The sequence below is a fragment of the Setaria italica genome, chromosome IV (assembly GCF_000263155.2).
Source record: "Setaria italica strain Yugu1 chromosome IV, Setaria_italica_v2.0, whole genome shotgun sequence".
NCBI lineage: Eukaryota > Viridiplantae > Streptophyta > Magnoliopsida > Poales > Poaceae > Setaria > Setaria italica.
Genome location: NC_028453.1, coordinates 15,225,837 through 15,294,530, shown reverse-complemented (window position 1 = coordinate 15,294,530; position 68,694 = coordinate 15,225,837). Strand labels below are relative to the sequence as shown.

The window sequence follows — 68,694 nt, the reverse complement described above, 5'->3', positions numbered from 1 at the left end:
TATTTGCAAAGTATATCAAAGAAGATAAATTTACTCATTTATTTTCGAAGTTATTGCTCAACATAAATAAAGTAATATGTGATCAAAGTTTAATATGATTGACTTGCGGCACACAACACAAAGATTTTTTTTAACAAAGGGAGTATTCCATTCGTCCCTACGTAATAGCAATAGCCTTCAAATAAAAGCCTCAAAAGATCTAATAGGAGTTCTCTCTGTATTTTTTGGGTCAGGAAAATATCTCCAACTCCAACCATTGCTCCCATAGATATATGGCTCCTTAGAGACACCCTAGGAATGAAAGGTTTAAGAGGGATTTTGGAGGCTTCCCCAAAATGTGGAGTCTAATAGAGGGCATGCGGAGTGTATTTTTTAACTTAACCCTTGTGAGCTATTTAAAGAGTCCGCTGGAGTTGCTCTAAGGAATTTCTAAGAAATTGAACTGGAAGAAGTTTTTTGCATGCCCCCTCGTTACAACAGATAGGCTAACTCTTAATTTGATGGGCACAATTAACAGATAGGTGAGCTCTTATTAAATATACAGAAGACCTTTTTCACTAAAATGGAAAAAATATAAATATTATATTGGAACTTGAAGGTACGTACTATGTATCTGTCACTTTCTTGTGATAAAAAATCATGTCTACCTTCTGCATCGATCTAAAGCACAGGTCCCCGAGGAGCTCTTGGAAGGCAAGTACGTGAACGAAGGCAAGATCTGCATCGGGGCAACGACGCCTCCTGCAGTGGTCAAACTGTACCAGGAGCAGTTCCACAGGGACTTCTCGCGGTTCCTCGAGCTGCGGTCCATGGAGCTCGTCCCCGGCGGCCAGATGGTGCTCACCATCCTCGGCAGAAAACACCGGGATCCCCGCACCGGCGAGCTCTTCACGCTCTACGCGCTGCTAGCACAAGCTCTACAATGTCTTCTCCTAGAGGTAATCAATGTGTCCGTCTCAAAAGCCAGCGCGATGCCACGGGGGATTAAACTTAAAAGCGAGAGTTTGAGTTTTATCGTGCGCAGGGCCGCGTGGAGAAGGAGAAGCTGGATGGCTTCAACCTGCCGCTGTACACGCCGTCGGTGGAGGAGGTGGCGGCGGCGGTGGAGGCAGGTGGCCTGTTCGACGTCCGCCGCGTCCAGCTCTTCCAGTCGAACTGGGATCCTCACGACGACTCCGAGGACAGCAACGCCGTCACCGGCGGCGCACGAGAGAGCGGGGAGAACGTGGCGAGGGTGACCAGAGCGGTGCTGGAGGCCCTGCTCGTCCAGCACCTCGGGGAGTGCGTGCTCGACGAGCTCTTCGCCGTCTTCGCGCGGCTCGTCGCGGCGCACCTGGAGGAGGAGAAGACCAAGTTCACCGTCGTTGTCCTCGTCCTCTCCCTCAGGGAAGGGCGGAAAGAGGCGTCCGTGCCGCGGGCACCTGCTTCAGTGGATGGTCATGCACATGCAAAGATGCGAGTGGCCTCTGAAGTCTGACTTGAAACGAAGGAAGCGTTTCGACATTTCGCATGGATTTGGGGGACGCCATGCTCCATTGGACTCAGACTTGCTGTATTGGTGACCCTTTCAGGCTTTCACTTTGACCTCAAGGTCGCATATATAATTTACAATGCATTCATCGTCTTAAAAGGATACTACTCCCTCCATCCCAAATTGTAAGTCATTTTAGCATATTTAGATTCATAACCTTTGCTATGTATCTAGACATAGTGCATATCTAGATAGATAGTAAAATCTATGAACCTAAAATACCAAAACGTCCCAAAGGAAGTACATCACTAGCTTCATGCAGAGAACAGCCAATGCATGCTTCAGAAACTACTTCCACTACGTGTATGACATTGATTTGCTATTAAAGCTACATAAGCACCTAAAGGAAAAGTAAAATCTATATACCTCTTTTGGCGAATAGCTGACCACCACCAATTGTATGCTGGACGATAAAGAATCTGACTGGACCACCACAGATCAGAACTTCACCGGCCGGAAAATAATTGACATCTCTGTCGTCTAAAGTGGATTCTTCGCTACCAGTCTAGCTCTTCAGCTATAAACAACCTGTTTACTATAAATATCCCTGGTTCACATTTGTCACAGCAATGTGCATCTTCATGAATCCAGAGATCCAGATTGTGATTGAGGAAGTTTGATGCTTTGATATTGATATAGTAGATAAATTCCTAGGGCGGTAATGAACATTCCCAACCTGGGTCACCCTCTTTTCCATATAACCTTTGCAGTCGGCATGACTGCTCCTTTATCAACTTATATGTTGAGGGACGTTCCCCTGCCACCATGGAGAAGCCATCCTGGTACATATGACTCCCTTCAACCATCAACTGCCAAATAAGAGCACCACCTCCTGCCTGCAGCTTTTTTGCTGAATCATATATTTTATCATAAACAAGTTTTAGGATAGTGTCTCCATTGACCATATTGTTCACTCCCAGATGCTGGAGGTACCCTACTTCTGAAAACAGTACAGGTTTTCTCAAGATGTATTCACTGTCATTCAAGTGCGAATCAACCCAGTTAGAAAGGTACTTGACTTTTTCTTCCATGCTTGCCTTCGGCAACCTGTAAAACAATGCCTCAATAAATGGCACAATGTGCAATTAGATCCAATAAGAAAAATGGAATTATACTGACCAGCTATCAGGATAGGCATGAACTGATGCAAAATCAATGTCTTTAACAGCTGAGTTCTGTATGAAATCCGAGCAAAGTGAAGCTGCCCAGTCTCCAGGATTGACACCCAGCCTCTCAGATCTCCCAGGGCCATAAAATCCTTCAATACCAACTGTAACAAGATGCTTTGTGTCTAAACTCTTAACATATGCTGCCATTTCTTCTATCCAAGCCTGCAAATAAACTCCAAAATTAACCAATAAGGATTCCATCTTTCCACTTTATTTAAAGGGGAGGGGTTCTAAAAATAGCACGCTACCTGAATATGAGGACCTGATGAATTGGACACACACCTAGGCTCATTCATGAGTTCCCAAGCAAATATAGCAGGTTCATCACAGTATTTGATTCCACTGTAAGAATTTCTTCGGGTTAATATCACCTGTCAATAACAATCATATAGGTGTGAAGAAATGATGGAACTTTTTGCCAAAAAAAATGAAATGGCTAAAGTTATGTCAAAACATAGATTGGACAAAATACAGTTTTCTGGAATAGAAGCAGCAGCAGCAAAGTGTAAAAAGTGTTTTATAGTATATAGCATATAGGAACATTAGGACACAGCATGCTGAGCTATATTCATTGTAATTTTCCAAATTATGTGCATGACGGTACAGCAAAAGGTTGATTGAACAAGTATAAGGTTTTAAGGCATTAACGTAAATGGTTACATAAAAAAAAAGATCAAACATGTATGTACCTAAGGGTAGTAATTCGTCGATTTGGACATTTCATAGAACAGGTCTTGGACAATCAAGTTGACTCTAATGGCTAGATGGGTAGGTGAAAGGAAATACAGAAGGAATCATGGGATATTTTATTCTTAACATGCATCCTTAGTCCTTTACTATTAAGTGACATGGAATGAGCACTTGAGCAGTGAAATACATTTTTATGATAATGCAGTATGTAGATGCAAAATGACATAGAAATACATCTGTGCACCCTCTATGTCACTGCAATGATTGCTGCAACTTGCTATAAGCCAATAACTGCCCAAAGACATAACCATCATAGGTTCCACTAAACCAATGCTGAAATGCTGAGAAAACCAGATGCGCTCATCTAATAAGCTCATGAGTTGAGAATTTGAATATTAAAAAAGGTATTCTGTATTTGTGTGCACAGAGCAACTCTACTTATATGAAACACATTTATGTGATACTAATTCTGTTGCTGGCTAATATACAATTATAATCATGACTTGCAGAAAAATCAAAGTATCAAATAATAGAAACTACTGCTCATTGCGAGAACTCTCAGTCTGAAAAAATATCAGCTTAATAAGGACGTTTTTATGCATATTGTATAAGCCCATTAACCAAGTAAACCCACAAGAATGCAGTGAATATATAGCTAATCTATACAAGGTGACACAACAAAAATGCAAAAGAAAAACACTATTTCAGACATGATGATTACCTTTACATACTCCTTATAGTAACCTCTAATAGTTGGGTGAGAGAAAAAGGAATCCGTAGAATTTGTCACATTTGCACCAGCTGCTTGTGCCCACTGAACATACTGAGCCTTCCCTCCAAAGTTATCAAGGTTGTTGACAAGGCAAAGAATCAATCTAATATGATTTCTTCGGGCCTCATATATCACATAATCCAGCATCTACAATGAATGAATTCCAGTTTAATAATCACATGAAGATAGCCCATCGATACCCTTCTATGAGCTAGCTCTTGCTGAGGGGTTCAGAGTGGTCCTTAAAAGTACATTCCTCTCCAAAAATAAAAAAGCCTATACTTCACAGATGCCTAAAACGCTAAAACCATTCAAAAAAGAACTACAAACATTTGTGAAAGGGTACACATTAAATCTCTAAAGTACAGCTGAGAAATTATAGCTAGCCAGGATGAAAAAAAAAACTAAGGATATGCATTAAATCTCTAGAGTTCAGCTCAGCTGTTTTTTTCTTTTTCCTTTTTTTTGAAATCTAATTTCTAGGACTTCATAAACATGTGGCAACAAACTGTACTTCAAAGAGATCCAAAATATAGCTGATCCTTTACTCAACTGTGCAAGCATTTGAAACTTCAACTCATTCTTATTCAGGGAAATGTAAACTGGCCATTTTCTCAAATGACTGTAAGGAAGCTATGTGGTATACAGATATAGCTCAAGTCCTGTAAATTATTAGTCCATCGATTTATAATAATCATCAATTTATTGTGAATTTCCATTTAACAAAACAACATTTATTGCAGTATTTCCATCCAGATATTCACTGATTGAAGTATCAAGTCCATTAACTTCTTACATTTTTTGCCTCTTGGCATGTGTGCATAGCATAGTTGGTGATACTGTGAAAGGGCAGGAGCAGTAGCAGCTTTCAAAAGATTAATAAGAACTTTACAGATGATGAGTATGCATTATGAAGCGATTCAAAATACTTGGGCCTGGTATACATATTAGGTGCTTTCTTCGCAGTCGTGGAGATTCTTCTCATCGCAAAGAATATTGACAATACAATTTGCACAACTGTGACAAACAAGATAATCCAATGGCTGTAACGGTTAGCTGATTTGTCAGTTGTTGGTCCACAAAAGGTGACCTAGATTGAATTTGTTAAGACCAGTTACCAAAAAAGGCATTTCCAATCGGCTTATGCGTTTCATTATCGTAGTGCCAAATAATTAATGTAAGTCACAAACTCACAATGTTCTCATGGTACCATGCCCATCAAGTGGCATGCAACACCCACACCACATGCTTACACATGCACCTGTTTGTCTGTTTGTTAGCTGCATTGCGAGAAATCAGAATCACCAACGGACGCTCGTTAGTTAGATTCAGACAGCGGAATCAATTCTAGCCGAATAGCAGTCAATCAACTAAATAGCGCCGTCCCAATAGCAAAGAGAAGGGGATGAAAAGGGAGCGATCCGGACCTGGAAGACAGGCTCGCTGAACCGGCCGGGGGAGATCTGGAGCGCGCCGGGCCCGCCGTCGCTGAACGCCCAAGTGCGGCAGACCGTCAGCCCCATGCGCCGGCCGCGGCGCAGCATCTCGGCGGCCAGCGCGGGTGAACGCGACGAGAGGAGCCAGTAGGAGTTCCAGCCGTTGACGTAGAGCGGCGCGCCGGTTTCGGCGTCGGCGAAGTGGGTGCCGGCGCGGCCCGTGAAGGACATCCGCGGCTGCAGCCACGGCACGGGGAGCTTGAACCCGCCGGGCCCGCCGCCGCCGGAGGAGGGGCCGCTGCCCGGGAGCCAGAGGTAGGCGAGGCCCAGGAGGAGGAGGACGCCCAGGAGGCTGTAGAGCCGCGTCCCCCGCCGCATTGGCCCCGCCGCCGACGCTGCCGGCCCGCCGCGGCGCTGGGTGCGGGGATTTTGTGGATGTTTTTTTGATTGCGTGGTTTGGGGCTTTGGCGTTCGGTTCGGCGCGCGGGCAGCGCAGGTGAGAAAGTGAAGCGAGTTGACTAGCGAAGCTGTACGGGGCTTCGGAAGCGTCGGTGACGCGGATCCGTGGGCGGCGTAGCCGTTAGACGGTGCACGGACGACCCGGATCCATCCGTGTACGGCAGCAGTCTTCTGTTCTTCCGTGTGCCTCAGCGCCTGCAGACCGTTTTGTGACTCCGTTTTGTGTCTAAAAACTGAATTATTTATCCAAAAATACTAGTGAAGTTTCAACGTTTTCACCCACATTTTATATATGAGTTTTCCAGTACTTTAAGCGTGTGTTTGGTAAATTCCGGATTCTCGGAGAAACATTTCTGATTTAGTTTTCCTAGAAATATCTGTGGAAAATTAGAGTCACTTTGTAATACCATTTGGCCAGCTGATTGCATTCTGATTCATGAAACGGGGAGAAATGGTTGAATGACTGTTGTACCCTTGTTTGTATATGTACGTAGTTATGTTTCTATAAATAAGTTGTGCGATAATCACACGCGGATAACGAAAATGCATCAAAGTTTATGATTGGACATATTCATCGAAGACATATAAGTCCCTCATTGGACATAGGACATTCATCCAGTATATGATTGGTTATGGAAGTCGAGATGTTAGAATAAGGGGCTGTTTGGATCCTGGAGCTAAAATTTAATCCGTGTCACATCGGATATTCGGATGCTAATTAGGAGGACTAAATATGAGCTAATTACAAAACTAATTGCAGAACCCCTAGGCTAAATCGCGAGACGAATCTATTAAGCCTAATTAATCCATCATTAGCAAATGTTTACTGTAGCACCATATTGTCAAATCATGGACTAATTAGGCTTAATAGATTCGTCTCGCGATTTAGCCTAGGGATTGTGAAATTGGTTTTGTAATTAGCCTATGTTTAAAACTCCTAATTAGTGTCGAAACATTTGATGTGACAGGAGCTAAAATTTAGCCCGGGGATCCAAACACCCCCTAAGCATAGAGTTTTCTTTTGGCTAGTTTTGAAGGACAAACTTAGTACAAGAGACATCATGCGTCGAAAGCATATGAACCTTCCTTCATATAGCTGTGTTCTTTGCCACCACAACAAAATTGAGACACTCTTTCATCTCCTGTTGGAATGCCCGTTTGCGCAAGAATGTTGGATCCATGTAGGCCTTTTTGCAGATTTGCAACTGGATCTTTTTTCCATTATGAGTACTTTCAAAACTCAGCTTCAGGTACCCTTCTTCATGGAAATTATCATCATTATGAGCTGGTGCATCTGGATGGCATGAAATGATTCAATCTTCCGAGACATACCACCGACAACTCAAGGGCCAGCGCTCGCTTCAAGACAATTTATTCTTTAGTTTTGCATAGAGTAAAAGAGGTCTGGAAACAACCAATGGTTGAATGGTTGGAGCAGATGTTGTAATCTTCATGATTTTCTTTTTAACTTTTTTTTCTTAATTTCAAACTGCCTTGTATTTATCCTCTCTTTTTATATATATAACCAGCGGGATAAAACCCTCATGTTTTATAAAAAAAAGAAAATGCATCAAAGTTTAATAAAAAAATAAGAGGAACAAAGGAAAGAAAAAACGACAAGGGAAGGACATGTGAAAGGATGGTTTCTTTACCTCGCAGAATCCAATAGCCTGTTTAGCTTAAGGCAAAATTTGCTACAAGACATCAGAAATTGATGGACACTTTCGTTTTGTGCAAATCTGCTGGAAGACACCGTCTCGAATAAAATAATATTTTTAATCTCGAAGAGGAGAGAGAAACGTGATGAAATAACCTTTTTGCCCTCGGTCCCACATGTCTGGCGCATCGTGGGGGCTTGCAGCTAGAGCTGTCCGGTTTTTCTCCATCGAAGTGAATCACCGGTTGTGTCGTCAGCCAGTCGTCGTGCTCTTTACGAGCGAAACGAGGATCGCAAGATCTCCCAAATCTCATGGAGCACTCCTCCGGTCCAAGATCAACGTGTGGTCCTCTACTCCTCTCCTCCCTATTGCTCTGACGAGCAGTCCCCAGCAAGGATAGGGAGACAGCATAAGAGGGCGGCAGCCGGCAGGCAATGGGCACTGGACCAGTGGCAGTGTGGCACGGCAAGCTGCGGTCCACGGCTAGGGCGCCCAATCCCTGCAGTGCGCCTGGTCCCCACGGTAAGCAGCTCTAGGCTAGGACGCTCGATCCCCCACGGCGCGGCCTACTCAAGGTGGCTGTGACGCTCGACCCTAGCGGTGCGGTCTGCTCCAGGCGGCTGCGACGCTTGATCCGGGTAAAGTAGCGACGCGGACGAGTGGAAAATGGGGAAGAAAAGAAGAAAGAAGGAAAGGGAAGAGAGGAAGAAGGAAGGAGCCACATGTGGGCTAGGGGTAAAAAGGTCATTTCATCACGTTTCTCTCTCCTCTTCAGGCTAAAAATATTGTTTTACTTGAGGCGGTGTCTTTCAACAAATTTGCACAAAACAAGAGTGTCCATCGACAAAGTGCGTTTTGAACGGTGTCCTTTAGCAAATCAACATCACTTTCAATCTTTTGTAGCAAATTTTGCCTTAGTTTAATTATTTTAACTCACCAACAATGAACATAACACATAGATACAAGCTATTTCTCTTTTTTTCATTTCCGTTATTATTTTCTATTCCAATCTTAAACCTCGTGTTTATTGAATTATAGTTTTGTCTATCTATAGTACATGATTTAATATTTCTCTTAAACATAATTCAACAACACGCCAAAAAACTCAATACCTGGGCATGTCCCAAACCCATGCCTACAAAGTTTATTTATTATAGAACAATTTTATATATCATGATGATCCAATGTTCAAATGAATCAACAGAGTAAGAATTTGGCCCCCCACAATTGCGTCCGGGCAACCAGCAATGACACGATGGCATGTTGATAACTACTAAATTAAATAGGAAAATCAAAATCCAAACAAGAACCTTTCTTTCGAGGTATACTTGAGGCGAGGTTGAGCAAGAATTGCGCGTTTCCCATTTCTGGACTCGATATTGGTTAAGCTTGCTGGAGCATTTGACCAAACATATAATAATTGGCCAATCTCGTGGAAACTAGTTTAGCCTTGCAAGCTTCACTTCCGTCGTAGTACATCTGAAAACGGAAACGTGCAAGCCTCCGTAAGCATGGAGAATGATAACACACATATGCACTCTGGTGCCATAGCAGAAAAAGGCTTTCCAAGGAATAATAAAGTATAACTTGCTTGTATTAACTAAAACATGCTATAGCCATTGAAGTACTGTATAAGATGGAAGTATACACCTACAACTCCTCGTCTCCACCACACCAATGGAGCCTTTTATCCGATAGAAAGTATTTGTTTTTTTTTGGTAAGCACACAAAATCTTTTCAAGGTTGTATCAGTTGCGTTTAGTTCCAAATTGAACTTCATAAGTTGTCATCAGAAGCCCAAATCAATCTCATCATTTCCAATATGCCAGATTCATGACTCTCCCTAAAATGATTTGAGCAAATACGTTACGATTAAACACACCCATCTAATCATAATATCATGTAATACGAAAAAAATATCAAAACAAAATTTACAAAGTATAGTACATGTAGTATTTTATATACGGAATTGCTATACATAACAAATCCCAAATACCGAATACGTGACAGGAATACAAAATACAGAGTCGTCGTCTCGACTCAATAATACTCCCACAGCCTTCCTCCCCTTGCTTCCTTCCGCCGTCCTCCCCAACCCACCAATGGCCCAACTCCATCACCTTCCCCCCCTCCTCCTCCTCCTCCTCCTCTTCCTCTCCGCCGCCGCGGCGGTGCCCGCCGGTGGGGCCGATGAGGCCCACATCTCCGCGGTGGTCGCGGAGAAGGGCCTGGCCTTCGCCAAGGATGTGCTGATCGGGGAGGCGGTGCGGTCGCTAACCCCGCTCCGCCTCCCCGGGGTGGAGAAGGCCGTGCGCGTGCCCTTCCTCGGCGGCGTCCGCGTCGCCGCCTCCAACATCACGCTCTTCCACCTCGATGTTGGGGACAACTCCACCGTCTACCTGGGAGATTCGGGCCTCGTCGTCGTTGCCTCCGGCGTCACCGCCAACATCAGTATGCACTGGAGCTATCGCTACGACTCGTGGTTGTTTCCGATAGAGATCGCCGACAGCGGCACCGCCTCGATCCTGGTAATGGATGAGATTACGTACCTTGGTTGTTGCTGATTGTGCTAGATTTTGATGCGCATTGTGCTTGATTTGGTCCTGATACTCATCGAAAGCTGAGTTCGTAGAGTTGACTTCTGTGAATATTCTGTCCTTATGAAGCTTCCTTCTTAGAAATTCTAGCAGTGGTTTTATGAACTGCTAAGACTTGCACACTGACAGAATTTTGGGCTTCAGGAGAATAGTTATCCTCTTAAATTCTTTAGGTCAATGCCTTGAGTAATGGGGAAATATGCAGAACTTTTTGTCAGTTAGTGTTAATGTACATTGGATAGGAATGACGTCATCTGGTTTCCACGCTTCTATCAAATCAGGGTGATTGCCTTTCTTCCATGGACCTTATTTAGTTCCCATATTTAGTTAAGTTGCTGTAGTTCCCCATATTTCTGACAAGAAATCTTTTGACGAGGTAGTAACACAAATGGTAAATGATGTCCTGTTTCAAGTCAGAATGGTGGGTCATGCTGCAAATCTTCAAGTTTGGTTATCAACCAGTTCTAGATATGCTGGCCTGCTCAAACATTTTTTTTATCTACTATGTGAAAAATATTAAAATAACCATGAACTCATGGGATAAAACGATCTTTGAAGTCAATTGTTTCTAGATTGTTATCTGGCTAGTTACTATTGGATACTATTAGTTTGGCTGCTTATGGTGACACAGTTGGTACCAACTAAAAACCAGCAATTAGCCAATAACTTGTCAGTCTTGGTCTATTTATGGTCATTCTGGTCTTTATTCCCCCTTAAATGGCACTTGTTCTAGCTAACTGCTGCTGCATGCTTGGTCGGGGGCGTGTTCTGATGTTCTCTATGAGTCAGTGGTGTGTCTGTGGTTGAGTTTGTAAGGGGTGGGTTGGGTGTTGCATTTGTCACCTTTCCTCTTCAATGAAATGATATTCAGCTCTCCTCCATATTCGAGGAAAAAAGGGCACTTGTTTGACAGTTTGATCCACCATAGGAAAAAAAATACTAAGGGTGTTTGGTTCATTACCAAACCACGCCACAGCTTCCATGCCACATCTGCAGCAAACATCGGCAGGTGTTTGCTTAGCGCCGGAGGTTAGGTGCACGACCGCCACGCCGAAGCGACGTGGTTCATTTTTGCTGCCGCGAGCTGCCTAAGGTCTGGCAAACGGTTCGCTCGCCGTAGGTTAGGCGCGTCTGCAACAACAGCGCGGCGCGCATAGGCGCCGTCCAAACAGACCCTAAGTATCTTTGTGCTCAAACATTCTTATGCTGTTAAAATGAACTCCGGACGGATAATCTTCTTCTGTATTGAGGATTTTATCTAGCTATGACTTATGGTGATATACCTTATGTGAGTCATGTATCCTAAGCTGAATATACTATTGTTTTTGTTCTACTTACTGAGAGGAAGAAATTATTCTTCTATTTTGTAAGGTTCAAGGAATGGAAGTTGGGATAACAATGGCGATAAAGAACAGCAATGGGAGTTTGGCGCTGTCTGTTTCGCAATGTGGTTGTTACGTGAAGGACTTAGTGATATCCTTGGATGGTGGTGCATCTTGGTTTTATCAAGGGTATGTTTTCCCTTTGCATCTCTGTCGAGTGTTGATGAATTCATGCACTGCTTCCTGTCAAAATATGTCTACATAAAATCGTATTACATTTAAGGATTCAGGATTTAGTGTTCTGAAGGTGATATCTCATTTAGTGGAGAACATTTTTTTTTGAAATACCTAGTGGAGAATATTATACTTATCTTTGCTGTAATACTTGGTTGTTTTGATGGTTTTACAAACTTTCGAGTGAGATCTGGTTCACCCCATGTTCTATGCACCTCTTATCATGTGCTACAAAGTAAATAATATTTATGTCATAATATATTTGTCATGTCTCAAGCTCCTGTACGAAAATTATGCTGTACTCCTTTTGCATTTATTGCATTGATTTCACTATTACTGTAAATTCAGAAGAGGTGGCATATTAACCAAACCAAGGATAACATATTGAGTAAAGATAATCTCTTCTGCTGAGGGTTTATATTTAGTTTTGAACCATTTCCTTGGATGCCGACACTTAAAAGTTATTTGCGAAGAGATGGTATTAATATGTTACTGATTTATATAGAGAACTTTGATGTGTCCGAATGTTTGTATATATTTGTGTAAAACATTTATGTTTTGCCTGAGTTCTCTGGCTTTTATATAATTGGATGCATCAAGAAGCAAAAGTTCATACTTAACCCACTATGTTGTATTGCCTACTTGTCTGAAGGTTTATAAATGCTTTTGAAGATCATATTAAAGCTGCAGTTGAGAAGGCAATACCTGAAAATATTGTTGAAGGTGCTGGGAAACTGGACTCATTTCTGCAAGGTCTTCCTAGGACTGTTAGTCTGGATGACGTTGCTGCCTTGAATATGACTTTCATTAATGATCCGCACTATGGCAATTCTTCGATTGAGTTTGATATCAATGGATTGATTACTTCAGCAGTTGCTAAGACAACCAATCTGCAGAAGCATCCGCACCTTTCTTTATCTTGTGGTGTTGCATCCAAAATGCTTTTGCTTTCACTTGATGAAGATGTATTCAATTCGGCATTAGAAGTTTATTTTAAGGTAAGAGCAACATTGTATATAGGATACCATTTTTCTTCTAGAATGTCTTTCTCTGTGTTCTACAATTATTCGTTGCCTGGCTTCTACATGAACTACTTTTTGGCTTCAGGCAGATTCAATGCACTGGGTTGTCGACAAAGTCCCTGATCAATCTCTACTGAACACAGCTAGTTGGAAATTTATCATTCCTCGCTTATACTGGAATTATCCAAATGATGATATGCGGCTAAATATTTCGATGACCTCATCCCCAGTGATAAGGATTACATCTGAAAAAGTTGGTGCTACCATTAACGCAGACATGATAATTGATGTTGTAGATGACAAGGAGACAGTTCCGGTTGCATGCATCTCAGTGGTAAGAGCCATCAAATTATAAAATTAATATATGATGTTTTGTTTCTTTTTTCTGCATTTTCCAACAAAGCAAAGAATATTTTTTCTTTTTCACCTATACATACATTTAACAGACTGTTTTAATTCAATGTGTCTCTTTTTGGTGACCTTTTTTAACAAATCATTTTTTCTTCCTAATTACCCTAATCATATATTGTTTGTAGCTTCCAATAGAATTTAATCATATAGTTCTTTGCAGGTTGTAAGTGCTTCAGGCGTTGTGGAGACATCTGGCAATAAAGTTTATGGTAGAGTTGACTTAGATGATTTCTCCCTTGCGCTGAAGTGGAGTAAAATTGGAAACTTCCATATGTCTTTGATTCAGGTAGTCAATCTCAGCAACTTTGTGCATTTTTCTTGTTTATTTTGCTTTTTTTTTCCCTTCATGATTGTTTAGCCATCAGCAGAACATTGTTGCCAAAGAATGATTTATTCTCATTCATGTTTGTTCCGCTGAATTGAATCATAACAAAATGTTACCTTTGCAGGGAGTTATTCGTGTTTTCCTGAACACCGTATGCATGCCTTACTTGAACTCCCGGCTAGGGAATGGATTTATCCTGCCCGTGGTCCATGGTTTCACACTTCAAGACGTCTACGTTCTAACTTCTGCTAAGCAGCTGACACTTTGTTCTGATGTCACCTTCACCAACACAAGCAGCTTGGCGAGTTTAGCACTTCTGAGATACAGGGAAGCGCGTGTACCCTCTGTCTTGGCCGCAAAGCAGGCCTTGGCATTTTAGAGTTGGAAGTAGAACACTTGCACATACGTGTACATTACTGTACATAAGATCTCTTTATCAAAATTATTCGTGCATAAGATCTCTTTATCAAAATTATTCACATTCATTTGTATTAATTCAAGAATGATGTACATATGAACTCAGAAACATTTCTGCAGATTATCGTACATAATCGACTCTCTCAAAATTACCCAGTATTCAAAATCTTGTACAGCTTTGAATTGGAATTGTATACAATGTACAGTTGATAGTAATTCTTTGAAACAAGGAATAAAGGAACCTTGGAGGAAAAATGGAGTTTTGTTTTGAAAGACAGTATACATCGTACACACACTAACCCTTATGGATACACGTCCTGAAAGAAAAAGGGTGCGATTGGTTCGTTGTACCACCCCGGACGTGGGCTCCTCGCGTGCGACCTCCATGCGATTGATTACCTGAGCTTCTTCCTAGGCCTGGCCTGCGGCATGCAAAAGAGCGCCTGGAGCCTGGCTCCTGGGGTGCGGCCAGATCCTTTGTTTCCCCGGAGCCAAGCTCCCGGGATGCGGCAGCTGGCGCGAGCGCGCGCGGGGTGAAACTGCATGCGTGTGTGCACGCGGAAAGTTCTAGGGTTACCGTCCCGATTTCGTGCCATCCGTCAGCTATAAATCCTCACTGCTCCCCCTCCCACTCCCCCTCGCGCACTCTTCTTCTTCCACCGGCGCCCCGCAGGTGAGAGGTCACACCCTTCGTCTCCCCTCCTTTCTGGTTTTTGGATCTGCGAAGCCTCTAATCTCCCTTCCTCTCCCCTTTTCTTTGGTTTGCAGCCTCGAGTTCTTCACGGATCTGTGCTACAAGGCAAGTTATTTTTGCACTTGTGTTCGGTTTTCGTCAATTTTATAACCCTAGGGTACGTCAAACCCCATCGATTCATGACTTCATCATGTGAAATATGCAGGCCCCCACTGGATCTGAGTTCTTTGGTTGTTCATAGGTAAGAATCTTGCTTTCCTTATTCCAGATCTTGAGTTGAGCTTCGTAGTTCTTGTATTTAGTAGGTTGATGACTAAAACGAGGTGTTCTTTTGTGCAGGATTGCAGATCTGAGTCCCCCCCTCTCTAGATGTTGCTGATCTGTTCGTGGTTGTGACTGAAACGAGGTGCTTCCTGGTTCTTGTGTTGCGGTAAAATAAAAAAGTCCGGTTGCGCATATATGACTATACGATGCTCTGAATGGTTATTCTGTGTTGGAAATGATGAATGGATTCGTATTATTCATGGTTGATGGTTCATCTTATTCTGAGTACACTTGTTCATGACTATGATGCCTATCTATGCATCTGAGCACACTTGTTCATGTCAATGATGCCTATCTATGCATCTGAGCACACTTGTTCATGTCAATGATGCCTTTCTTTGTATGTTATATTGATCTGAGCATAGTTGTCAATGTCAATAATGTCTTTAATATTGATTTGAGCATAGTTGTCCACATCATGCGTTTTCCTTGTTATTTATATAGATGGCTCTTGAAGACAAGAGACGCATGATTATTGTTCATGCAGCTGCTCTAGTCACTGCCATGTATGCATTCTTCCGGAATAGGATTAGAGTGGGTCAATGCTCATGACCTCTGATTAGTTATGCCCCAATGAGTGCTATGGATGAAGAAAGACAAAAGAACTTGGATAAAATTTATAACTGCAATGATGTAGAGTGTGTAAACATGCTTCGCATGAAAAGAGCCCCTTTCTTTCAGCTATGTAATTTGCTTAGGGACAGAATCTTGCTTAGAGACACCATACATAGCGGTGTAGAAGAGCAAGTTGCAATGTTTCTTCATGTTGTTGGGCATAACCAAAGGTTTCGAGTTATCCACCAAAATTGGAGGAGATCTATAGAGACAGTGAGTAGACATCTCAAGGAGGTGTTGTATGCTATTGGTGAACTTAGGCATGATATGATTAAACCTCCATCAAGTGAGACACCTCTTAAGATCACAAATAGCTCAAGATGGTACCTATATTTTAAGGTAATACAGCAGTAAGCCTTAGAAACAAATGCTTCATACTTGAGTGCATATTTTGTAACAAAAACTATTGGGTTTCATGTAGGACTGTGTTGTGGCAATAGATGGCACTCATATCTATGCTAGAGTCCCAGCCAAGATGCAATCAGCATTTAGGGCAGGAAACACTACACAACTTAAAATGTGCTAGCTGCAGTGGACTTTGATTTGAAATTCACATATGTGTTGGCTGGCTGGGAGGAATTTGCACATGATGCCACCATTCTAGCTGATGCACTAGAGAGGGAGGATGGATTACGGTTCCACAAGGTAATGAACTAAATTAGTTACATAAATTAAATCAAAAACTAAATTACAATACGACTAATACCTGTTTATACTTTTTCTAGGGAAATTCTATCTAGTAGATGATGGATATGCATGTCGTACTAGATTCCTTCCTCCTTAGGCACTAGATATCATCTTAATGAGTTTGGTGGTAAAAATTATCCAACCAATCCAAGAGAGTTGTTCAATTTGAGGCATTCAAATCTGCATGTAACAGTTGAGAGGGCATTTGGGGTTTTGAAAAATCAATTCCGCATTATTGATAACAAACCTTTTCATCCATTCAAGACACAAGTCAAGTTGATCCTTGCATGTTGCATTTTACACAATTGGATACTTGGGTATGGTACTGATAAGGTTATTCATCTTGAGTTCACTTGGGAGCCTAATACTGTTCATGGGCATGGGGTTCATATGGATGACAATGCAGCATAGGCTACTGCTAGAGATGAATGGGCTAATCAAATGTGGGCAAATAGAGGTAATGCTCACATGTAGATGCATGTACTAGGCTATTGCACTTTGTATTCTGGATAATGTATGCTACTAAGCTTATGTATTGGACAAGTTTGTATGTTGTTTATTGTTTTTGTTTAACTTGAACTGAGGCATTGGACAACTGTGCAATGATGATTTATTGGTTGTGTTTGATTTGAGTTGAGGCGTTGTACAACTGTGCTATGATGATTCATTCATTCTGTTTCATTCTTACCTAAGGCATTGAGTATTATGCAATGATGTTTTGTTATGTTTACTTAGCTGAGGCTTTGGGCATTATGTAATGATGTTTTATTATTCTGTTCACTATTTCCTGAGGCAATGGGCAATATGATGTTTTATTAGGAGATGGTACAAGAGAATGGTCACTTTGACCTGGTGGAGGAACTTGAGGCTACTGAGGCTATCCAGCCTACTGCTGGCCAGGCTGCCGCTGGTGCTAGTGTCCAGGCTGCTGCTGCTGCTACTGCTGGCCTGGCTGCTAGTGCCGCTGGTGGTCAGGTTGGTGCCCAGGTTGGTGGTACTGCTAGGCAGCAGCCCAGGCCTGTAATGAGATGGACCAATGTCATGTCTGTATTTGTGCTTCGCCGCTTTTGCCAGCTGATCTCTACTAGTGTGAGAACTGACAAGAGGTTTAAGGAAGTGCACTTGAACCAAATTGCCAAGACTGTGAATGAGTTATCAGGCAATGAGGTGACTGGCACCCAGGTGTGCAACCATTTGAGGAAGTGGAGGTAGAGGTGTATCAGGTTGGTCAAGCTTAGAGAATTGAGTGGTGCTTTGTGGGATGAGGACAACTTCATGATCACTTTGAAGGATGAGCACTACAAGGGGCATATCAAGGTTTGTATCCTTTCATGATCATTTTTATTGCTTCCATAAGTTCATGATGACAACATATGCTAACCTTTCCTTTGTTTGGATTTCAGGCACACCTAAAGGATGCTGATCTGTTGAACAAGCCAATAGAAAACTACCAGTAGATGCAGATCATCTTTGGAAATGGATTGGCTACAGAGAAGTTTTCCATGGGTTCTAGTGAACCTTTGGACTCTCCTTCTGACTTTGCAGATTCTGAGGCAGATGCCATGAAGGTTGATAATGTGATAAAGGTGCTTGGAGAGTCACCAAAGAGTCAGGATGCTGATACTGCTGGGTCTAATACAGGCAACAAGAGAAAGAGGTACGTGCTTAGTGAGGGGGATATTTTGGTCATGACTGGGATGACTGATGCAATCAACAACATTGCCAATGCTATTCTGTAGACCAAGGTTGAGGATGTGCACCCTGATCTCTATGATGCTCTCATGTTCATGCTTGGATTCACTGATGAAGCACTGATGGCTGCATATGAGCATCTGCTTGGCAGCAAGGCTCATGGTATTGCATTTGTGAAGATGAATGGTTCTCACTGTGTGCTGTGGCTGAGGACCTTCTTGGCCAAGCACTACTACATGTAGTGAGCTTGCTGATCAGGCAATGTGATTCTTTTGTGCAGTGATCCTGCTGATCAGATGGTTGCCTTTTTTTGCAGTGAGCCTCCTGAAGTGCTAGTGCATTCTTTTGTGCAGTGAGCTTTCTCCTAGTTGCCTCTCGTAAGCAGTGACCAGTTGATCTGTTGATCCTTCTCCTAGACTATTTGGATTTGTAACTCAACTATGAGTTATCTGATGTCATGACAATCTGGTGATGTGGTTGTTCTGAGCATATGTTCATTGCCAATGATGACTGATAACTACTCTACATCTGTTTCATTTTGCTTGTTGCTTTCATTTCATTGTTGTAAATTTTTTCTGAGTATACTTGTCCATTGCCAATGATGCTTGTGATTAGATGGTTATCTTATTATGCTAAGATGTGATATTCCTGTGCTGAGCATATGCCCATTGCCAATGATTTGTTAGGTTACATTAGTCTGAGCATATATGTCATTTGCTAGTGATGGTATATGTTCACCATTTGACATTTTTGTCAACCTGTCCTCCTTTTGCTTGTTGATTGCATCTCAAATTGGTTACATTTTCTGAGCATATTTGTCCATTGCCAGTGATGGTATATGTTCACCATTTGATATTGATGTCAACCTGTGCTCCTTTTGCTTGAATTTGTTTCATGTGTCCTTTGCCAATGAACCTAGGCTAAACATATTATACTCAACTTCTTTTTTGGCAATGATACTTTGTTTTCCCTCTTTACTCTTCAGAAATGTCCTGGTATGTGGTAAATGTTGGTCGCCAAACTGGAGTTTTCTCTAGGAGGCTTGCCATGATCAAGTCAGCGGCTTCAGGAGAGCGTGCTACAAGAAGTACAAGACAAAAGAAGAAGCGATGGAAGCATTTTATGGTGCAAAATTTGAAGCAAAAGAGGTACCTACGACAGCTCAACCTAAGATCAAGAAGGCTTCTTGGGATTTTAAAGATGTCATGATGTTATTAAAGGTTTCAGTAATCTTAGTTTAAACTAAAATAATTGTAGTTTTAGTTTCTAAGCGTATGTAATGTTACACTTGTCGCAAACTGTGATTTCATCCAATGGACTAGTGGTGGTAACTTCACCCAATGCATTCAGGAGGTTACTGTAACATGGTGCATTCGCCCAACCAAACAAACTCAAGTTGCATCTCGTATTTGAATTCTACGTGCATTCATGCAACCAATCACTGTCTCCTTATGGCCAAGCAACCAAACAATGGGCCTTTACACCCGCAGGGCCTGGCTCCGGCCGGCCTGGCTCCCTAGTGCGAGCTAGGCTCGCTGGGGAAGAGAACCAATCATGCCTAAAATTGCTCCATAGAAGGAAATGAATATGAGGTCTGATTTCATCATGTTATTTCTTTGAGATTTGCAATGCACCTCTCTCACTCAACGAACGTTTACGTTCAAAATTCCTATAATAAGTTTCCTAAGAAACACCGCAATACATCCACACCCCTATGCTTCCTATAGCCAAGAAACCACGAAAAGAAAATTCATCATCCTATCGGACCTGTGTTGGATTCATTGTACATCTTTTTTCACTCACGAAGCTTGTTGTAGCTCACTGTGTCGTAGGAGGAGCGAGGCACATCCACCTGCCGTGAAGGACGAGGATTTACCCTATGTGACTATGCACGAGGTGCTTTCAATGGGTCGCCAATTTCTCTAGTGATGTGGAGGTTAAGGAATAAATAAAGAAAAAAATCTATTTTACTTCCCTCACCTATCTACTTTGTCCATTTAACCCCTTGAACAAAATTTTGGCTCACTTTACTTTCCTGAACTCATTTGGTCCAATCTACCGCTAATTAGATTTCTCTTTTTTGTTTCTTCTTGTATGCGTTGAATTTGGAGTTCAAATTTTGTGAGCATATACAAAATATGATGCCGTATGTTAGAAAATTATACTAAGAATTTTCATGGTTATTTTCATAGGTTAGGAATATTTAATACGAAGTTGATCTTAGATATACAAAACTATACGAAAAGTAATCATGAAAAAAATTTAATATATTTTTCTAACATACATCATCATGTTATAAGTCTGAAATTAAAATTCAATTTGTACACGAAGAAAAAAATCTAATTAGGAGTAGATTGGACCAAATGAAATTGTTTGGGGAGTAAGGTGAGTCTATATTTTACTTAAAGAGTTAAATGAATAAAGTAAATAAATGAGGGGAGTAAAATAGATTTTTTTCCGTAAAAGAAAGCGGAGAAGACATGGACGCGTTTGAGACCGTTGCTTCCCTCCGCGTTAGCGTCGTTCCTTTTGCGCTCCACACACCTCCATGTTAGGCAAACGATGATGTCAAATGATTATGTATGTTTAGATTTTAAATCACATAGCCAAAGTTTTGTATATTGATTTTAGAGACTAACTATTGTTTAAATTTTTTTTGCATTATCAACTTTGAAATTACATATCCCGAACTTCGTACATCATTGAGACCATGTATCCAAAACTGTATACATAGATTTAGAAAAAAAATAATCATTATAAAAATTATACATCTTCAACTTTCAAAACCATAACTGTATAGCTTTCTAAACCGTTCAAGACATGTATCCAAAACTTTATACCATATAATTTCAAGAACTTTGGAGTGTGTGTTTGATTTTGTTATACATCTCCATATAATTAAAATTTTGAAATTGAATACATCTTAGTTGGAAATTAAAATTTGAAATTGAATACATTCAGCATAAATCTTATTTGGAAGGTGTGTTTTGATTTTTTTTTCCACTTCCGTGGTTGAAACTTTCTGACAATTTTAACTTTTCGGGGGAGGTGTGAGATCCAACACCTGAGAGAAAGCGAAGCGTCCGTACTCTGTCCCCTCTCCTCCTCGCGCGCGTCGTCGTCGCTGGCTCGCTGCTGCCTTCGATCCCCTCACAAATTCCTACCGCCACCTCTATCGTCTCTTCCAAGCAGGCGTCACCCACACCGAACAAGCTTTCGAAACTCCCCGCCTCAGCTCCGGAACCTTCCAAAACCCCTCCTCGCTCCCCCGCTTCCCACTCCTTCACCTAGGGTTTCGCCTCCGCCTTCACCCAGCTCGCGCGCGCGATGGGGATCGGGCGGAAGCGGCGACGAGGGGGCGGGGAGCTGGGCCGGGTGGCGGAGATCGTGATGGTGATGGCGGCGGCCGGGGAGGCGCGGGGCGGGCGGGCCCCGACGGCGGCGGAGCGCGCGCTCGCGGCCGAGGCGCGGGGAGCGCTCGCCGCCGTAGTGGCGGGGGAGGTGGAGCTGCTGCGGCCCAGGGAGCTGTTCACGACAGAGGCGGTTCGCGCGCTCGTCCAGGACCTTGGGCTCACTCGGACCAGGGACCCCGCAGCCGTGGGATTCCGCCCGCGCAAGGCCTCCATCGCCGAGAGGGTCCTCCTCACCAAGCGCAAGGTTTGGCGCCGATGCCTCTTCTCTGATCATTTATTCAGCGCTCACTCCGTTCCCCTGCTGCACTGTGTATCCTTCTTGATTTGGGCCATGTTTAGTTACTTCCAACTCCCAACTTTGACACTATGCAAAAAGAAGATTCCCCATCACATCAAACTTGCGGTACATGCATGGAGTACTAAATGTAGATGAAATTAAAAACTAATTGCACAGTTTTGTTGTACTTTGCGAGACGAATCTTTTGAGCCTAATTAGTCAATATTTGGACAATAATTCACAAATACAAACGAAACGCTACAGTGTGCTACAGTGCTGTAACAGTAATTTGGCACCTCCCAAATTCCCCAACTAAACACGGCCTTGGGTAGTTATCCTCAGCTTGTGCATAGCCGACAAGATGAGTTAGTAAAAAACAAGTTTTTGTCTCGATAATGCTGTACAGTGAAGCAGTAAGTTGCTGCCGCACCACCAGGCCACCATTTATGTGCACGAGCAGCACACAGGGCCTTGATTCTGTTATTTAGCTTCACCTTCCGCCATATCTGATATGATGCGATGACTTGCAATAGCAGCTTGTTTTTATTATCTACATAATGGCTTGCCATATAGTGACACAGTATACAGTGACGGCTTGATGCCCCATGTGTAATATGCGGGGCCTTGTATCTGTGATGTACTAAAACCGAGAAATGGTTTCCTTTTCATTTATTATGCATTGTATATGCTAAACCAAGAATTGAGCAAGCCATGCACTGCAATTCACTGGCTGAAGGCTAGATATAGTATTTTGTATAAATATGTTATTACTATGACTTTGCACAATGTGAGCATAAAGAGTACAAAAGGAACCTTCTACAAAGCTTAGGTATACACGCATTGCCTGACAAAAAGGATAATGGAATAATGGAAAGCATGTTTTTTTCTTTATTTGCTAGTATTTTGAGTTTTTGGGTTCAATTTGATTCTCTTTTTTGTTATGATAGAGCTTTAAGTAAGGAAGTATATTCTCGCATTGCAGTAGTTCAAACATGCTAATGTGTCGTACATACTTTAATCTAGTTGAACTGCACCGCCATTAGCTCAGATTATGCAAAATAAGTTTTATTCATCTTTATTGATCTTTTACATTCTTTCCTTTTCTTTCCCATAAGTAGATGGAAGAAGTGAAGGAAGCTCTGGTCCCTTCACCAACTGTGCCTAAAATGACAGCCTCAAGTGCTAGAAAAGGATTCCAGCATGGAGCTTCTAAGATCACCACTGGAGTACCCAGGAATCTGTCAACCCCAATGACATCCCCAGTTATCTCAAAGCAGCCCATGCTAAATGCAACAGTAGCAGGAGCATCTTCTATAAAATCACCTGACATCCCTTCAGCTGTTTCACTGCCACCTATTGGCTCTGCAGATGTCGAAATGGAAATTGTTGTTAATGGTTCAAATTTCACACAAAACGGAGGTACTGACAAGCTTTTATATCCCACCACTATCCATGCTACAACAGATCTGCCATTAAGATCCCATGCTTAATGCTTATCTATGAGATGGCTCTTGGTCTAGATCTACTTGCAATTTGGTAAACATGACTAATTGTGAATGGATTTTATGTTTAAGGCAGAATTCATTCATAGAAACAAAATGTAAAATTCTGGCACACTACAAATTAACAAACTAAAGAAAAAGGCAATAGGAGTTTCACATTGAATTTATTTCTCTCTTTGGTTTTCTAGTTTAAACTTGAAGTATAAGGATGAGAGAATGCATGTATAATATCTTCTGAGATGTTGTTAGAACATTTTGTGTTGGTTGGGTGCTCCAAAAAAATGATTAACGATTGCATATATTTCATGTTTGTCACTTGATATACCCCCACAAAAATATGGTCGTGCACAAAAATAAATATGCTTCCTTGGAAGCTGTTATTGTTTTTATAGGAATAGTTTCTACCACTTGTATCTACGTTTTTTTAATTGTACATCACGACATCATGCAAATGGCATCTCATGTAACTCTGTGGTCTGTATGTTTCTCAATATTAAAATAAATTAGAAAATGCACATGCCATGTCAGGACAGGTGCCTTCTGTGTTGTATAAAAAGTACGACACTTTTAGTCTTAAACATAGTGAGAACAGGTAGTACAACTGTAGAAGTAACGTACTCCCTGCAGGGCATTATATTTACCCATGTTTATTGGCCTATAGAGATGTTATATCTTGCTTGCATGATTGGTTATTCAGAATCTATGCAGAAATCATACAACAGCTATGTTTTTTTACAACATACGCTAATCTCCGAATGGCGCCCAACGTTCATATTTTTAAATCAACACAACCCCTTCCTTGTATCCTCAACTTTAGTTTGATTACAGTACCATTGTGATTTGTTTTGAAAAGAAGCAAGCAGTTGTGCAATCTCTTACCCATTCTCTGAATATGAGGGAGGTTGAAGCAGATAAGTGGATCTGTGGAGGAAGATATGAATTTTTTTAGTTCACTTAAAAAAAAGTTTCACACATAGGCATTCCTGTTCATTTAACTTTGTATGCGACATATTCTTTTGAATCTGCTATACTACAGCAACAACAGCAAAGTTTTTGGGTCCCAAGCAAAGGTTGGGATAGGCTAGATACCCAACAAGAGCCACTAAACCAAGAGAATGAAAATGATAGTAATAAAATAAATTTGTAAGTGGTAGTAGTGAAGTATTTTGAATCTGCTGTATCTGAAATTTTTTTCTCTGTCATCTGTAGGTGCAGAAACTATTGAACAGTCAAATAAATCAGGTCATCACACTGCTAATAGTTCCAATCGAAGTTCCTTACAGAGTTCCAGTCAAGCAGAGAAATCTGTGGATGAAAAGGAGCCTGCTATTTGCCCTGGGACAGGAAGTGTTGTTATGGGATATCAAGCTCCAAAGGAGGAGCTCTCTGTTCAAAAACAAACAATCTTCTCCAATCACAAGGCAATAGCAAAAAACGTTGCACGGATTCTGCGCCAACCTGCTAATCACCCCAGCTGGAGTGTGCCTTCAACTGAGTATATGAATAAAAGACTGGACTGTCAGATATGTAAAGTTCCTATCATCAATACGGAAAGTTTGCTTGTTTGTGATGCCTGTGAGAGGGGTGCGCACGTAAAATGTCTTCAGTATTATGGGAATCAAGGTCTGCAAAAACCTGAGTGGTATTGTCCAACATGTGTGTTACATAGTAAGGGCAAGCCCCTCCCTCCAAAATATGGCAAGGTTTCAAGAACTATTGTTGTACCAAATACTTGTATGACTAATGGTGCACAGCCTTCTCAGGTAGCAGCAGAAAACCCAACTGAAAAAGATGGCAGAAGTGATAAAAATGTAGCAGCAAATGGAAGTGTTATCAATCAAAACACCAACAAAGTTGGCAGCACTGTGTGCAAAAGTGGTACATTGGCTTTAGATGCTACTGGTTCTAAATCACCTTCTGGTGCTGAACCTCGAAAAGAAGATGTTAAACATGATGAAACCTCATCTGTAGAAAAGGAAGGAAATGGCGTGCCTTCTGGTGGCATACATACAGAAACTGCAACATTATGCAATAAAGCTCAGAGTAGTGGAGCATCAACGTATAGTTCTGGCAATCTGTCAGGGGGCTTTCATATGTATATTGAGAGCAGTTCTGTGAGTCCAGTAAATTATTCCATCCTGCAGTCTACAGCACTTTCTGGCGTAAAGCATGCGGACCATTCTTCCATTGTTTCTTCTGTAGAGAATTGTCAGAGCACTAGAGCACCAACTGATGAATTATACCAAGCAGATGGAGTCACTAACAATGGGATAAGAAAGCCACATAAACACGAAACTATGGCAAATGATGCCATCTCAGATCATGACAATGCTCATCAGATGACTTTAAATGGACACCTTTGTTCTAAACCTGAAATTATAGGGGATCGTAATGCATATGAAGGTTCCAGCACAGCTAGTATTATTGATTGGGTTGGTGATGGCCTCAAATCTATTGACAACAAGACTTACTATAACTCTTGTAATATTGATGGTGTAATATACAATCTTCATGATCATATGTTGATTGCCTCTGAAGGTGGCAAGTTCGGTCCGTGTAAGCTGCAGGTATATTTCCTTTCTTATTGCTCCTAAATTGCATTGTATTTCACATCGTGATACTGAAAGGCTCTCCTTTCCCACTGAATTTACCAACCATTGTTAATAGTAGAGCGTGTGGTAATATATTCTATCTAAAACACAGGCGAGGTTACTAATTTCTTTCCTTACAGTCACTGTGGGAAGAGCATGACTCTGGTTCTAGGCTGGCTATGGTTAATCCCTACATATTTGGCTCCGACATACCAGGATCTATTAGCAAACCATGTATCGATGAAGAGGATGAGGTGAGCCAACAAACTATTATGATGACATTGCAAACCATGGTTGGAATGTTTACATTGGGTAATATAAGTATTATGGAATATTACATGTGTCAATACTTATTTTAGATGACATAAGTAACCTATATAATTAGTGTATGAATATGCAATGATTAAATCAACAAGGAACCAATCAAAGTATAGAGTTTTTATTCTTAGTACTACGAAAATCTTCTGCCAGTTATCTAGATGTGAGATTTCTCATACTTTTCTCTTGTGGTAGTATATTTATAAGCTTCACATGCAGGAGGATAGTTCCTGTTGTAATAGTTGATAAATGCTAATAACTTTCTTGATTTGCTTATTGATGTTGTCCTCTTGCAGGTATATGGTTCAAACAATGATAGAATTGTGTTAGTTTCTGCTATTCATGGCCCTTGTGAGGTACTACATGTTGACAAGTTTAGAGAGGAGACCAAGAGAAGATGTCAATTAGACAGTTCAGGTTGTGTGTTGCATCCAATTTTCTTCTGCAGGTCTGTTTCTTATTCTTTAAAATTTTCTTTTACCTTATTTAGTCAACATATGTATTTATTTGCAGAACTGGTTGCCCAACCTCCAACCACTTTGTTATTAATAAATGTAACCATTTATCTATGAAAAAAATCATGTGTATTACTAGGATGCTGCTTCTGGTTTGGATGTTGCTGTTGCTGGTATTAGGATTTTCTCCATGAATAGTATCACATCATATTGCAACCGCAGATATATGAATGGTGTTTGAAAACTCAACAAAGGGTATATCACTGCTAATTAATGCCTTAACCCAAATTTTTCTATGGTTGATTTTGTTTTATTCCTTCCTCTAGTACAGTACACTGACTTAATTTGTCTCTATCTTTCTTTCGCCTTTAAAGAAGAGTTGAATAATATCCAAACCTTAATTATGTGTTTTTTTTTGTAATGGGGGAGCATTGGGAGCTGCCAGTGGTACTTTTGCACAATGAGCTAGGGCTGGCTGAGAGTTCCTAGCTATCAGTATGTTAGCTGGTATAAGATCTTATCATACCTCTTCCTTAACAGCGTTATCTTTGTTTCTCGTTAATCTAAATATTATTAGTCAAGTATCTCGAGTCTTTTCTTCTTCCTCATCAACATGTCTCCCTATACCCTATGTGCATCCTGTTATCTAGTCGCAGTTCTAAGTTCAATTACTGCCATAGTGTTAGAGCCATACTATTTCGTAATGCCTCCTAGTGTCACTTAAGAGTCCTAGACTCTCTTGCAAAGCAGTCAACCTGCGCATCAACAAAACGAAAGCTTCACCGACCCTTTATTGGCAGAGATTGAGTGTTTCTGTTGGTGCTAGATCAATGCTGGCACCAATATTGTTTCCCATCTTGTTGCCACCCTTTGAATGGCTCCTATGCCAAAGACATTACCATTAGCATTGCCATTTTGCACGTTCCTTAATATGGAGTCACTTTTGGTGTCTTCTTGGTGCTACCATTGATATACTAGCATAACATCACATATTCACATATGCTTTGGTAGCTTCTGCTATCCAAAAAGAAACTAATCATTATGCCGCAGTGATCCTAGGCAGGGGCGGAGCTGGGCCGGCCCAGCGCCTATGGCTGCTCCATGGGCCAATCAAACTAGCTATACTGGGCCTCTTTTGCTATAGTGATTTACATATGGAGAAATTTGGCCCACGCCTAGGGCCATGGCCCTAGTGGCCCTAAGCCTTCCTCCGCCACTGATCCTAGGGATTTCATTGTTTCTGAATTATTTGTTTAACTAAAAAGAAACAATAACTATGCTGCAACAATCCAACAATTGTTGCTGTAATTATTAATTTTGGTTTGGCCCTACTTGCTTGATCAGATTGGCTCCATTAGGTGTTCATTGGCCATTAGTGGATGCCCAGTGGCATTATTCATAAGTTCGAGTAGCGAAGATGTTTATCTCAGAAGCACCCTTGTTGTTGCCCCTCCTCAGTCCTAAACTAGTTTTTTTTTTGGCCACAAATTTTGGTTCATAAATTTTAAAGTATTTGTTACTACATGTACATTTCCAACTTTTACTTTGGTGTTGACTATGGTTAGTTTGAATAAGCATTGACATTTTTCTTTATCGACACGGAATTTATATGCTTTTTGATGCAAAGGTTCTTCATTTATCCTTTATTCTCTCTCAACTTTTGGTAGTCATATTAATTACAAAAGTTCGCACCAGTACAATTAATTACCATAGTTGAAAAGCTTGACATTATTTTGCAGGTGGAACTATGATGATTCCACAAGCAGTTTCTATAAAGATTACAATGTTGACAATTAGATGGGTTCCTAGCATTCTTTTGTGTAAAGAATTATACGTCTAGCTGTTTTCCTAATGTCAAACGGAGGGAGAAGCTGATATCAGGTTTGTGATCCATCGCATTAATCTCAAACTTGAGCTCCCGAGTTAATCGCACATCAGATATGCAATCCTAGTGCTTCGATCCAAGCACCATTTCTACAATACGTGCCAATTGATAAGATGTTTTCCACTTCTGTTTCGCTCGCAGGCTATGTAAAGTTTGGAGGAAGAGTGCAGAGAAGAGGGGGTATTGGACCCTGTTATGCTGTACTGTATTATATCAATCCGTTGATGTTCCTTTTTAATGTACCATATAATATGTGCCTCTCCTCCTTCCTGTAATTAGGTTGGGCCTAGTTTGTATCTCAGGTTGGTTCACATGAGAAAACTATATCGTACAGGGGCGTTGTTGCTTGCTGACCAATCCGGCTGATTGGTACAGGGTAAGTTGTTTCTGGAAAACGCCGGTGAGTGTTGGACGAGATTCGCCTGGAGTTTTACTTTTGGCTCCTGGATTCACCTGTCTCCACTCTCCAGTCTCCATGTATAGTATCGAGTCAAATTCGCCATATTTGCAGGGCTAATGGAAAATTTGGTCATGGTCAATTATGTAGAGCGGTGGGTCCTCTGCGGCTGCGGTTCCAGGCTACAACGCTAGGTCTGTGTCGGCACTTTTCTTGTTTGGATCGAGGTATCGTCTAGAGGAGGATGAATAGATAAATTCTACAATTTATAAAACTTATTAAACCTAGCAGTTAGTGTTCCCTATGAGTTTAAACCCCTTAATGGGTTCACAAACCAAATCTGGAGATATGCTTTACACATCCAAGTAGATTGAAGTCAGAGGCACAAATAAATGTTTGAATTGAACAAGTGAGGTAAATTGAAAGTAGACGTGAGGATGATTTGTTTATCTGAAGTTCAGCCAGCTTGCCACTGCTCACCACAACCTTATGAGCTAACCGTGATGTCTAGCCGTTCTTATGAGCTAACCGTGATGTCTACCCGTATAGGAGGCTTCACTTTCAAAAATAACAAATAACAAATGCTTCACGAGCTGACTTAATGTCAACTATGTGCTCAAGCTATGCGATGTGCACAATCATTCTCTTAACTAGTGGCGGAAAATCTTATGCAATTCAATAAAACTATTTACAATTTGGTAAAACCATATTCTAATTTGGTAAACCACATGCACTAAATAATATGATAAGTCTTAAATTCAAATATTAAGCTAGAAACAATAACAAATCACAATATAGATAGTTCCAATGAAATACAAATAGTTCGAAAATATAGTATAAAAGAAACTTACAATATTACTTGTCTGCTTTGTTTACTCATCGCTTTTGAATGATACGAATATCTTGATTATATCTTCTTCATTCACTTGGAAGAAAATATCCCGCTCAATGAATGTGACTGGACAATCGTCCAAAACACTATCACCTAGCTTATTGCTTGACTTTGTTTTCACTTTAACCATTGCAGAAAATACCCTTTCAACACTTGTTGTTGCCACTGGTAAAAGCAATATCAATTAAGAAGCAAGTAAACCATATCATGCACTTTGTGTCTCCGTGTTTGAACAAGTTTAACTGAGAGATCAATGATGTTGTCTAGACCCTTAAGGCTATCATCTTGTCGCATGTCATCAATACAATTATCAAGTTGCAATTCAAGTTTTAGTAAATCATTCTTGGAGGAGTTCTTAGGATAAAATTCAGCCAATCTACGTGCCTTTCTGTACATCAAATGAAGCAAATGAATTGGAAGGACTCAAGGCAGACATACAAGAAAGTAGCTCCATATTGATCTCATCAAACCGATTATTAAGATCTTGACTAATTTGATCAATGACACCAATATATACTTTTCTTCTAAAATGGTCATCCTTTATTTGTTTCGAGCACCGGCATACCTTGCTGATTTTTCATACGACACATAATCACCATCCATAGCAGGAACTTCAACATCATGTTTAATGCAAAAAATAAGTGACCCTCTCAAGGAAGTGGTCCCAACCATCAGACCTCAACTGTTGCACCTCAACTGTTGCATTTTGTTCTTTGCCACGTTAACAAGGGAGATTGCATTAAGAATATCTTGATCCCTTCTCTACAAACACTCGGATAACTCATTTGTGTATCCAAGAATAATAAACATTAAGTGCACAAAGAAAACAAACTTAAAGGTTTCAAATGCTCCAAGCACAAAATGTATCTTTGTCCAATCATCCTTATGTGAAATATCATCACTAAGATCAATGAGCACATCATGGATTAAGGAATACATAGTAATGATGTTGCATATAGTTTTGTAATGAACGTAGAATTCTTCTTCATACTATATTCAATCCATACAAAATTGAATTGGCGATCCCTATCTCCAATTTTTCTTGATAAAAAATCATGATTAATAGGTTTGAACGGGCCTTTAATAATATATGCTCTTCTTGATCATTAACATGATAATTTTCAATGGGTTGCCTTTCACCTAGATCATATGGAAGGCGATTGATGTCATAAACCAGCGGCTGTGATGCGGGTGGTTGCAGTGGCAGAGGCGAGGGCACATAATCCGCAATTTCTTCAACTACTACTCCATCCTGCTCTTGATTATGTTGTTCCACAATAGTTTCAACTGGGACAGTGTTTGAAGCAGCTGCTGCCTTCTTTGCTACGTGTTTCCGAAAAAGAGATGCAATATCTCCATCTCTCTTCATAATCCAACCATTTTGAAAAAACAATATCTATGTAATGTAAGTACAACAACTAATTAGACACTCTAGCAAAACAAACATGCAATGATAGAATCATGTTTTAAACTTTCGGGTAGAAAACTTACAAATCACAGCCTCACAATATATGAATTTAAGAATGTTGATGGATTGATGGTCCGTTCAATAAACTCACAAACTAAAATAAAAAAGTACTCATACATAAATAAATAAAAATATTTAAGAACATAAGTTTTTTCAAATAAGAAAAAAAATAAAAGATAGATTAATCTTAAACCTTCGTCGCCCGTCGGAATTCTCGGACCAATAATCCATGAGTCAACGGCACCAGTGTCGTCGATTAGGGGCTGTGATCCTCAATCCGCATAGGCGCACACTGCCGAACTTTCTGCAATGACGCAATCTGTAGACTGCAGGCAGGCGATCGCCGCGCACTGCTCGCGCCCTGGCCGTCTGCCTGCACCAGGAGAGGCCGCTGAAGATGAATCGTCGAGCAATCCGTGGAATGGAAGGCAAATTGTCAGATCGCCACGCATGGCGCACTGCTCGCGCCCTGCCGTCCTGGCCGTCCGACGTCCGCCTGCACCAGGAGAGGCCGCCGTCCGCCGAAGGCGAATCGTCTCGTCGCACAACACGCAATCAGTCTTGCGCCGCGGAAGGCGAATCATCTGGCAAAGGCCGAAGGCCAATCGTCGTTTCTTTGCCTCAGTATGCGGTCCGCGCGCCAGGCCTAGGCAAACCGTCCTTTTTTGCCTCCACGGCGCTTGCGCTAGGCGAACCATCCTTTTTTGCCTCCACGGAGCTTGCGCCAGGCCCAGGCGAACGAATCGTCATTTTTTCCTCCACCGCTCCGCATATACCTACTCGTCGAATACATGGCCGCAGGGTATGCTGGGCCCACCCGGCATACCCTGTGGGTACGCCCATGCTGTTAACCCAACTCAAAGATTTCACTCCAATAGTTTTGAGTCTTGGAAATTAGGTTTGTTAGAACTAGAGCAAACAACGTTAGGCTGCTCCTTTGTGTCATACCATAATCATCATAGATTGCTTGGTGCTTGATGATTGCAGGTTTTTCTGCAAATTTGATGTTCATGATTACCCTGTTATCAGCATTTAGTTGAGTTCTCTACGTACTTCTGCCACAGGTCCCAAGACTGGTGGTCTGGTACTTTTTGCTATGGAATATCAGGTCAAAAGCCAAGCCTAGCAGCCATGTCATTGAATAATCAGTTGATCAGTTGGTCTTCTTACTTTTGCGTATGAGTTTACCAGTTGATTTGTATAGTTCTGCAATGATGTTTCATGCACCAAACTATAAACATTTAAATGCTCATATGTTGTGCATTGTGATCTATCCCATGTCTATCTTTGTACAAGTATAAACATTTTATTCACCATTGAGCCATCGATATTTTGGTGTGCTGGGCACGCTGCTAGTTGCTGTCATGCTACGAAGGACAGAAAGTCTCAGCGGATCCCAGCCAAACCGAACAGAGAAATTCAAGAGAGGGATTAGGAGAATCAATCCCCACAAGGATTGGGTGAGATGGGAGGGATTCACTTACTTCCTCCCTGGATTGGTTTCTCCTGGGGATTAAATACATAGCTGCCGAACAAGGCCTAAAGGGGTATAAATACCCCCAAGAAATTAGAACTAAGGTTCCCAAATCAGTCAGATCGCTTTATTCAAAAAAACTAACCGTTGGCTACTCTAACAAACGAACGTTGTCATCATCCAGGGATCTGCACTCTAGTTCGATGCGACCAAAACAACATAGTGGTAAAATACATGTTTCATGGCAACAGTATCTTTACATCTGTTGCCCAATATCATTCAGCTTATTCAACAATGGGAGCAGTCGAGCAGATGATCAGTTCATTTTTCAAAGTTGACAAATAAAAAAGAATCAATTTACACATCATTTTTCTATAAAACTCAGAACAAGAATAATTTAATTAGAACCTCCTGTAACATTTTGAAAAAGATAAGTGCGAGTGAAAAGCTCAAAGTCCATCTCCATTCCCCAGCATGGTGAAGACCGCATGACAAACTGATAAAGAGGGATATACGAGCAGGCATTGCATCAACCATCCATAACCGAAAAGAACATACCAGACCTCAAGAATATGTAAATTGAATATAATGGGTTGCAAAGCCTTGTCACAAAACTCTGATAACAAATAATTCAATTTTACACAAGAAAGTTTCCTGCAAACAGCGCCATTGATTCAAAAGGCCACACGGAACGGCTCCCTTATTATCTCCTAGATTTTGTGTGGCGGCCCCTGTACCTTGTATGTATGCAGCCCGGTAACATCTCCATGTGGTGGTATACCAATCTTGTATATATACAGAAGATGCTTTTGAGAAATGTGCGGCAAAGCCAAAAGAGCTAATGAGTTTCAGCAGAAGGGTTTGTGAGAAGATCCAGCGCGCGTTTCAGGTGATCCACAGCAACAGAAACGTCATCGAATGCAAGAGCACCAACCGCAAATCTTGCTGCCTTGTGTGCCTCGGCTATCTTCTCAACTGCTGGCTGGTAAGTGCTATCATACTTATATTGGCTAGCTGGTGGCACAGCTGGAGTAACTTGGGGTGAAGAGTCAGCAGTAGAGTGGTAATGTGTTGGGGCAGAGGGATTTGACGCAGGGGAGTATGATGTAGCTGCAGGGCCATCACTTGCACTGTAGAATGAAGATTGGTGTGTTGGGACTGAAGGTGATTGATGTGTTGGGACAGAAGGCGACGTGCTGTCCTGGAAACTTGGATATGACTGGAAATTAGGGTAGTTGTATGGAGCAGCTGGGGCTTCAGTGGAGTAAAAGTTTTGAGAGGTGTGCTGAGGTTCAATTGTGTAGGGTGGGGGTTGGTATGTCTGAGGATATGGCGAAACATCTGGTTTATCATTGCTATGAGGATTGTAGCCATCATTGGAAGGGTAGTCTGTCCTGGTGTAAGGGGGTGGTGAATAATTGGATGGTGGTTTGTGGACCTCATTGGTAGGGTAGTCTGTGCTTGTGTAGGGAGGAGATGAATGATTGGGGTTTTGTTTGTGGGAATCAGAAGAAGGATAGTCTGTTGCTTGGTACGAGGGAGAGGAATAAGATTGTGACGGAGAAGGATGCTGGGGTTGTGAGGGTGCTGGGGGTGAATAGTTATAGGGTGACTGGGTAGAGGGATGATCATTGAACTCTGTATTTTGTCGATGCACATTATTTCCTGGCTGCAGAGCAGAAAAGCTATCCCGCCTACTAAAATCCTGTGCACACAAAGATAATTCAAGAAAACTGAAGCTATATTTTGTTCAAATAAATCATCTAACCATGTAAAAATAATGTGAGTTTCAATTACTAAAGAAAAAGTTGGAAATAACCTTGTCTACAGGTGGAGATGGTGCTTCAGTGCCATGCTGCATACTGTTGAAGGACTGGCTTCGCCCCATATCCTGATAAAGGGCCAAAGAGTACAAATAGTTCAGAACGAGTGAGTTGCAAATCTGCACAAAATACTGCAGCATAACTGGTTTTTACTGTCCAATTGAAGCTACTCCATTCCAAACATAACTAAACGACATGTTGAAGCATTAAAGAAAGGTTAGAGGAAATCCTGTTAGCTTAAGTTCTACAAAGAAGAAGAAAAAACTCTGCCTGCTGTGGCTGTTCATAAAATCTGGAAACATAGAGTAAAAGAACTACTCAGAATCTACGATTGCATGAATTCAGAATGTTGGCAAAATATATTTTTGAAAACGCGATGTAGATAATTAACCTTTAGGGTGAGAGGGACTGAGGGAGTGATAAATAGATGTAATCTAACACGCTAAATTTTAATAGCTTTCAATAAGTGTCACGGCCTTGATCTGGGAGCCGTGCAGAACGGGAGGGAATTGGAGATTGAGAGGGGTAAACGGACGCTGAACCGGACACTTGAGATCGGGGACGCCGAAGACAGCTGCGCCCAATCTCAAGGCCCGGAGGTAGATGAGGATCTCTCCTGATAATTCTTACTTGATTCCCTTTAATGGATACATCTCCTCTATATATATGGAGAGGCTTACTTGACTGCTAAGATATCTAATTCTATCTCTAACTCTTAACCCTAATGGAGGCCCAATAGGCTCGGTGTCGGCCCAGTCGAGCGCCCATGACAGCTGCGTCCGATCTCAAGGCCTGGAGGTAGATGAGGATCTCTCCTGATAATTCTTACTTGATTCCCTTTAATGGATACATCTCCTCTCTATATATGGAGAGGTTTACTTGACTGCTAAGTAAGATATCTAATTCTATCTCTAACTCTAACCCTAATGGAGGCCCAATAGGCTCGGCGTCGGCCCAGTCGAATGCCCATGACATAAGGAGCTTTAGGATTGGTGCTAGCACCATGGAAGCAAATTGAACTCCTATGATACAAAAAAGGGGCAAATACACACTAAATAAGAATGAGGAGCATGGAGACGGTCATTATGAAACAAATGCATGAGTCAGTCAGGATAATTACCTGAGAAATTGTGGTGGTACTGACAGGTGTTTCATCCTTATCCCCACCAGGAGGGCCAGCTTCAGGCTTCCGTCCTTCTTTGAGAGCTTTCCTTATTTCAGCAGCCTTCCAGATGGCATATTTCTGCTTCTGCTCAATCTGCTCAAGGCACAATAAAATGGGATATGAAACATGGTTGCATATAGCCGAACCTTTCATCATAGGTCAAGTAGTAATTGATGCAAACATAAACTGACAGACGCAGAATAGCTCACATCAAGATTATATGGTGATAAATGTTATAGGCGATAACGTAGTAAACTTACATCAGGTTGAAGCTCGCCAAACTGGTTAAGAATCTCGAAGAAGATGCTCGCAGCATAGAAGGTCTTAGCTGTGTTTCTGAAAAAAAAAATAGCATGCATTAGGGAGACTTTGTAAATAGATGGTATCACAATGATGGGAGCATAATGAGAATTTTTTTCTAGTGCAATACATGTCAGCTCGTCCAGCACGGTCCTGTTTATCTGCTTTAGCAAAAACATTTAATGCAAATCCCTCCAAATGAAGGTTGTCGTCTGGCCCCAAAGTCAAGGTTTTCTTGTCCTGGAGGATAAGATAACATATTAGGAGTGGGCAATAATGTTCTAGGGTGTAAATGAAATAATCTGCAGCTATAAAAAGTCAGAATGGAGAGGATAAAAAAGACAGACAATTAAATTAATAAAAGTGATTTTCGTCTAAAAATTCAGCACAAGTCATTCATGTCATTTGGTGCATGAGTAGGTAAAATTCAATACTTAAAAGTATTTTTTACCTGTTTTAATAATATACATATTGCTTATGTAGCGTTAATCCAACATTATCAACGAAAAAAGGTCTTCTTTTCACCGTTACCACACATATAATGCTGACGACAGGAGCTACTAAAGGTGGGGGCAACTGCTAAATTCCCTATTGCAATCCTTTATAACAATGACCACAAATTCCAAGGTGAATTAGCATCTAGCCATAAACAGCTAGAGGACACAAAACCACAATTGCGAACAACCAGAAACTACTTTAGAATTACAAATACCCTAGTCGATGCATGCCAATGCGAATCAAAAATAGTGTTTCCCTCATTGCAAAGGCAAAAGGTATCTAATTAAGTTGATAATATTTCCTCAAGGTATTGTCAAGAACCTGAAAGTCATATGGGAATATGATAGTCTTTCCGGCCCACATACACATAAAGTTCTCGGATTGTTAGAACTCAGATGTTGTTATGGGACTACACAGATTTCTCCTTTCAATTCATCGAACACTTAGCAAAGGCATATAGAGAAATTGGTTTATATCCATATTCTTCTTGCAAGCTATTGCCAAAATGGGCCATAGCAGTTTCTTCTTACAAGCGCTTATACTAAATAAACTTTAAAAACAAAACAAGATACATTCCAATCTCCAAAATGTAAGAGATGGATCTAGTGTTGGCATAAATATGATCCACATGATATACATCGAAGGCAATTTCAAGTTAAATTTTCTTTTTTTGTTTAGCATCACGAGTGCTAAAAAATACTAGTTGCAGATTTTTTTAAATAAAATTTGTACCACATGTGAGTGCTAGTCGCGGGCATGCTTGCACCATGCCAGGTTAATGCTATGGTGAGCAGCGGCTTGTCCACAAATTGTTACACAGCATGGTACCAAGTCAAGCTCCACAATTTTAGGAAAGGTAAGCATGAATACTAGAAGTAATCGAGCATAGACTCCCACTCAAGTAGCACCCTTGATACATACATTGTTTTGGTTCAGCATATCCAAATAGAATCTATATTTCTATATCAATGGAACAGCCCAGTGGTACAAATACTTGTTATATAGAAAATTAGAAACGTTTTGCCAAGGCACACAGAGTAATACTTTTCTGCCTGCTGCCACAAGCATATACTCCGTATAATGAATAGATCTAAAACGAAAATTAACCACCGCAACTTCTTAGTCCAACTGAACAAGAGAAAAGAGACCCAGATGCAAGCACAGACCTTCTCGAGCTGGTTCATGAGGGAGATGAGGATGGAGTTGGTGGTCTTGGTGCGCTCCTTCTGCGGGATCCTCAGCCCCTTCTCCATCGCGTAGAGCCGACCTGCCCAAACCCGCACCGAACCAAATCAAATCAGAACCCTAGCCAATCGGCTGCGATTCGGAAGGAACCCCGGAGGAGGGGGAGCAGCGAGCGCTCACAGTAGTAGGCGACGAGGGGCTCGTGCTTCTGCAGCTCGTCGGCGCGCTGCAGGTATGGCAGCAGCCCCTTGGCGGGCTCCGCGTCGCTCCCCATCGAGGCGGGAGGTGCAGAAGCGGGGCTGCCGGCACGGATGCCGCGGCGTCGATCGCCGGGGGTGGAGGCCCGGGCGGTGGTGCGGGGCGGCGGGAGCTGGGGATTGGGAGGGCGGCGGATTGGTTTTTGGTTTGATTTGGGTGGGAGTCGAGTCGTTGCAGCTGCTGCTTCGTCGGGAAGGAAACAGAGGAGAGCGGAGAAGCTTCCGATCGTGGGGGTAATTTTCCGTGGAGGTACCTGAGGTTGTTGCGCGTTTGCAACCGGCTCCTCCAACGGATCTTAGGTGGCGGGCTAAAAATGTGAGTGGTACATAGAAAAAAGAAAAAAAATCAGCTCCTCAACAAACTTGATGAATCAGATAAAAAGGGGAAACAACTCTACTAACGTCTCATGAAGTTGATCTAAAACATATACTCAATAAGAGACTTGCACAACTTTTAAGAGAAGAAGAGTTAAAATGGTACCAAAGAGCGAAAACTAAAGATGATCTTCTAGAGGGAGATGCAAATACTAAATATTTCCAATTAGTGGCTAATGAAAAATATAGAAAAACACGTATTTTCCGACTAGAGGAGGAGGAAGGAATAATATGTGGTGATACTGAATTAAAAAGGTAGGTATATTACCAAATATTATAAGAATCCTTTTGGGCCACCGGAGAGGAACAACGTGCTAATAGATGAGTCACGTCGTGATGACGTATCGCAGGTTACAAGGGAAGAGAATAATATGTTGACTGATACATTTTCTAAAGAGGAAGTACGAGATGCAGTTTTTAAAATGGAATATAATAAAGCACCTAGTTCCAGATGGGATTCTAATAAAGTTCTATCAAATTTTCTAGCATGTGATTAAAGATGACTTGATGGCTCTATTCGAAGACTTCCATAATGGTACCCTGCCTCTCCATAGCTTAAACTTTGGTACTATCATTCTACTACTAAAAAGTAGTAATGTGAAAAAAAAATCAGCAGTATAGACCAATATGTCTGCTAAATGTAAGTTTCAAGATTTTCACTACGGTGGCCACAAATAGACAAGAGTAGCACAAAAAATAATTAGACCGTCTCAAATAGCCTTTCTTTCACGTAGAAATATTATGGAGGGGGCAGTCATTCTACATGAAACAATTCATGAGTTAAAATGAAATTATTTTTAAAATTGATTTTGAGAAAGCGTATGATAAAATAAAGTGGGATTTCGTGCAATAGACTTTAAGAATGAAGGGTTCTTGGAAATATGGTGTAATTGGATGCAAGCATTTACTCAAGGAGGAAATGTGGGCATAAAGGTTAACGAACAAATGGGCTCATACTTCCAAACTAAAAAAGGTTCGCGGCAGGGTGATCCACTATCACCGTTACTATTTAATATAGTGGTCGATATGCTGGCTATCATCATTGCTAGAGCAAAGGAGGACGAACAAGTGCAAGGGGTTGTACCACACTTGGTAGAAGATGGCTTGTCTATATTGCAATATGCAAATGACACTCTGATTTTCACAGAACATGATATTGAAAAGGCGAAAAATATTTTCAAACAATTATTAGGCCTGAAAAATAACTTCCATAAGAGCGAAATTTTCTGCTTTGGTCAAGCTAAACAAAAATAAACTATATATTCAAGTTTGTTTGGATGCAAGCTAGGTTCATATCCTACCTTGGTATTCCAATGCACTATAGAAAGCTGACCAATAATGATTGGAAGGCAATAGAAGAACGTTTTGAGAAGAGATTAAGTGGGTGGAAAGGAAAATTAATATCTCCTGGAGGAAGGTTAGTGTTGATTAACTCGGTGCTATCAAGCCTACCAATGCTCATGCTATCCTTTTTTGAGATCCCTAGGGGTGTTCTCAAAAAATTAGATTATTACAGATCAAGATTTTTCTGGCAATATGATCAACATAAAAAGAAATATAGATTAGTAAAACGGAGTGTTTTGTCCAGCAAAAGAACAAGGAGGGATGGGAATATAAAACCTTGATATACAGAATAAGTGTTTACCTGTGTAATGAGGATGGAATTTGCCAAGAATTGCTGAGAAATAAGTACTTAAAAATAAGACTTTAGGTTAAGTTAACAAGAAACCAGGAGACTCTCATTTTTGGACGAGTCTCATGAGTGTGAAGGATAAGTTCCTTAGTTTATGTAGTTTCAAGTTGCAGGAGGGCACGCAAATTAGGTTCTCGGAAGATATATGGTTGGGTAACGAGACATTGAAATCACAGTACCCATCTCTCTATAATATTGCTCGTCAAATATATACTACGGTTGCAGAAGTTTGTAACTCAGCACCTTTAAATATATCCTTTATGAAGGCTTTAGTAGGTGATAAGTTACAAGAATGGCATAACCTGGTATCAAGATTAGTAAATATAAATTTGCAGGAGGGGAGAGATACTTTTATATGGTCTTTACATGCGAATGGATCTTTCTCGGTACACTCTATGTATAAGCATATTGTCAATAGTGGATTTAAAGTCTCACAGGAAATTTGACGCACCAAGTTACCATTAAAAATCAAGATCTTTTTGTGGTACTTAAAGAATGGGGTTATGTTGACAAAAGATAATCTAGCAAGAAGGAATTGGAATGGTAGTAAAAGGAATTGGAATGGTAGTAAATCTTGTTGCTTTTGTAACGTGGAAGAGTCCATTAAACACTTATTTTTTGATTGTGCTTATGCTAGATTCCTGTGGAGGGTTGTACATATGTGTTTAGTATTGTTCCTCCAATTAACACCAATGATCTATTCAATAATTGGATAAAACAAAGGGGACACAAACCAAACTTAAACTTATTGACAGGAGCAGCGGTTTTACTTTGGGCAATTTGGCTAACGAGAAATGTTGTGGTTTTTGATAAATGTCAACCGAAAACTTTTATGCAGATCTTATTCAGGGGAACTTATTGGCTCCAACAATGGGCACAATTACAGTGTCATGATGAGCAAAAGGATACGATGATCCAAGCATGCCGGAAGTTGGAGACTTCAGCGCTTCATTTTTTTCACCTCCCATGGATGGACTTTTAGTTTACGGATTGATTTTTAATCATGTATGATGAAGATATAAACAATAGTCATGCATGTGAGCATGTAGTGCAAGCATACTAAGTGTAATAATTTGTGGGACTGATTCCTAGGAGGTTGAAACCGGATTATTTATCCATTACTAAAAAACTTGGTAACCGAGCCTAATAGATGTCATGGGGATGAAACACCTCTCTTATATGATGAAGTTTCCCTCTCATTTCTCCTCGTAATAATGAAGTCACCAATTATACTGGTGTGGTATAAATTTAATGCTAATGAAATAGCATTGAGACTGGCCTAATGCAACCCACCAACATGTCCACCTCTTTTTCATGGGACTGCTCTACTTCCACCTCTTTTCATGGGACTTTCTTAAACCTCTATTGCCCACGAACACTGCTTCTTCCCGTTTTATGTCCTTCATCTTCATTTACCCTGATGTCCTCATGAACTCTTTTTGCCGTACAAAAGTTCTAAATGCTCCCCCTCTCTCTCCTAAAGTATAAGTTATGGTTTAACTTGGTCCGGTATTTCAAAATCACACCTCGACTATTACTACCTCCTTTCTTAAAGGAACGACTATGTAACAATCGAGTAAAATCTACAAATATTTAGGAGCCATGGACTTTTTTTTTACTCATTTGACTATTCATATGTTTTACAAATATTTATGCAAATAGTTAAATCTACAAGTTGAATCTAAAATCTAAAGTACTTTTGATCGTAGTTACTCATTTAATTTATTTAACTAATTTATCAAACAGATATTATTGGTTGAAGTGGGAGGAAAAAGTCAACGACGCTATACATAGTGTTAATTTATTTATAACATATCATCTGTGCCAACAAAAGTTTATCATTACAAATAAATTTCTAATGACAAATACAGTGTATCACTTTTGAATCGCAAACTTTTCATATTCAAAGACTAATTCTTGGTTCTAGGTTACGAGGTTTGAATCTTAAACGTGTAGCATTTTTTCCTCATAACGTGAAGGGCCTAATTTGCTTTTATATGGTTCCTATAATATAATAATAACCATGCTTACATCCCCTTATAAGCCTTGGTAGTTATAAATAATCCAGGCATTTTAGGCCCGAGCCCGATTATTTTTTGGTAAAACTAAAAATGGAAAAAAATCTGGATCTCGAAGAATATGGGCTGGGCGCCCGATTGGTGGTGAGCGGATCACGTTCGTGGTCCGTTTCAGTTTTGGGCCCTAGGCCCATGGTTGGTCGTTCCAGTTACTTCCATTCCCCCATTGGGCGTCATTTCGTTGTGTTTCAAGGATGCAGACGAGCCAGTCCAAGTGTCTCACCTCTCTCTACTCCATACGCTGATGAAATTGTCCGATCCCAGCTGGGAGCTGCATTGATGGAACAGCCGAACAGACGATTACTGTCGATGTCATGCCGTAAGACTAGTACTAGCATGTAATCTTTACGCTTCTCTGCTTTTTTCTGACGACCCACCTCTCTTCCCTTTCCCCGGATCATCCCCTCGCAGTGCCGTCACTAAGCAAAACAAAGGCGCCGGCCGTACTCTTGCAGAAACGAAACCCATGGCCGAAGCAAAGCCGCACCACCACCCCCACCTGCGCGCAGCCGATCCGACCGATCCAGAGCACGCATGAATGCAGCAGGCCTCGCGTCAGGCAGGCACCATCCGTCCCCACCCGCCCCGGATGACACACACAAGGGCAAGGAGACGTGCCGCGACAGGCAGACGCTGCCAAGCAAAAAGGCAGCTCAGCTCAGGTCAGCACCAGCCACCATGCCACACTGTAGAGGCCGGAACCAAGGCAAAGGACGCGCGCCGTGAGCGGCGTTTAGGCCAGCAGCCACAGCATCCGCTCGGCTCGGCCGCCGCCCGCCGGCCGGCCGGCCGGCTCTCTCCTCTAGTCTTGCCAACGGCTCGTGCCGTGACGCCGAGGGCAGGCAGGCAGGCGACGCGAGCCGCGACGGGCACGGGCGCGCGCCATGATTGGCGTGGCTTCGGTCGGGGGGTTGCGACGCGCGGGGCGGAGGCACGGAGGGAAACGAGGACTCTGCGGCAGCACGTGGACGCCCATGTGCTCCGCACCCGGGCCCCGCCACGCGCTCCCCCCTCGGCCACCCGTTCCCCGCGCGCAAGAGGACAACAGCGGGGTATCCAGCCTCACGCTCCACTTCCTTCTCTTTCGTCTTGCCCGTTTCCATCAGTCCGCGCAGGACGCAGCTCGCCGGCCATTCCGGTAAACCGGACGGTAAAAAAAATGCCAGACGGGGTCGAGCCGATCGTGCAGCAGCGAGCGCACGCACGCCGTGCTCGGCGCGGTCGCCGCCGGCTGTGCGGCTCGAAACGACACCTGTGGTGGTCCGAGGCGCCTAGACCTCTTGCATTGGCCGGCGGTAATCACCTTTTTGATCTGCTACTAGGCACTGGCTGCGATTAAAGAACAAAGGGGGTGATCTCGTGCATAAGAAAAAAAAGCCTACGGATCTGATCGCCCGGCGCGGATTCTTTACCTACACGAGCAGTACTGTGAATCTGTGATGACTGATGACAGCTATCCTCCTCCTTTTCAAATATTTTGCTCCGTCTCTGGCCGGGGGCTCGCTCTCTCTCCGTTCGAGAGAAAATGCGTGGCTTTTCCTCTTTTCGCACGAAGGATGTCTGCCTGCGAGACGCTCCTACAAGTATTCTACGACTGGTCACTGTTCTTGTTTCTCCGCGCTCCACTGACCTCCGCGTTCTCTGATCGGAGACCTCAGCTTGAACATTGCGTCATTGCATGCACTCGAGGTATTAAAAAAAATATACTCCTTCCAATCCAAATTATTGGTCGTTGTGATTTTTCTAGATACATAGATATATAGTTATTATTATTCATTTAGACATATGGTATAAATATGTATATCTAAGTATATAACAAAGACTATGAATCTACAAAAGTCAAAATAGCCTATAATTTGGAACGGAGGAAGTATCGTAGAATGTTTATGTTTTATTATAATCCTATGTACTAGTATATCTACAATTTTACAGTCCTCGAGGATATAACTTATATTGTTATGAACTGGAGTAGCCTCTTCTTAGAGCCATATCATCAATATAAACTTTCGGACATTATACCCATGCTGATTGCCGAGCATAGCAATAATATTCTGCCAATCGTGTTTCTCAGGTTTTCCTTCTCACATCCCCTGCAAAAGAAAACACTACACTGTAAAAGTTAGTAAGTTACTCTACTGACCACTACAATAGACCAAGGTTTGATTCATTTCTCTTAGCACTCTGCCACGCAAACCGTGTATCAAACCGTCCACCATTAACCCACCATTTCTCCTCCTAAACGGTACTGGTTTTATGGGAAAGCACAAGCACAGAGTCCTCCTTGTAATATCCTATGCCTCACCGTCATTTTGCCAAATATGAACAATGAAGGCTCGACCTTTGCTGCTGGCTACACGGGAGGAACTGAACTAGCCTTTTTTTTTCCTTCTCTTTTTGCACCGGTGCATGTCGATTGTCGACCGATTCCATTAGTTGGTGCAGGGAGCTGAGGACTCTCTGGAGAATAACCAGGCAATAGAGGTTGATAGAGTGGTAAAAGAATTGGAGAAGGGGAGGCACAGTTGTATTTCTGGATCACAAGAAAAATATTGATACACGAGCAAACGGTTGGATTTGCTAGGAGCGCAGTTATCGCAAAAAACATGATCCAAGGAAAAAGGAAGGGCATGTTTCAAAATGAATAGAATTACCAAGTTAGTTAGGCAACGAATTTAAATTAAAGCTCTCCATATTTTGATGAGCATTTAGTTAAATCACAAGTATGTTTAGTGTGCAAAAGGTATAGAACTAGATCCGTGATTCAAAATGCTTTCATATTGATTTTTTTGGATATATAAATGACACGTATATATTTTTTAGAAAAAAAAACCAACGCCTGCCTTAGAGACTGTGTATATAAAATAGAATAAGCATTGCATTATTGAACAAGTGGTATATTTGTACCTTAGCAATCGCTTGAACCATTTCGAAAAAAAGAAAGAAAGGTCGAACAGTGCCCTACGAAAAATGAGCAACCTTTCAGCACCTGACCATGGACACTGGGGCAGGTATGCCACCACAAAATCTTCCCATCTCCTAACCTCGGAAACCCAAATTAAAATTGAAAATCGCATTAAAACACCGCAGGATAGCAAACCCAGAACGCAAGGAGACAGATTTGACCGGTCAACGCCCCGTAATTAACAGTGCCCGAGGGCAACAAACACAAAACTATTAACGCGCAGAATTTACTCAACACGATCGCTGTTCTACGTGGGCCCCGAGTATATATTCTAGCCCCCGTACCTTTTTTTCACCGACACCCACGGTAAATCAACGGGCCGATCTGCGCCGTCCGATCCCCCGACCGGTCGCATCCAGCGGCCCCGCCGCGCGCGCACCCGCCCCACCCGCCCCAATTAATTGGGCGGCCCCGAGGTGAGGCAGCAGAGCAGCAGTACTGCCCTCCACTCCAGTCACAGCTCATCAGCTCAGCTCATTGCCCCAGACCCGCCCGCCGCTGCTCGCGCTCCCGGCGGTGGCGCCCGGCGACCGGCGAGCTCCCCCGGCCACGAGTCCCGTGGAGTGGAGCGCTGAACCCGGCAAGGCGCCTGCATTCCGCTCGGCGGTTTCCTTTGTCTTCTGCGCGTGATCTGGTAAGAGCGCCTGGCTGCTTCCTATCTCTGTTTTCCGAAGGGGAATTCGCGGTGGGGGTCGCTGGTGGATGGGATCTGGCAAGTTGGGCAGTAATGCTGTGTTGCGGGCGAGGGTTTGTCCGGATGGTGTGGGTTTTTGGTGTTTTTGTTGGGGGTTAGGAGGTGGATTTGGTACCAGACAGTGAGGGATCTGCTTCCGATTGTGTTCTGGCGTTAGGATTTGATCTGGTTAAGGAAAGCTGAGAGCGACATGCTCAGATCGCGATCTTTCGGGTGTTCTCTTGCTTGGTCAAATGTGGTCAAACACTTGCTGTTTCCCGAGTTCACATATTTTTTCTTGTGGGATTTTGGGGGTTTTAGGAGAGTTGTTTGCTGGGTTTAAGGTGAAGTCTTAGATGTATAACCTCATAAAGTTTAGGTCTCCGAATTATTTAATACTGCCAATGATTGAGGGGATTCTAGTGTTAGTAGGACAATTAGCTGTGTGTTAGTGTCAGTAGGGTCATTAGCCGTATGTTTAATTGTATCTGTGCTGATAATTGGGGGATAAATACTAGTTAACAAGGCCTAGGGAGCATGGATGCCGGCCTCGTTGTCTTGTGGATGTGTAATGAATTTAATGCCTACTTTAGACCAACATGATTGTTGGGGAACTTTGATATGATTAAGTGTTGCACCATCAAGTTTGGAAGTGCATTTCGTGTTAGACTCATCGTAGTACTTCTAGTTGGTAAGCTATAGTTTCCAGAAGTAATGCTGCCTCCTTACAGGTTGCTCTAGTCAGTGATGGCAGGCGACATTACATGCGGATCCTTGCTGCAAAAATTGCAGGTATGTTCTTGTACTTGTTCTTTGCAAATCACAGCAGTTTCGTACTTTTCTTGCCTCAACCACTGCAACTGATGCTAACTTGCTTCTGTGTCAACCGTAGTTGATATGGGATGAGGTTGGTGAGAGTGAGGAGGACCGCGATAAGGTCCTGTATCAGCTGGATCAGGAGTGCCTGGATGTTTACAAGAGGAAAGTTGACCAAGCCACTAACTCTAGGGATCTCCTCATCCAGGCGCTGGATGATTCAAAGATAGAGCTTGCTAGACTTCTTTCTGCCCTTGGAGAAAAAGCTATTGCAAGAACAGTAAGTGAATATATGCTATGCTTGGAAATCAGCTTGATTTCAAGCTTCAGTAAATCTGACCCAAAGCATGACTTGATACTGCCATGATTTGTATTAATCAGTAGGACTGAATACTAGTATGTATCTTGATGCAATATATTATTCATGTCATGTCCTACCTACTTAATGGAACTAGTTGCTTTCTTATATAGACCTTTTTTTTGTGGAGTTGCGTCTTTGTAAACTTTCTCATCAAATTATATGCTACATATGAAGCTTGGTGCCTACTTGTGAAATTTATCTGAATTCTCCACCTGCATTACATTCTTTGCCTGGTGAATCTTTTGTGTGGCAAATTTAGTGTTCTAGCTCAGTCAGAAGTCACATGAAGCTTTGCTTGTTACTGTCCGTACAATTGAGAATACTCAATCCATGCAGCCTGAGAAGACAACAGGAACAATCAAGCAGCAGCTAGCTGCTATAGCGCCAACACTTGAGCAGTTGACTAAACAGAAAAATGAAAGAAAAAGAGAGTTTGTTAATGTACAATCACAAATTGATCAAATATGTGGTGAAATCGCTGGCACCATAGAGGTCGGTGAGCAGGTGGCAACACCCCAAGTCAATGAGGATGACTTGACACTTGAAAGGCTTGAAGATTTTCGGTCTCAGCTCCAGGAGCTTGAGAAAGAGAAGGTACTTTTCTATCTTTTGCCTTTCTTATTGGTTTTGATGCTTCATAGTTCATACTTGGCCAATTGCTTTATTATTAGTTACTTATTGATGACAATATTGAGTTCTTGAAATTTTGTTTTCAGAGCAATAGGTTGGAGAAGGTTCTTGAGTATGTAAGCATGGTACACAATCTTTGTACTGTCTTGGGGATGGATTTTCTCAGCACAGTGACTGAAGTTCATCCCAGTTTAGATGACTCCATTCCCGATGACTCTAAGAGCATTAGTAATGATACGTTGTCAAAACTTGACAAGACGGTAGCCACACTTAACGAAGATAAGAAGTTGCGTCTAAGCAAGGTAAAAACACATCTCCTAGTCTTTTAAATGTGAACTCGTTATCTGCTTATGTGCACATTCTCTCACCATTGGTCACTTACATTTGCAGCTTCAAGAGCTCGCCGGTCAGCTCTATGATCTTTGGGATCTCATGGATGCCCCCAAGGAAGAAAGGCGCATGTTTGACCATGTCACCTGCAACAGATCAGCATCTGTGGATGAAGTCACTGCACCTAGATCTCTTGCCCTAGACTTAATTGAACAGGTGGGTTTAAGTAATAAATCGTTTCGTTTGATCATCGCCTGATATGAGTGGCTCCTTCTGCCCTATTTAACATTTACTTTCCCAATTGTTCAGGCTGAGGTTGAGGTTCAAAGGCTGGACCAGCTAAAATACAGCAAGATGAAAGAGATAGCTTTCAAGAAGCAAACTGAGCTGGAAGATATATATGCTGGTGCTCATATAGTAATAGACACAGCTGCTGCCCATGAGAAGATACTGGCACTGATTGAGGCAGGAAACATAGAACCATCAGAACTAATTGCGGATATGGATAGCCAGATAGCAAAAGCAAAGGAAGAAGCATTGAGTAGAAAAGACATACTCGATAAAGTTGAAAGATGGATGTCTGCATGTGAAGAAGAGAGCTGGCTAGAAGATTATAACCGGGTATGTTAATATTTGTTCTAGCAAGGCAAAATTGTTGCTGCATGTATCTGTGATAATTTATGTGACAATATCAGACTACTCTCTCCATGGAATAGCTTCTCATCACAAAATAAATTATCTTCTGCAGGATGATAACAGGTATAACTCAAGCCGAGGTGCCCACCTAAATCTGAAGCGTGCAGAAAAAGCTCGTATTCTTGTTAACAAGATCCCAGGTATCTGTTCGAATTATTTCAGTGATTCAATATGTTGCTTTATCTGCTAATCAGTTTGTGCCTTTCTAGATTTATTTTATGTGCATGGACCTTATTTCCTAATCTGCTAGCTATACACCATATTCTATTAATTGCTGATGTAGTGTCTCCTTTAATTCTAGCGCTTGTTGAAACTCTGGTGGCGAAGACCAGGGCATGGGAAGAGAATCGCGGTCTGTCCTTTATGTATGATGGTGTACCTCTTCTAGCTATGTTGGATGAGTATGTTATGCTCAGACAGGAAAGGGAAGAAGAGAAGAAAAGAATGCGGGTAAGTGTGACATGCTCTTTAAATCTAGAAAGCCACTGGTTGAATGCAGAATGTTCATTTATTGCCCATTAAATTCTGTATGTTGATTAGATTTTAATACTGATATTTGGTCCTTTGGTCCTACATAACTGCATTTTGCCATTTTCACATGGCTTCTCCACCGATTTGGCCCTTTCCTATTGTGCTATTCTTTGAATTCAATTCATTTTGTATGGCGCTATATCTAATTCATATTTATGAAATCGTAATCAAGATAAATACAAGCCTGTCTTATATGAAGAGTAAGTAATAACTGTTGTTTCAAGGTTAATCTATTTATTCATCTGGCTAATACCTGTAGTATGTGATTTTTGCCCCTGCTTCTGGATCATGAACAAAATGGGCAGCAAAAGTTCTATCTGGACAATAATCCTTTTTGTTCATCTGGTGTTTCCTCATCTCAGGAACAAAAGCGCTACATTGAGCAGCAACTCAACACTGATCATGAAGGGCCATTCGGCTCACGAGTGAGCCCGAACCGACCTGCCAGTTCGAAGAAGGCCATTGGTCCAAAGTTGAACGGCAGCGTCTCAAATGGCACTCCTCCAAACAGAAGGCTATCAATCAGTGGTCAACAGAACGGCCACGGCGTCAGGTCTGGAGGGAAGGATAGCAAGAAAGACACTGTGAAGACAGCATCTCCAGGGAACAACAATGCAGCTGCAGCTGCCCCTGCTTCTGTGCCTGCGGCAGCCAAGGAAGACGCCGCCTCCCACATTTCTGGGACCGATCCGGTCCCGAGCACACCGTGATCTTTAACCTAGCGTCGTATATTAGATATAAGGGACTCTTTTTCTGATGTTTTTCCATTGTTTTGTGGTAATATATTGTAATGCCTTCGTAGAGAAGAGTAATTATGACGTCACTCTTTCAGATGTTTGCCCAGGATTGTTCACTTTCTGGTGTAACCGGTGTCCTGTTTTGGTTCGTTCGGCCGCGCTATTTAGATTGTATCAGGCGGTGTAGTATAGTCTTTCACTGAGATGTATTGTTATTAACTAGTGTGCTAGACGTTTTTGTTGTGCCCTTCCTTGAGTTCTGCACCCCTTGTGAACACAACATACTCCGCATGTTCTATGGGTTGGAATGGCCCATTTCGTTTCTGTTAATTCTAGCATTTAGGATCGCAACAAACTGATGCCCGGATGCCCCTAACTGCAAGTGATGACTTCCACATGAAGCTGCTCTACGCGTGAGTTGTGATTTTAAGTCACACTACTAGTGAGTTTTGAGATTCCTCGTGGACGATACTGATGGAACCCACTAGGGGTTTTTTTCCAGATCTTCGACGAGAGTTGGGGATAACTTTGATTTGGGTGGATTCGACGTTGGCTGTCCGACTATAACACCACAAGGGTTGTGCTTTAGCAACAAGTACACCGTCTCCGATTGGGATGTTCTTGCCGTGCCAAGAACACCTCTGAACATGCTAGCAATCGAGAACAAACAAGAAAAAGATGAACAAGAAAATAACTCACGGATGGATGATACAAAGGTAAATCTGAATCTCAAGTTGGGATCTTGAATCAAGCAAACGGGTGGTCTAATCGACACACGCACTCACAAGGGAGTAGCAGAAGCTAGACTTACAACAAAACAAAACCCAAGTTCTTCCTGGCTTCTGCTGCTGCGTTTTATACATGGAAGACAGCAGGAGGCGTGGGAAACCCTAACCAAGACACACTTCCCTAATGGGCTCAACTGGATACAAGGCCCAAAACGCAGGATGGAAGTCCGAATGTCATTCTGTAGTTTCTGGGCGGCTCCGAAGGAATCTGGCAGTGTTTCTAGGCCCATATGAAAATAGATATCAAAAGCTTTCCAACAAGTGCTCATGGGCCTCAAACAACATCAGGAGCTAAGAATTATGGCCAAATCAATTTGGTGCTGCCTAGTTGTCCGAAGGCCTCCAAACGGAGTGATCCGAGGCGTTTGTGCTGGAAGGGCTGAACATCTCCAAACGGGGTGCTTGCGGACGTTCTTGGTTGTTGTGGTTGCTCCTACTCCTATCTTGTTCATATCCCACGTTCATAAGAATAAGACAATCATTACCATGATTTAGTAGCATCCAATTCTGAGATGAGTTTGCACGAACAGCTAGGAACGACTTTACCTGATAATTAAGTTGTCGTGCTCGAGCTCTTGTCATCGGACCTTGTTATGCAGGAAGTGTGGTTGTATCAATGGAAGAGATGTCCTCATCATCCCCCCTTCTTGCATTTGAGTCCTCCTCGACTCCAGTTCATCCTCTTCTTCCAAAATATGGCTTCAAATCCTCTTCTCCCAAGTTCTTCCTGGCTGTTGCTGCTGCCTTTTATACATGGAAGATAGCAAGAGGCGTGGGAAACCCTAGCCAAGACACTCCCCTAATGGGCTCAGCTGGATACAAGGCCCAAAATGTAGGATGGAAGTCCGAATGTCATTCTGCAGTTTCTGGGCAGCTTCGAAGGAATCTGGTCGTATTTCTAGGCCCATATGAAAATAGACATCAAGAGCTTTCCAACAAGTGCTCATGGGCCTCAAACAACATCCGGAGCTAAAAATTATGGCCAAATCAATTTGGTGCTGCCTGGTTGTCCGAACGCCTCCAAACAGAGTGATCCAAGGCGTTTGCGCTGGAAGGGCGGAACATCTCCAAATGGGGTGCTTGCGGACGTTCTTGGTTGTTGTGGTTGCTCCTACTCCTATCTTGTTCATGTCCCACGTCCATAAGAATAAGACAATCATCACCATGATTTAGTAGCATCCAATTCTGAGATGAGTTTGTAGGAATAGCTAGGAACGACTTTACTTGATAATTAAGTTGTCGTGCTCGAGCTCTTATCATCGGACCTTGTTGTGCAGCAGGTGTGGTTGTATCAATGGTTGAGCAAAGGGTTCACTGGAGGAAAACCTTATCTCTTTGACCACGAGCTCCCCCCATCCTCTCGTCTGACCCCTTCTCGTCCCAATCAACTGGAGCCGCGGGGCGTCGATGGTCCCCTCGCGACCCTCCAGTGTCATGAGAGTTGCATGATCTGTGAGAAGAAACTTATGATATGTACCTTTGTGATGAGAGGCTTATACTCATGGTGGCAAAATTGGTTTGTATGATACTCATTTGTAATGAGAAAATTAATGCTCATGTTTAATGATTAATATATATTTATCTAGCCTATATGTTAATACATCAATTTTTGAGTTGTATGTGATATACGTGATGGTCTGTGTTGTCTCTATTTATATTTACTTGGTCTACTTCATCTGAAATGGCATGTAAGGGAAATGGCTAAATTTTACTTCATTACATTAGAGGGGTAAATGAGTCTTTTTCATGCCTTTTTAACTATAGCATAACAGCTCATGGATGGAAATGGCATACAAGCTGGATAAATCAAAATTTGTATGGCACTGCGAGCAATTCGAAAACTTTTGTGGCACACAAGGAAGCCATCAAATTTTTTGTGGCACCGAAGGAATTTGCTCTAGTTTCACAGGTGTCTGGTTTGAATGTTACTCCTGGTTTGAAATATTTTATCGTTGTTGACTTTTCTTTACAACATTTCATCATTCATCTTATTCAAAATATTATTATACATGTACGAAAAGGTAAGTTATATTAAATTTTTTCTCATGATAAAATAAGTAAAAAAATAAATAATACTTACATAACTTTTCAAAAGACGACCCGTCTGTCCAAAATGAAGGACTTGAACGGCCGTCGCATCCGCGAGCAGCCAGGACGCGGGTGAGGGTTATGGGGGGTGTTTGATTCCTGACCACATTTTGCCAAATCAAACTTTAGGTAAGTTTGACCAAGTTGGTAGGTGTTTGGTTGGCAACTAACCTTAGATAAGATTTTTTTTGACCTCCACGCTTCATAGAGCTAAAAAGTGTGGCAAGATTTTCTTTGCCATAACAAAGTGGAACTTCAAATTTCTTTACCGCACTTTTATGGCTTGCTGTACTTGCCAAATATTAGGTGTGGCAAATGATAGCTAGCAACCAAACGTGCCTCAAATCTCCTCACATTGCACTCTTTTTTAATATCTTACCAAGCAAGAGTGGTCTTTAGCTCCACACGCACGAGTGTCACATTGGTTGACATCGCACTGATCATTTTGCAGGGTGAGGATTGAAAAAAACCTCAAGACAAACTTTGCAAGTTCATCTCCGATCATCTTGAGTCTCGTCCAATAATCACAACGGGTGACAAATTGAAGCTATAAGTTAAGTTGTCACATCCGGTTTTAAGGATAAAATCAAGTGCATTGAATACATGTGCGCTAGGATTAAGTTAGACACATATATGACATAAGTGAATAACAAAGACAATGTCAAAACAAATAAAGAGAGTATTAACCATTATTACATGACCGAAAGTCTCAATAAAACACAAGTCTAGTTTATTATGCAGCGGACTTTAAAGGTAGCGACGACTCCATAGGCAGCTGACTGAAAAATGAACGCCTAGAACTCCTCAAAGTCGTGCAGATACTCCTTCAGATTCACTTGGTTTGAACAGCGGTTTTGCAAGGGTGAGTACACTTATGGTTGGTACTCAACAAGTCGTGGGGAATAGTGTAGTGTAAGGTAAATCAAGGTATGGCTAAGGTTTAATCAGCATCAACTTTTAATTTAGTTGGTCAAATTTTATTAGCAATTAGCTAAGTGTAAGTTTATACCAGCCGAAATTAAATAAGAACATAAATAGAATAATAACATAATCACGAATAAATAACAACGATTTAAGTCCATCTTTCGATAATATTATCATGTGAGGGTCCAGGCCGCTCTTAACCGTGAGCAGGACTGATCGATCAGTTTTACACTTTGCAGAGGTTGCACATCTTTACCCACTAATCGCGTAAAAGTTCAAAAGAATTTTGGACCCAACCATGCGGTGTTTGCAAGGCACCATACCACACTTATGAGGTGTGATTGCATAGGGACGCTACAAGGCCTTTACAAAGATTCCCTAATAAGAAGTAGTCCGCTAAGGTTCCCGGACTAGTGGGTACAATGTCTTAGCTAAGCCCACTTCCCAAGAGGGCGGGTGCTATACCCCATCTGCAGCCGCCCCTCTTGCCCTTTCGGTAAGACCGCTTCAAACTAGAGTTTCTAATTAGTTAGCTAAGACTAGAGCTATGATAGTTCTGATGGTTGCACTATTTTCCTAGGTGGTCGCTCCATGTTCCAATTAAACTTTTATGATCTTGTATTAGTGAAAGGTATAGCATAAGTAAAGCAACTTTAATCATTGTTTTTAGTATAACCACCGTAACCCAAGTAAGTCAATAAGCATGAACTACCCAACATAAAGTAAACCCGGTTGGTCAAGGCATAGTGTTAGGGAGAAATATTAACGATCTCCTAAAGCCCATGAAAACAACAAATCATAAAGGCCCAAGCCTTCCTAAGGCAATAAAGACTGCCGTCGACCCAACACGGGAGGAGAGAGCCACGCTCTGCCTCGCCCGACCTAGTGTCTCGGGGTCAGACGTTCCCGACCCCTTGAAGACCAAACTCCACCTCGCCCGACCCGCGGGCCTGGGGTCGGAAGCGCCCCACCCCCCGCCACAAGATTCCGCCTCGCCCGACCTAGGGCACAGGGGGTCGGACTCACCCGGGCCCACCAGACAAGTATCCTCCTCGAGCGCGGGTCTCGTGGGCCCCCCTGTCGATCTCACCATAAATGGCCGCGGTTCTGACACGCAGAAAGGCGCTCGTGCCCCCGACGCAACCCGCCACAAGTACCCATGCGCGGCCGCACGGTACAAGCTACAGTGGTTGCGGCTTCCTCCGATTCGCTACAGGGCACTCATGGCCTGCGCCGCTTGGAGCAGGAGGAAGCCGCGCCCGTTCTCGTGCCCCGCGCATCCGGCGACAGGGACGCGACGTCCGCCTTCCGCGGGCCATCAGCAAGATGGCAGGATTAGCCACCTTCCCCGACAGACACAGGAGCCATGACGAAACACCATCATCACGCCTGGTGGCAACAGCTACCAAGGAGACCGTCGACAAGACTCGACGGCAGCCGTCCTCTTCCGGCGGATGCGTCGGCAGAAGCCGAAGGCCGGAGAGGACGCCGGCGGCCTAGGGACTTGGTCCCTCCCCTTGTGTTGTATCTCACTTGACTTAGCTTATCTCTTTTACTTCTCCTCACACCCGGTCTCACTTGTAACCCCGGTGGCCTCCTTACACTATAAAAGGAGAACCGGGGGCCCTGAGGCAGGGGACGACTTCAAGCCAACAGAACACGCTCACTCTCTCCTTTAGAGCCTCAGTGCACACCTGAGAGACTTGGGACCAGCTCCCTCTCTCGCCCTCCTGTAACCCCTACTACAGACCCCGCATGGGCAACACGAGCAGCTCCCGATACTGGACGTAGGGCTCTTCCTTGCCCAAACCAGTCTAAACCTTGTGTCTCCCACGCTACCATCCGAAGCCTTACACGCATAAAAGAAATTTACTAGTCTTAGTCTTGCTCCGCTAATCTTGACAACGACAGTTGGCGCGCCAGGTAGGGGACCTTTGTGCGTACATCACCAGCTTCAGATGGCCAACCACGAGGCCAGCTTCGCTCCGGGCTCCCTGATCCGCTTCGGGAGTCTGGACTTCCTCGCCACCGGGGAGGGGATCGAGTTGATTCCTCTCCTCGTCTTGCCCGCTCGTCCCACCATCTCTGACTCCGCCGCCGGGATAGCGGCGAGCGACCGGGCGCGCACTGAGGGGCCTCCCTCGGAGGGGTGGCTTTTCGGGCTGCGCAATGCCGCGGTGACGTACGGTCGTCTCTTGGTGCGGTTCATGACCGTGTCGCCTGCGAGCAACGAGCTCGTGGGCGTGGCGAGGACGACTTCCGACACCGGCTCCAACAACGGGAGCCACCACCCCTCATGCGAGTGCTTCATGGCCGACGTGCACTCCGAGGGGTCCAATGATAACGGCGCCGAAGAGAGGCAGAGGACTCCCGCACCGCGTGCCGTGGCTACGACCGGAGCCCTTGCCAGGGCCCCGGTGCGACCCCGACAGCCAGAGGCACTCGCGGCGTCCCGCCAGGAGGTCGAGCGCCCCCGCAACGAAGGCGGGGGACGACAACGGGCGCGCGACGTCCAGCAGTGCATCTGCGAGGACGAAGAGCGCCCTCAGCTCTTCGCTCACGCCAGCTAGAACATCGCCGCCGCGGCGGCCCTACTTCGACGACTCCCCGAGCCGGCGACGCCCGAGGAGCGTCAGGCGTACCAAGAGGTGCGCAACCTGCTCGAGTGCGCCGCCGTCCAGCAGGCGGAAAGCTCCGCGTACCGACGACGCGGGCAAAACGCCAGCAGGGCAGCACCCACCGCACCCCCTGAGAGGCGGGGGGAGTCTGTTCACCAGCCTCCTCCTAGGGCGAACCAGGCCGCGCCCGCTCGACGATACCGCCGCCCGCAGGAGGCGGGGCCCAGTCCGTTCACCGACGCGTCGGCCCCATCCGCGACGCCCGCGACACCCTGGACACGCGGAGGCGCTCCCGCGCAGACAGGGAGGAAGGGGTGGACCGCGGCTACCATGTCCACCGCGACGGCCGCTACGACAGCGAAGAAGATCGCAGCCTGAGCCCTGAGCCGGCGGGGCCCCGGGCCTTCTTCGCGCGCATCCTGATCGCGCCGTTCCCGCCACGCTTCAGGCAACCAACGAACGTGGCCAAGTACTGCGGGGAGACGAACCCCGGGCTATAGCTCAGCGACTACCGACTTGCATGTCAGGCTGGTGGGGCGGACGATGACCTGTTCATCATCCGCAACCTTCCACTCTTTCTGGCCGACTCGGCGCGAGCCTGGCTGGAACATATCCCTTTGGGTCGGATCCGCAGTTGGAACGACCTAAAGGAGATATTCATGGGAAACTTCTAGGGCACGTACATGCGCCCTGGCAATTCCTGGGACCTCCGGAGCTGCCGTCAGGGGTCAGACGAGTCCCTCCGGCACTACATCCGGCGCTTCTCCAGGAAGCGCACCGAGCTCTCCAACGTCGCGGACGCCGACGTCATAGGGGCTTTCTTGGCAGGAACCTCTTGCCGGCCCCTCGTCCACGAGCTGGGGCACCGAGGCCCGCGGACCACGGAGGAGCTCCTCAACATCGCCACCAGCTTCGCCTCGGGCGAGGAGGCCGTCGAAGCGATCTTCGACCGCTCCAAGGGCAAGGCGAAGCGGGAAGAGGATGCCGACGAGGGCGCCTCCAACCGCCAGCAGAAGAAGAAGAACAAGTAGCGGCGCGAGGCTCCCCTCGTGGCTGCTGTTGAGCGCAAGTGGGGACAGCCACCCCCAGAGGGCACCCCCGGCTTCTTCGACAAGCTGCTCAAGGGACCGTGCCCGAACCACGAGTTCCCCACGAAGCACTCCTACAAAGACTGCAACCTCATGAAGAGGTACTTTGTAGGCAACCCGGTGAAGGGCGACCGGAGACGAAAGCCCGACGAGGAGAAGAAGGACGGTAGAGAGAAGGAAGACGGCTTCCCCAAGGTGGACAGCTGCTTCATGATTTTCGGCGGCCTGGCGGCTTAGGACTCCAAGCGCCGCCAGAAGCTGGAGCGCCGCGAGGTCTACGCAGCCGAGCCTGGTACACCGGCCTCACCAAGGTGCTCATGGACGGAGGTAGCGGCCTCAACATTCTCTATGCCGAGACTCTCGACGCCATGGGGATCGACCGCTCCCGCCTCCACCCCAGCAAGGCGCCGTTCCACGGAGTCGTGCCGGGGAAACAGGCAATGCCTCTCGGGCAGATCGACCTGCCCGTCACTTTCGGGACTCCCTCCAACTATAGGAAGGAGGTCCTTACCTTCAAGGTGGTAGGTTTTCGTGGAACCTACCACGCCATCTTGGGGCGGCCGTGCTACACCAAGTTCATGGCCATCCCCAACTACACCTACCTCAAGCTCAAGCTGCCGAGGCCCAACGGGGTCATCACCGTCGGCACGTCTTTCCAAAAGGCGTACGAGTGCGACATAGAGTGCTGCGAGTACGCCGCAGCCATCACCTTCACGGAAAGCGCGCTCGTCGACTTCCTCCGCGCGAACAGCGATGTCTTCGCATGGAAACCCTCGGACATGCCCGGCATTTCGAGGGAAGTCGCCGAGCACTCCTTGAATATCAAGGCCGACTCCAAGCCAGTGAAGCAAGGTCTGCGCTGCTTCGACAAGAAGAGGCTCAAGGGCATTGGCGAGGAGCTCCAGAAGCTTTTGGCGGCCGGATTCATCAAGGAAGTATACCATCCTGAGTGGCTAGCTAATCCTATTCTTGTACGAAAAAAGAATGGGAAATGGAGGATGTGTGTTGATTATACCAGTCTCAACAAGGCGTGCCCAAAGGATCCGTTTCCTTTGCCGCGCATAGACCGGATAGTCGACTCAACAGCCAGGTGCGAAACCCTTAGCTTCCTTGACGCATATTCTGGCTACCATCAAATCGCGATGAAAGAGGCCGACCAGCTTGCGACCTCTTTCATCACCCCTTTCGACCCCTATTTCTACGTAAAGATGCCTTTCGACCTAAAAAACACGGGGGCTACGTTCCAGCGATGCATGCTTAAATGTTTCGGGGATCTCATCGGGCGAACCATTGAGGCTTACATCGACGACATCGTAGTCAAGTCCAAGAAGGGCGACCAGCTCATCCCCGACCTCGAACTAGCCTTCGAAAGGCTAAGAGACAAGCGTATCAAGCTCAATCCTGAAAAGTGCATTTTCGAGGTTCCGAGGGGCATGTTGCTGGGTTTCATCGTCTCCGTACGTGGCATCGAAGCCAACCCAGAGAAGGTAGCAGCCATCAGTGACATGGGGCCGATTCGAAACATAATGGGGGTCCAACGCGTCATGGGATGCCTAGCGGCCCTGAGCCGCTTTATCTCGTGCCTCGGCGAATGGGGGCTCCCTCTCTACCGACTCCTGAAGAAGACCGACCGTTTCGAGTGGACCGCCGAGGCCCAGGAGGTGCTTGACCGGCTCAAGGACCTCCCGACGAAGGCTCCAATCCTGGTCCCACCAACCGACGGGGAGCCCCTCCTGCTCTACATCGCGGCGACCACCCAGGTAGTTAGTGCAGCCCTGGTGGTGGAGCGAGAGGAGGAGGGACATGCCCTCAAGGTGCAGCACCCGGGATACTTCATCAGTGAGGTCTTGTCCGAGTCCAAGGTGCACTACCCGCAGATCCAGAAGCTCATCTACGCCATCCTCATCATGAAGAGGAAGCTGCGCCACTACTTCACCTCCCACCCGGTAACGGTCGTGTCGACGTTCCCCCTTGGCGAAGTGATCCGTAACCAGGATGCCACGGGACGGGTTGCGAAGTGGGCGCTCGAGCTGATGGACTAGGGCATCACCTATGCCCCTCGCACCACCATCAAATCTCAGGTACTCGCCGATTTTGTAGCAGAGTGGATGGAGATCCAGACACCGTCGACGCCGGAGAAGCAGGAGTACTGGACGATGTACTTCGACGGATCGTTGATGAAGGCTCGCGCCGGAGCAGGCCTAGTCTTCTTCTCTCCCCTTGGCGTACGCATGAGGTACATGATCCGCCTCCACTTTCCTGCATCAAATAATGTTGCCGAATACGAGGCCCTCCTCAATGGGCTTCGCATCGCCATCGAACTGGGCATCCGGCGGCTGGACATCCGAGGTGACTCTCAGGTAGTCGTCGAACAAGTCATGAAGGAGTGGAGCTGCCACGACCCTAAGATGGCCATCTACTGCAACGAAGTCCGTAAGCTCAAAGACAAGTTCAACGGGCTAGAGCTCAACCACGTCGTAAGGCGCTTCAACGAGGCAGCTGATGAACTGGCGAAGGTGGCGTCCGGCCGAAAGCCCGTACCCGATGGTGTCTTCGTGAGCGACCAATTCAAGCCCTCGATCCGGTACCAGGAGCCAGGGAGGGTCGGCGACGCGCCACCCGTCCCGGACCCGAGCTCCGACCTAGGAGAGGTCGGCAATGCGCCACCTGTCCCGATCTCAGGCGCCAACCCAGACAGGGTCGGCGACGCTCCACCTGCTTTAGGGTCGGAGGCCAACCCCTCCGACCCCGAGGTCATGGAGATCGATGCAAACCCAGCAGTGGGGCCCGACCCACCGCCTGACTGGAAATCCCCGTACCTCGACTACCTCATCCGCGAGACGCTCCCGGTGGACAAGATGAAGGCGCGTAGGATCACGCGCCGCGCCAAATCCTTTGTCATTATTGACCAGGAGCTCTACAAGCGAAGCCACACCGGCATCCTTCAGCGCTACATCCCGATCGAGCAGGGAAAGGCACTGATTCAGGACATCCACCCTGGAGCCTGCGGCCACCACGCCGCACCGGGAACTCTCGTCGGAAACGCTTTCCGGCAGGGGTTCTACTGGCCGACGGCGGTCACCGACGCCACCCACGTGGTCCGCACCTGCGAAGGGTGTCAATTCTTCGTGCGCCAAACTCATCTGCCTGCACAGGCGCTCCAGACCATCCCCATCACATGGCCCTTCGCGGTCTGGGGGCTGGACCTTGTCGGGCCCTTCAAGAAAGCGCCCGGGGGCTTCACCCACCTGCTTGTCGCCGTCGACAAGTTCTCCAATTGGATCGAGGAACGACAGGTCGCGCAAATCCAGTCCGAACAAGCGGTGCAGTTCTTCAACGACATCATCCATCACTTCGGAATCCCCAACTCCATCATCACAGACAACGGCACACAGTTCACCGGGAAGAAATTCCTCTTGTTCTGCGACGACCACTACATCCGAGTGGACTGGTCGGCCGTGGCACATCCTCGCATGAACGGGCAGGTTGAACGAGCCAACGGCATGATACTCCAGGGTCTCAAGCCGCGGATCTTCGACCGCCTCAAAAAGTTCGGCGGCCGATGGGTCGCGGAGCTCCCTGCAGTCCTGTGGAGTTTGAGGACAACCCCCAGCCGGGCGACTGGCTTCACCCCATTCTTCATGGTCTACGGGTCCGAGGCAATCGTCCCCATTGACCTGGAGTACGGATCGTCGAGAGTCAAGGCATACGACGAACAAGGGAACCAAGCATCGCTCGAAGACGCACAAGATCAGCTCGATGAAGCACGCGATGTGGCCCTGCTGCACTCAGCCAAGTACCAGCAAGCCTTACGATGCTACCACAGCCGCAAGGTGCAAGGTCGAGCCTTCAACGTCGGTGAGCTGGTGCTCCGCCTCGTCCAGGACAATACGGGTCGGCACAAGCTGACCCCTCCGTGGGAAGGTCCCTTCATCATCGCGCAAGTACTGCGGCCAGGCACGTACAAGCTGGCGACCCCTGACGGACAGATCTTCAGCAACGCTTGGAACATAGAACAGCTAAGACGCTTCTACCCCTAGCTTTTGTTTCCAAGTTCTGTACATAAACACTTCTGTAACTTAATAATTTACGGAAAGAAGAATTTTGAGTCAATTTCATTCAAGTTTCATATTGAACTCAGGGATATCCGACCCTGGCTCTGCCCCAGGGTCGCATATCCCTCGGGGGCTATCAGGGGCTCCGACCCAAGCCACTTGACATCTTCTCAAAATGCCTTCTCTTTCCAAGCCGACTCTCTTTATAAACTTTTGGGCGTGAAAAGGAGGGAGTGCACGAACGTCGTTCAGTCAAGACTGATCGGACTGCGAAAAAACCTACGCCCCAGCGGCTACGGTGCCTTCGCCCATCAATGCTTACTGACACACCCGACCCCGCTCCAAACTTTCCAAGTTCAAAAAACAAGTAAGAGGATCGAAAACTTTTTTCGGAAATTTATAGAGAAGGCCTTTATGGCCATCACAAAACAAGTTCAAAACTAACATATTTACATCTGGGGCGCTAGCCCGATACAGCTAACTCGTCCGGGGATCTTCGGGCGGGACGGCTTCATCCTCCAGAAGCTTCGCCAAGGCCTCCGCTGGGTTGAGCACTGACGCGTCGATCTCGTCCAGCTCGGCCTCGGAGTAGCCGGCGGCGTACCCCCCGCTCATCCCGACGAAGTTGATGCCGGAGTAGTGGGAGCCGAAGACGCCGAAGGACTGCCTCACGCAGACGCGGAGCGCCTTTCGGGCAATCTTGCAGGCCCGCCGGTACGTCCCGAGGACACGAGTCGCCAACGAACTTGTCCCCTCCCCTGGACCACGCCGAGGCCGTCGCAGACGACGCGGACCGCGTCCCGCAGTTTGCCGTGCTCGGCGCGCTCCATGTCAAGGACCTCCCTCAGCCGGGCGAGTTCGTCTGTAAGGCCCGTCCAGAAAAACCCGCCAAATCAGAAACTATCGCAACACCACAAAGGCAAAGAAACGGAAAGAGCCTTACCCTCGGACTGGGCCTTCAGCTGACGCTCCCGGTCAAGCCCCTGGGCCACGGTGGTCTGAAGCTCCTGCACTTGCACGTGGAGCTGACTGACCTCCGCCCCAAGGTCGGCCGCCACCTTCTTAGCCTCAGAGTCCCGGTCCTGCCAGGCCTTCTGCCGCTCGCGCCGGATGCGCTCGACGATCTTCTGAAGGGCTTCGTGCTCTCCCTTCAGCCATGCGAGCTCCTCAGCGTCATGGCAGGCCTTGTCAGCAGCGGCTTGGAACTCCTCGTAGTCGAGGCGAGCCTTCTCGGCGACGGCCTGGAACTTGGCCTCCGCCCGCCACGCGTCCTCCCGCGCTGCCTGTTCGCGCCTCCGTAGATCGTTGATGACCGGCTGGGCGGTGGTAACTTGCGCGGTGAACCCCCCGGTCCGCTGCCTCTCCAAAGAGAAGCGTTCCCAGAGCCCCCACTCGAGTCGGAGAAAATTGGACTTCCCCCGGCTACATTCCTGGAGGGCCTACAAGACAATACATCCTCAGGGACGGAGCAACGGGAGGAAAATAACCGATGGAGAAAACACCATACCTGGCCACCGGGGACGACGACGCCGTCCAGCTCCCCCAACACCGAAGACAGGGCAGCGCGGACGTTGGCAAGTCCGCCCTGCAGCACCTGCCACTTGCCCCACTCCAGGACGTCATCCAGCGTGAAGAGGGGTCTTTGCGGGTCGTCGCAAGACGTCCAACGCAGGATAGACCCATTCCACGCCTTAGGAACGGGATTGGTCGAGACAAGGGTAGAGGCCGCTCTGGCCGCTCCCGACGCCGCCATCCCTGATGCCGCTGTCGAGGTAGGCACCACCGCCCCGGAAGGTGTTGGCCTCACTTACGGCCCCGGCGCATGCACCTCCGCCCCCGTCAAGGTCGGCGCGGTTGTCGCCGACGCCAACGCGCGTTCCGACCCGTCCGTCGCTGCCACCGCCTCCGCCACGGCTGCCGGAGCGGGTGTCCCCGTCGCTGCCGCGTCCTTCGTCCCCGCCCCCATCGTGGCCTCCGGAGCAGGCACCTCCGCCCCCGCGGCTGCTGCCGCCTCTACCGCGGCTCCCCAGGTGGATGTCCCCGCCTCCGTCGCCGCCGCTGTCGCCGGGGCGGGTGTCTCCGCGTCCTCCGCCGCTGCTGTCCCCGTCGCGGCCACGGGGGCAGACTCTCCCTCCTCCGTCTCCACCGCCGTCCCCGCCACGGCCGCTGGGGCAACCGCCCCCGTCTCCGCCACTGCCGTTGGACCCGCACGCTCCTCCTCCGCCTCGTCGTCGTCGAGGTCAATTACCACCCTGGTCGGAGGGCCCCCAGGGGCAATGCTCTGCACCGCGGGGTCGGCCGAAGAGGCAAAGGGCGGAGCAGGGGTCGTACCCTGCCTCGTGCCCGGCTGCGGCTCCACCCCTCCAGTTGTCGCCGCAGGAGCCACCTCCGCGGCGGGGTCCACGGTCTCCTTGGCGACACCTCCCCTCGCCGCCGACGGGGTCGCGGTCTATCCCGCGGAGGTGGAAGACACCTGCGCCTTCTTCAGCACCAGTGATGGAACAAAGTCCCGGGGGGCGGCGCTGTGAGACAACAAAGAAGAACATCAGCAAAGGCGGCTCAATGCTAGGAAAGGAACGAAACGCACGAGGAATTTCCACATACACTCCCCCTGCACGAGGGCGGTGCGTGCGTTTCGCCTCCGAGCCTGAAGCCGACCCCGGGGCATCTGGCAACGGCCGCTTGCCGCTGCTGCTCTGCTCCTGGGCTGTAGGCAGAGGGATGGGGGTTGGCTCCGTCGACTCCTGAGGCGCGCTCCATGCCGACCCCTGGGGCGCGGCCCCAGAGCTTTGCGGGGCTGAGTCTCGGGCAGGCGGCCCGCCCGCTTCATCCCCCGCGACCGTTTGGGGGCGCGCCTCCCGAATAACGAGCGCGCCCGACTGGGGGGACAGGATGAACTCCTCCTCGTCCTCCTCCTCGTCATCCTCCTCCTCTTCCTCCTCATCGTCGTCGTCATCGTTCGGCACGACCTGGCCCCGCCACCACCGTTGGAACTCCCTGGCAGCCTTCTTTCTCTTCTTCGCCGTCTCCTTGTCCTTGCGCTGCTTCTGCTTCTCGGCAAGGAGACAGTTCTGCTGCCACCGCTCGGCGTCCTCTGGCATCGGCGGATGCGAGTTGATGACGCGGGTCATGTTGCCCTACGGACACAACAGCTTCCGTGTCAGAACAACGAACCAAGAAATGCAGGAAGAAGAAACAGGCGCGTGGAGTCCTCACCAGATCGATGAAATTCTCGTCCGGGCGCATCGGAGGGTGGCCGGGCACCGGGTAATCGGCGTCCTTGTCGTCCAGCGCCTCCCGGACTCGTTGCCGGATCTCGGAGGCAGCGAGCGCACCGGCCGCGAGGACGGTGCCCTCGGTTGGCGCGCTGGGGGTCATCTTGGCGAGCGAGCAGACCCGGAGCATCAGGGGCGCCACCCTTCGAGCATGGTACACCCCGATAACTCCGGCCCCGGTCAGCCCCTTTCCCTTCAGGTACTCGATGGCCTGAAGCAAGCCGATGATCCGCTTCTTCTCCTTCTCCACTGGGTCGTACAACCACACCTCCAGCGCCACTTCAATGACGCGGCCGGTGAACTCCAGCAAGGGGGAGTTGGAGTAGTTCTTCACGTAGAACCACTGCTGGTGCCACCCCTTGTGGGACGCCGTGGTCTTCATTGCCATATACTCCTTGGCGCGAGTATGGAGGAGGTGGATTCCGGCGCACCCTATCGGCACTAGGGTTGCCGCTGCTGGTTCCCTCTCTTCTCAGCCTTCTGGTACAAGTTGACCGCGAAGAAGTACTTTCACAGTGAGAAGTTGGGCTCAATGACTAGGAACCCCTCGCACAGCGCGACGAACGCCGCGATGTGCTGGATCCCATTGGGATTGAGGTGCTACAGCTCGAGTCCGTAGTAGTGCAGGAGCCCGCGGAAGAAAAGACTCGGCGGGGTCGCGAACCACCTCTCATGGAAGTGGGCGAACGACATGATGTAGCCGGCGGGCGGACTCGGCACCTCCTCCATCTCGGGGAACCGCCATTCGCTTCTCTCGATCCTCTCACAGAGGAGGCCCTTCCTCGTGAGGCCGTCGGCGCGTGAGGTGCCAAAGCTTGTGCGCGCCCAGGATCCCATTGCCAAGGGAAGAAAAGCTCGACGGCGGAAGGAGAGGAAGTTTGCGGTGCTGGGCGGAGGAAGACGAAGGACGCGCAAGAAAGCTAAGGGCGCGTGAAGAGGCGAAAAGACTTGGGGGCAAATAGCGAGCGGAAACGGCGAGGCGGACTCCCTGTCTTATAGGAAGGCGCGTGGGAAGCGGAACAGACGCCCCCGTCGCAATAAATGCGGCGCCAGGTACGCCCCGTCACGCCCGCTCCTTTTTCAGAAATCGTACGCACGACCTGCTGCAGGAAACATCCCCTCCTCTCTCGATTCGCGGGTTGGCGGCTTCCGCCACTTCGTCTCCCAGAGAGTACGCGCACAGCATCCTCCACGTCCGGCCCAAGGCGCAACCTTCTCCACGTCCGGCCCAAGGCCCACCAAAAGGTAAAAAAGGGATACGGGGCTGAAAACGCCCCTACGGCCCATTACGGTCCAGGGGTTCAAAGGCTGGCCCACCACGGGTTCGACAGCCGCCCCAGGGCACCCCCGAGCGAGGGGTGAGAGGAGACGGGTCTGCTAGCGGCCATTACCCGGGCGCACGGCAGCCTAGGGAGTCCCAATCTCACGTTCGAGTCCGGTCCGGCATCAGAGTTCATGGTTTTTCCCCGAAGAAAGGCAGCGACCCCCCGGATCCGACCGAACGGATTCGGGAACTATATGAACTGGCCGACCGGAACCTGGGGTACGCCACCAGCTTGGCCCGAGCCGAACCCCCCCGAATGGGGACCGGGACCCCACTCGAACCAACCCGTCAGTAGCTCAATGAGCACCACGGTTCGTCCGACGAGGATAGCGTGGCACGGCTCACCCCCTCCATCTCAGCGAACAGACGCTTGAGGGGTAACGTACAAAAGTCGACCTAGCCTCCCGACCGGTCCCCTACAACGCGCGGGGGCTAGCCTCGCAACCAATGACCACGCGGATGGTCACGACTTGAGGCTCCCAGACAGAAGGGAACAACAAGAAATCCTCCCGCGCCGAGTCGCCCAAAGGATGCTTCACCTGATCAACCTTCTCGGCCAAGCGCACAAACAACACTTCCCGTCCCTGATTAACTGCAGCTTGCGCGATGAACAGGGATCCCCTACGAACGGCGATAGCAGCCTCTGGAGGAGCGTCCCCACTCCACCACAGGCTCGGGGGCTACTGATAGGGAGAAATATTAACGATCTCCTAAAGCCCATGAAAACAACAAATCATAAAGGCCCAAGCCTGCCTAAGGCAATAAAGACTGTCGTCGGCCCAACACGGGAGGAGAGAGCCACGCTCCGCCTTGCCCGACCCAGTGTCCCGGGGTCAGACGTTCCTGACCCCTTGAAGACCAAACTCCGCCTCGCCCGACCCGCGGGCTTGGGGTTGGAAGCGCCTGACCCCCCGCCGCAAGACTCCGCCTCACCCGAACCAGGGCACAGGAGGTCGGACTCACCCGGGCCCACCAGACAAGTATCCTCCTCGGGCGCAGGTCTCGTGGGCCCCCCTGTCGATCTCACCATAAATGCACCGCGGTTCTGACACGCAGAAAGGTGCTCGTGCCCCCGACGCAACCCACCACAAGTACCCATGCGCGGCCGCACGGTACAGGCTACAGTGGCTGCGGCTTCCTCCGATTCGCTACAAGGCACTCATGGCCTGCGCCGCCCGGAGTAGGAGGAAGCCGCGCCCGTTCTCGCGCCCCGCGCATCCGGCGATAGGGACGCGACGTCCGCCTTCTGCGGGCCGTCAGCAAGATGGCAGGATCAGCCGCCTTCCCCGATAGACACAGGAGCCACGATGAAACACCATCATCACGCCTGGCGGCAACAGCCACCAAGGAGACAGTTGACAAGACTCGACGGCAGCCGTCCTCTTCCGGCGGACGCGCCGGTAGAAGCCGGTGGCCTAGGGACTTGGTCCCTCCCCTTGTGTTGTATCTCACTTGACTTAGCTTATCTCTTTTACTTCTCCTCACACCTGGTCTCACTTGTAACCCCGGTGGCCTCCTTACACTATAAAAGGAGAACCGGGGGCCCTGAGACAGGGGACGACTTCAAGCCAACAGAACACACTCACTCTATCCTTTAGAGCCTCAGTGCACACCCGAGAGACTTGGGACCAGCTCCCTCTCTCGCCCTTCTGTAACCCCTACTACAGACCCCGCGTGGGCAACACGAGCAGCTCCCGATACTGGACGTAGGGCTCTTCCTTGCCCGGACCAGTCTAAACCTTGTGTCTCCCACGCTACGGTCCGAAGCCTTACGCGCATAAAAGAAATTTACTAGTCTTAGTTTTGATCCGCTAATCTTGACAACGACACATAGGTAATGAAATCTAGAAAATCCTTAATTGGGACCAATCATGTTTATAAACTATTAAGTGCATAGAGATCTTGTATTGAACATGAAAGTAAAGGTTTAATAGAACTTAAATAAGTGATCAAGGACACGAATTGCCTTCTTGCTCTAGCTCCTGCTGCTCAAACTCCTCGAAAGCTTGTTCCTCGAACCCCTCAAGCTGCTGACCGTCTACTCGCGTCATATAAGCACATACAAGCAAACAAATGCATAACATGAGAAAATAGTACACCAGTCAAAATAAACAGAAAGAAACAAGCTTACAAGAGTATTCTACATGTCAAAACGAACACGTGGATATAAGGAACGCTAAAAATGGAGCTAGGATGCAAAAGATACGCTTAAAACAAGCTACAGGGGCCTATCCGCGAGAAACTAAACTTCCAAGGGCTTAACAGCAACAAACCGAGGACCTAAACTCAATTACACATATAAAATGAAGGTTTTACGCACAAAAACGCATCTATGGACTGCAGGTTGATTTCGCGGAAGCTTGGGGTTTTAAACAAAAGCAAACAGGTCTTGTTTTGAAATATTTTTGAACTGATTTGGACCGCAGAGCAATTTGCAAAAACCTCGAGAGCCTTAATGCAAAAGAACAGCGGCGCAGCGCAGTTGACCTGGTCCACGGCGATTGTCTCGTGCGCGGGCCGTCGGATCTGGATCTTGCGGCCGTGGTTGCGCGCGAGGCGGACAGGCGGCGCGCGGTGGTGCTTCGCCGGTGGATGGCCGAAGCTTCGCTGGCGTTGGCTAAAACGGGGCTCCGGGCATAGTTTCGAGCTCGGTTTCAACCAGGAGAAAGTGGGGAGTGCAGCAAGCACGATTGAAGG

General features: G+C 45.8%; 7 protein-coding genes across 9 annotated transcripts in view; 5 read left to right on the top strand and 2 right to left on the bottom strand.

Annotated features, from left to right (window-relative positions):
- The window catches only part of LOC101780814 (anthranilate O-methyltransferase 2), a 3,801-nt gene extending 1,903 nt beyond the window's left edge, over positions 1 to 1,898 (top strand). The window contains exons 3-4 of the mRNA XM_004966892.4: positions 672 to 938; positions 1,025 to 1,898. Coding sequence (XP_004966949.3) covers positions 672 to 938; positions 1,025 to 1,477 — 720 coding nt within the window. The 3' untranslated portion in view covers positions 1,478 to 1,898. The remainder of the gene's footprint in view (positions 1 to 671; positions 939 to 1,024) is intronic.
- Positions 1,556 to 6,085, bottom strand: LOC101775399 (mannan endo-1,4-beta-mannosidase 6). The gene is made up of 5 exons (XM_012845109.3): positions 5,590 to 6,085; positions 4,112 to 4,309; positions 2,949 to 3,071; positions 2,651 to 2,862; positions 1,556 to 2,578 (listed from the first exon to the last, which is right to left on the bottom strand). The coding sequence occupies exons 1-5, from the start codon at positions 5,974 to 5,976 to the stop codon at positions 2,182 to 2,184; spliced, it is 1,317 nt and encodes a 438-aa protein (XP_012700563.2). The 5' UTR covers positions 5,977 to 6,085; the 3' UTR covers positions 1,556 to 2,181.
- Positions 6,086 to 9,766: 3,681 nt separating this feature from the next.
- LOC101774990 (putative BPI/LBP family protein At1g04970) lies at positions 9,767 to 14,259 on the top strand. The gene is made up of 6 exons (XM_004965265.3): positions 9,767 to 10,243; positions 11,684 to 11,823; positions 12,521 to 12,866; positions 12,976 to 13,224; positions 13,462 to 13,587; positions 13,751 to 14,259. The coding sequence occupies exons 1-6, from the start codon at positions 9,818 to 9,820 to the stop codon at positions 14,003 to 14,005; spliced, it is 1,542 nt and encodes a 513-aa protein (XP_004965322.1). The 5' UTR covers positions 9,767 to 9,817; the 3' UTR covers positions 14,006 to 14,259.
- Positions 14,260 to 21,065: 6,806 nt separating this feature from the next.
- LOC101774055 lies at positions 21,066 to 29,035 on the top strand. 3 transcript variants are annotated; one of them, XM_004965264.3, is made up of 8 exons: positions 21,088 to 21,712; positions 22,864 to 23,164; positions 24,457 to 25,814; positions 25,979 to 26,092; positions 26,453 to 26,604; positions 27,041 to 27,118; positions 28,351 to 28,492; positions 28,638 to 29,035. In XM_004965264.3, exons 1-6 carry the CDS (start codon positions 21,383 to 21,385, stop codon positions 27,078 to 27,080), a joined length of 2,295 nt encoding a protein of 764 aa, XP_004965321.1. In that variant the 5' UTR covers positions 21,088 to 21,382; the 3' UTR covers positions 27,081 to 27,118; positions 28,351 to 28,492; positions 28,638 to 29,035. The 3 variants fall into 3 exon arrangements, with proteins under 3 accessions (XP_022681763.1, XP_004965321.1, XP_004965320.1); XM_004965263.4 differs by lacking the exon at positions 27,041 to 27,118 and having other exon boundaries at positions 21,093 to 21,712; XM_022826028.1 differs by lacking the exons at positions 27,041 to 27,118; positions 28,351 to 28,492; positions 28,638 to 29,035 and having other exon boundaries at positions 21,066 to 21,712; positions 25,951 to 26,092; positions 26,453 to 26,594.
- Positions 29,036 to 33,286: 4,251 nt separating this feature from the next.
- Positions 33,287 to 38,153, bottom strand: LOC101773649 (protein HOMOLOG OF MAMMALIAN LYST-INTERACTING PROTEIN 5). Its single transcript, XM_004965261.3, has 7 exons — positions 37,879 to 38,153; positions 37,680 to 37,780; positions 36,146 to 36,255; positions 35,976 to 36,051; positions 35,671 to 35,808; positions 34,547 to 34,618; positions 33,287 to 34,432 (listed from the first exon to the last, which is right to left on the bottom strand). The coding sequence occupies exons 1-7, from the start codon at positions 37,970 to 37,972 to the stop codon at positions 33,566 to 33,568; spliced, it is 1,458 nt and encodes a 485-aa protein (XP_004965318.1). The 5' UTR covers positions 37,973 to 38,153; the 3' UTR covers positions 33,287 to 33,565.
- Positions 38,154 to 45,497: 7,344 nt separating this feature from the next.
- On the top strand, positions 45,498 to 49,931 carry LOC101773239 (65-kDa microtubule-associated protein 1). Its single transcript, XM_004965260.2, has 10 exons — positions 45,498 to 45,697; positions 46,468 to 46,528; positions 46,629 to 46,832; positions 47,250 to 47,507; positions 47,630 to 47,845; positions 47,934 to 48,089; positions 48,183 to 48,494; positions 48,622 to 48,709; positions 48,871 to 49,019; positions 49,463 to 49,931. Exons 2-10 carry the CDS (start codon positions 46,484 to 46,486, stop codon positions 49,808 to 49,810), a joined length of 1,776 nt encoding a protein of 591 aa, XP_004965317.1. The 5' UTR covers positions 45,498 to 45,697; positions 46,468 to 46,483; the 3' UTR covers positions 49,811 to 49,931.
- Positions 49,932 to 62,887: 12,956 nt separating this feature from the next.
- On the top strand, positions 62,888 to 63,926 carry LOC101779603 (uncharacterized protein KIAA0754-like). The gene is made up of 2 exons (XM_004966890.1): positions 62,888 to 63,026; positions 63,094 to 63,926. The coding sequence occupies exons 1-2, from the start codon at positions 62,888 to 62,890 to the stop codon at positions 63,924 to 63,926; spliced, it is 972 nt and encodes a 323-aa protein (XP_004966947.1).
- The last annotated feature ends 4,768 nt before the right edge of the window (positions 63,927 to 68,694 follow it).

What these genes read in the sequence shown, in the direction of transcription:
- LOC101775399 (XM_012845109.3), bottom strand. Translation starts at nt 5,976, where the DNA reads ATGCGGCGGGGGACGCGGCTCTACAGCCTCCTGGGCGTCCTCCTCCTC. An exon ending in CATCAGGTCCTCATATTCAG is followed by an intron (nt 2,863 to 2,948) that starts GTAGCGTGCTAT and finishes GTTTATTTGCAG; the next exon opens with GCTTGGATAGAAGAAATGGC. An exon ending in CATGCCTATCCTGATAGCTG is followed by an intron (nt 2,579 to 2,650) that starts GTCAGTATAATT and finishes ATTGTTTTACAG; the next exon opens with GTTGCCGAAGGCAAGCATGG.
- LOC101774990 (XM_004965265.3), top strand. Translation starts at nt 9,818, where the DNA reads ATGGCCCAACTCCATCACCTTCCCCCCCTCCTCCTCCTCCTCCTCCTC. An exon ending in GCGGCACCGCCTCGATCCTG is followed by an intron (nt 10,244 to 11,683) that starts GTAATGGATGAG and finishes CTATTTTGTAAG; the next exon opens with GTTCAAGGAATGGAAGTTGG. An exon ending in TCCATATGTCTTTGATTCAG is followed by an intron (nt 13,588 to 13,750) that starts GTAGTCAATCTC and finishes TTACCTTTGCAG; the next exon opens with GGAGTTATTCGTGTTTTCCT.
- LOC101774055 (XM_004965263.4), top strand. Translation starts at nt 21,383, where the DNA reads ATGGGGATCGGGCGGAAGCGGCGACGAGGGGGCGGGGAGCTGGGCCGG. An exon ending in TCGGTCCGTGTAAGCTGCAG is followed by an intron (nt 25,815 to 25,978) that starts GTATATTTCCTT and finishes CTTTCCTTACAG; the next exon opens with TCACTGTGGGAAGAGCATGA. An exon ending in GTATCGATGAAGAGGATGAG is followed by an intron (nt 26,093 to 26,452) that starts GTGAGCCAACAA and finishes GTCCTCTTGCAG; the next exon opens with GTATATGGTTCAAACAATGA.
- LOC101773649 (XM_004965261.3), bottom strand. Translation starts at nt 37,972, where the DNA reads ATGGGGAGCGACGCGGAGCCCGCCAAGGGGCTGCTGCCATACCTGCAG. An exon ending in CGTGCTGGACGAGCTGACAT is followed by an intron (nt 36,052 to 36,145) that starts GTATTGCACTAG and finishes TTTTTTTTTCAG; the next exon opens with AAACACAGCTAAGACCTTCT. An exon ending in TTGGCGAGCTTCAACCTGAT is followed by an intron (nt 35,809 to 35,975) that starts GTAAGTTTACTA and finishes TGCCTTGAGCAG; the next exon opens with ATTGAGCAGAAGCAGAAATA.
- LOC101773239 (XM_004965260.2), top strand. Translation starts at nt 46,484, where the DNA reads ATGGCAGGCGACATTACATGCGGATCCTTGCTGCAAAAATTGCAG. An exon ending in AAAAAGCTATTGCAAGAACA is followed by an intron (nt 46,833 to 47,249) that starts GTAAGTGAATAT and finishes CAATCCATGCAG; the next exon opens with CCTGAGAAGACAACAGGAAC. An exon ending in TCTTGTTAACAAGATCCCAG is followed by an intron (nt 48,710 to 48,870) that starts GTATCTGTTCGA and finishes CTTTAATTCTAG; the next exon opens with CGCTTGTTGAAACTCTGGTG.
- LOC101779603 (XM_004966890.1), top strand. Translation starts at nt 62,888, where the DNA reads ATGGAGAAAACACCATACCTGGCCACCGGGGACGACGACGCCGTCCAG. An exon ending in ACTCCAGGACGTCATCCAGC is followed by an intron (nt 63,027 to 63,093) that starts GTGAAGAGGGGT and finishes TCCACGCCTTAG; the next exon opens with GAACGGGATTGGTCGAGACA.